This window comes from Oncorhynchus clarkii, chromosome 10 (genome assembly GCF_045791955.1).
Source record: "Oncorhynchus clarkii lewisi isolate Uvic-CL-2024 chromosome 10, UVic_Ocla_1.0, whole genome shotgun sequence".
Taxonomy (NCBI): domain Eukaryota; kingdom Metazoa; phylum Chordata; class Actinopteri; order Salmoniformes; family Salmonidae; genus Oncorhynchus; species Oncorhynchus clarkii.
This window is the reverse complement of record NC_092156.1, coordinates 60,959,050-61,030,264: the sequence shown is the minus strand read 5'-3', so window position 1 is coordinate 61,030,264 and position 71,215 is coordinate 60,959,050. Positions and strand designations below refer to the sequence as shown.

At 43.1% G+C, this 71,215-nt stretch overlaps 5 protein-coding genes and 1 non-coding gene across 6 annotated transcripts in view; all 6 read right to left on the bottom strand.

The window, feature by feature from the left end:
• The window catches only part of LOC139418901 (uncharacterized), a 21,856-nt gene extending 8,760 nt beyond the window's left edge, over positions 1-13,096 (bottom strand). The window contains exon 1 of the mRNA XM_071168683.1: positions 12,597-13,096. Within this exon, the coding sequence (XP_071024784.1) occupies positions 12,597-12,876 (280 nt within the window). The 5' untranslated portion in view covers positions 12,877-13,096. The remainder of the gene's footprint in view (positions 1-12,596) is intronic.
• On the bottom strand, positions 10,279-10,331 carry LOC139419831 (U7 small nuclear RNA). Its single transcript, XR_011635445.1, has one exon. It is a non-coding gene; the product is annotated as a U7 small nuclear RNA (small nuclear RNA).
• A 3,336-nt stretch (positions 13,097-16,432) lies between the features above and the next one.
• On the bottom strand, positions 16,433-24,734 carry LOC139418907 (uncharacterized). Its single transcript, XM_071168689.1, has 3 exons — positions 24,243-24,734; positions 23,916-24,046; positions 16,433-21,617 (listed from the first exon to the last, which is right to left on the bottom strand). Exons 1-3 carry the CDS (start codon positions 24,511-24,513, stop codon positions 20,388-20,390), a joined length of 1,632 nt encoding a protein of 543 aa, XP_071024790.1. The 5' UTR covers positions 24,514-24,734; the 3' UTR covers positions 16,433-20,387.
• A 6,407-nt stretch (positions 24,735-31,141) lies between these two features.
• Positions 31,142-37,646, bottom strand: LOC139418905 (uncharacterized). Its single transcript, XM_071168686.1, has 6 exons — positions 37,154-37,646; positions 36,629-36,753; positions 36,255-36,428; positions 32,922-33,086; positions 32,527-32,638; positions 31,142-32,385 (listed from the first exon to the last, which is right to left on the bottom strand). The coding sequence occupies exons 1-6, from the start codon at positions 37,434-37,436 to the stop codon at positions 31,505-31,507; spliced, it is 1,740 nt and encodes a 579-aa protein (XP_071024787.1). The 5' UTR covers positions 37,437-37,646; the 3' UTR covers positions 31,142-31,504.
• Positions 37,647-38,596: 950 nt separating this feature from the next.
• Positions 38,597-52,816, bottom strand: LOC139418898 (uncharacterized). The gene is made up of 7 exons (XM_071168680.1): positions 52,305-52,816; positions 51,792-51,922; positions 51,434-51,607; positions 47,612-47,776; positions 43,360-43,471; positions 42,201-42,328; positions 38,597-40,094 (listed from the first exon to the last, which is right to left on the bottom strand). Exons 1-7 carry the CDS (start codon positions 52,585-52,587, stop codon positions 39,153-39,155), a joined length of 1,935 nt encoding a protein of 644 aa, XP_071024781.1. The 5' UTR covers positions 52,588-52,816; the 3' UTR covers positions 38,597-39,152.
• Positions 52,817-57,821: 5,005 nt separating this feature from the next.
• LOC139418899 (uncharacterized) lies at positions 57,822-69,242 on the bottom strand. Its single transcript, XM_071168681.1, has 6 exons — positions 68,712-69,242; positions 65,054-65,184; positions 64,704-64,865; positions 59,725-59,874; positions 59,457-59,568; positions 57,822-59,259 (listed from the first exon to the last, which is right to left on the bottom strand). Exons 1-6 carry the CDS (start codon positions 68,989-68,991, stop codon positions 58,208-58,210), a joined length of 1,887 nt encoding a protein of 628 aa, XP_071024782.1. The 5' UTR covers positions 68,992-69,242; the 3' UTR covers positions 57,822-58,207.
• Positions 69,243-71,215: the final 1,973 nt, after the last annotated feature.

Below are 71,215 nucleotides of genomic sequence, written 5' to 3'. Positions count from 1 at the left end.
TTCTAGGTAAATGTTGCAATTCTTCCGCCATTCCTGGACCTGTGACCAAAAACGAGCTACATATGGACAGTACCAAAATAAAAGATCTAAGGACTCTGCCTCCTCGCAGCAAAATCTGCAGAGCTGGGAAGATTGTATCCCATATATATATATATATATATATATATATATATATATATATATCCCCCATATATAATATATATATAATATTCTATTGGTTGCAAGAATTTGGTATAATCATTTAAATTTTAAAATGTGAAGTTCCAGCGTCATTTTGCGTGTCAATTCATAGACCATGTGCCATGGAATCGGTATATCGAAAATGTCTTCCCAACTATTTTGCAATTTACATGGCACAGCTGTACATTTTTTTGGTCCTTAAATGAAACTATTTTTATTTATCACCATTTTCTTTAACTTTTGGTCTTTAATGCAGGGCCCGACAGACAAGTTCCTTACTTTTTCCCCCTTCCACTTGCCTCTTCCATTTTTGTGGTAATGCTGGTTGGTTGGTTGTAATTTTGAGTAGAGCAGACATTCCCATATGTCTGTGTTAGCTGCATGTGTGAAATAACTCCACCAGTCCTATTTATGATATAATTACCAAAAACTATACATTAAAAAAAAAAGATTTTATAAAAAAAATACGTTGTTTAAAAAAAAAATCAATTAGTATATTAGAGTTTAACCACAATATTTGTTGTATTATTTGTTCAGTCTTTTCAGGTGGATTAAACAAAAATTGCAAACAACTTTCTAAGGCTTGTTTAAAAAATAACAATATATTGGAGATTATTTCGTTTTCAAATAACCGAAAGTGAGCAGTTGTAATCTGAATAAAGGGAAAAAGGCCATTATTGAACATGGGGTGAGACATTCTTACTAATTTACTAGAGACCATTTCGGATTTAAGTATAACTTTTGTATGACTGATGCATTTAGTGAGAGGTCTAATGCTTTAATATTTAATCATTTCTGCCCTCTGAATTCACATTAATTATATAAATAGACCCTTTTAATTTTGTCTGGCTTGCCATTCCAAATAAAATGGAAACTTTTTTGTTCATGTAAATAAAAAAGCAGGTTAGGTGTAGGAAAAACCACAAGCAAATAGGTCAACTGTGATATGACTAAAGAGTTCATCAGGGCGATTTTTCCACAAATAGGTATTTTCCTTTCCATAGTAGCAAGATAATATCTATTTTTGCTAACTTTGTATAAAAATGTATTGGAGTGAGATCATTTCTTTCTTTCGGGATATGTCTACCGAGTATGTCCACATCAGACCTTTTTATTGGTAAACTATACAGTAATGTAAAAGTAGATTTTTTTAGTGATCCGATACATAATATAGTAGACCTACCATCATTTGGTTTTAATCCAGAGGTTAGAAAAAATATCTAGATCCTCTGAGGCTGTGGAGGGATTCTAATTGTGGTTTTAAAAAAAAACATGAATCAGTGTACAATGAATGACACCTTTGTTTTTAAGCCATGGATTTCTCATCCCTTAATATTATTGTTGGATCAAATTTTTTCAGCTAACATTTCAATGGTAATAATAAATAGATATGCCGATAGTGGACAACCTTGTTTTACTCCTCTTGACGGTTTAAAACTTTGATGTAGCCATTATTTACTATTTTACACCTAGAGTTACTATATATATATATATATATATATATAACTAACTCATTTTTTTAAAGAGGTTCTCCAAAATTGAAATATTCTAGGCATTTATATATAAACTCCAGTCGTACTTTATCAAAAGCCTTTTCAAAGTCAGCTATGAAAACCAGGCCCCGCAGCCTCTGCCTTCTCGTCCAGGCAATGTGCCAAGTTTTTGGCGACAAAAGCATGAAACTTGGTACACTTGTACAATTTAGGTCCTTGGTTCCTTCACATTTTCGGATACGGAGGCGTCGCAAAAACGCCTCTTGGCGGCCGCGGCAGCCATTTTCCATTCCGCCATACCAAATAATGTATTTTGCATCATATCTTCAGAATCAAACATGATAACACAGAATAGGTGATGTCTACCCCTGTGTTTTGATGGTCAATGATTACAATGATACCATGCACATCATCACAAATGCCCCCTGGCTTCCGTGGAGGCCATTATGCTATTATGCCATTACTGGACAATGTATTTTCCATCATATCGTCTGAACCAAACATGATAACACAGGAAAGGTCTACCCTGCACAGGAAAGGTCTACCCTGTCATGACGTGCCCTTTTTGGATGAGGACCATAGCCCTCTCTCTCCCACCACAGGTTTGATGGTCATAAATACCTAAAACTCTGTACCCCCCTCAGCCAAAATGAAGGTTGAGAATCCCTTTGTTACCACAGAGAAAGACTGCAGTATGGTAACGTCAAAAGGTTGAATAATTTAACAGTATTTCTTTATTCCAAGCAGTTGGAGTGGTCCGTGGACACTTAAGGAACAGTCATGTCAAGTTTGTTTCATTTGGTGACCTCATGAAGGACAGGAGACAAACATTACTGTTTCTTTGTTTGTATACACTTCTCAATTATGGGGTTTACATCTGAATGTTGTATCAAATAAATGATAGAGTATAGGAATACTTTTGAAAAGATGAAAAGTGATGTTAGCCTTCTAAATGAGTAAGGGTTTTCATATAAAGTTTTAACTAGTCAGTGACCAAACCCCCGTGAGCACAGACATTTACATCATGGAACGCCCCCTTTTCTACTCTAGTATAAAAGCCACTTCCAAAATGTTTTACATTAGTCAAGATAACGCCGTGATGGGGTCGCCACGTTTAAATGGCTACTACTCTCTAGAGACCAAAACATGCTGGTGTGAAGTGGTTTAAACTACAACTCTACAAAAGGACAAGACCAGAGAACGTGGAGATCATCCCCACGCTGAAATTGTGAAAATCTACAAACTAAAGACCAATTATTCGGGCTGCAGCTGTTTCAATACTTTAGTCTGGTAAACACATCCAATCTAAGAACATCTCTGAATGGTACTCTGACGTATCCATTATAACAACCTACAACCACGAAAGACCTTGGGACTTCTGGGGAACGCAACCAGAGACCCTCTGATGAACTATTATCCAGCAGACGGACGGACCGGCAATCACAGAGAGGGACAACAAAGGCATACACTTGTAAATATGTAAATTGCTATTTAATTTTCTAATGAGCGGCTGTTCATGTTCAAAGTAGTGCATGTTCATTTACATCAGTGTAGTTATGAACTGTATTACAGTGGTTCCACTGAGTTTCCTGCTCTTGAGCTTTCCCCACTGCTTTCCTTTGTCTACCAAGCCGTCATATCGGTTTCGTCCGCTAGGGACTTTTCCTTGATGTTCATTTAGAAAGGAACAAATTCTAAATTTTAAAAAGTATTACTATACTTACATATTTGCATGACACCGAAGTCAACAGGATACAAAAAAAACAATAATCATATATTAAATAAGTATATAAAAGCACACTAAACATGATGACAGACTAATCATGGAGAACACTAAACATGATGAGACTAACCAGGGACGTGAACTAGACAGAAGATAAAAGCTAAGACAACAGAGAATCCAGGTAAGCCTGTGTGAAGAAGTGTGTTAGTGTGGACCTGAATATGTGCATGGATTGTGAGGTTGACATGGAGAGGGAGTTCCAACGTTGGGGAGCTGCATTGCTAAAAGTCTGGTCTCACATGGAGCAGAGCCTGGTGCGAGGGAGGGTGAGGAGGCAAGTGTCAGAGGAGTGAAGTGAACAGGTGGGAGTGAAGGGGTGCAGGTGGTCAGTAATGTATGTGGGCGCCAGTCCATTGAGTGCTTTGTAGGTGAGCATGAGCAATTTGAAGATGATCCTGTATTGAACTTGGAGATAGTGGAGTTTGATGAGGGTGGGTTGATGTAGTCCCCAAGGTCTCGCGTGTGCGAGGACTCTCAACTGCATTTTTTACATGTTGAAGTCTGTCCAGTGTTTTGGTGGGGAGTCCGTAGTGAATGGCGCTGCAGTAGTCAAAGAGTGATAAAAACAAGTGGGAATGAGAGTTTCAGCACCTCTACAATCTTTAAGGCCACCGACTGAAGCAAACTAAACCTTCATTTAAATGCTCACCTTGGCAGAGCAATTCAAAATAAAAGTTTGTCAATAATATTTTCAGCAGAGATATTTGTCACTAGTGCTCATTATTCTTTATCTGGAGTTAATGTATTCTGCGTTTTGTGTTTGTTCCCACAGGCTGTTCCATCTACAAGTGCAACCTTGGTTTTAGGGTGCAGGCTCACTTCCATTGTTTTTGCGAGTCTTTGTTTTTGAATAAGAATCAGTTCCTCCAAGACTTGAATAAAAGCCATGGGACATCACCCACCAGGGGGAGAGGCAGGGACATCACACACTCAAGCCTTTTTGCTTGACATCATGGGAAAATCAAAATAAATCAGCTAAGACCTCAGGAAAAAATGTGTAGACCTCCACAAGTCTGATTCATCCTTGGGAGCAATTTCCAAATGACTGAAGGTACCACGTTCATCTGTACAAACAATAGTACGCAAGTATGAACACCATGGGACCACGTAGCTGTCATACCGCTCAGGAAGGAGAAGCGTTCTGTCTCCTAGAGATGAACGTACAATGGTGCGAATAGTGCAAATCCATCCCAGAACAACAGCAAAGGACCTTGTGAAGATGCTGGAGGAAACAAATGCAAAAGTTTCTATATCCACAGTAAAATGAGTCCTATATCAATATAACCGGAAAGGCCGCTCAGCAAGGAAGAAGCCACTGCTTCAAAGCCGCCATAAAAAAGGGTTACAACTGGGGACAAAGATCATACTTTTTGAAGAATTGTCCTCTGGTCTGATGAAACAAAAATGGAACTGTTTGGCCATAATGACCATTTATTTTTGAAGGAAAAAGGGGAACGCTTGCAAGCCAAAGAACATCATCCCAACCATGAAGCACGGGGGTGGCAGCATCATGTTGTGGGAGTGCTTTGCTGCAGGAGGGACTGGTGCACTTCACAAAATAGATGGCATAATAAGAAAGTAAAATGATGTGGATATATTGAAGCAACATCTCAAGACATCAATCAGGAAGTTAAAGCTTGGTTGCAAATGGGTCTTCCAAATGGACAATGACACCAAGCATACTTCCAAAGTTGTGGAAAAATGGCTTAAGGACAACAAAGTCAAGGTATTGGAGTGGCCATCACAGAAAATGTGTGGGCAGAACTGAAAAAGCGTGTGCGAGCAAGGAGGCCTTACAAACCTAACTAAGTTACACCAGCTCTGTCAGGAGGAATGGGCCAAAATTCCCCCAACTTATTGTGGGAAGCTTGTGGAAGGCTACCCGAAACGTTTGACCCAAGTTAAACAATTTAAAGGCAAAGCTACCAAATACTAATTGTGAGTGTATGTCAACTTCTGACCCACCGGGAATGTAATGAAAGAAATAAAAGCTGAAATAAATCACTCCACTATTATTCTGACATTTCACATTCTTAAAATAAAGTGGCCTAAGACAATTAATTTTTACTAGGATTAAATGTCAGGAATTGTGGAAAACTGAGTTGAAATGTATTTGGCTAAGGTGTATGTAAACTTCCGACTTCAACTGTAAAAACTAGCAAACGGTAGTACGCCCCAAAGACAAAATGAAAAAAAATGGAAAAATCTGGCCAAGCATGTATTAAGTACTCAGGTGTTCACAGTGGGGATGTCACTTCAACTTCAAACCTGCCCAGCCAGTTCCTGGATCCAACGAAGGAAAATGGATTATTTGCTGTTGTCAAAACAATGCACGGTTCAAGTGTGCCTTTTCACATACAGAGAAAGGAGGAGGCACATGAAGTGTTCTGCGAGTCACCTCAATGCCCGTCTAACCATGAACTAGCACAACAATCAAGTGTTATTTTCTTTCAAATAGTTAGTGGACTATTGTCATTACAGTGGAAATTGAAAACATGAGGGAAGATGTTTTGTCGGAGATGGTAGAAAATAAATGGTTTGGAGAAAAAAAAATCTGATTTTCTGAAGCTCAATAAGAATAACAATAACAAGGCTATATACAGGGGGCACCGGTACCAAGTCAGGGTGCAGGTGTACAGGCTAGTTGAGGTAATCTGTACTTGTAGGTGGGGGCGAAGTGACTATGCATAGGTAACAAACAAACAGTGAGTAGTAGCAGTGTGCAAGGGGGGGGGGGGGGGGTCAATATAAATTGTCCGGGTGGCGATTTTTATGAATTGTTCAGCAGTCTAATGGCTTGGGGGTAGAAGCTGTTGAGGAGCCTTTTGGTCCTAGATGGCAAGCGCTCCGGTACCGCTTGCTGTGTGGTAGCAGAGAAAACAGTCTATAACTTGGGTGACTAGAGTCTCTGACAATTTTTAGGGCTTTCCTCTGACACCGCCTATTATATAGGTCCTGGATGGCAGGAAGCTTGGCCCCAGTGATGTACTGGGCCGTTTGCACTACCCTCTGTAGCACCTTACGGTCAGATGCCGAGCAGTTGCCATAACAGGAGGTGATGCAACCGGTCAGGATGCTCTCAATGGTGCAGCTGTAGAACATTTTGAGGATCTGGGGACCCATGCCAAATCTTTTCAGTCTCATGAGGGGGGAAAGGGTTTTGTCATCCTCTTCACAACTGTCTTGGTATGTTTGGACCATGATAGTTAGTTGGTGATGTGGACACCAAGGAACTTGAAACTCTCGACTCGCTCTACTACAGCCCCGTCGATGTTAATAGATGCCTGTTTGGCCCGCCTTTTCCTGTAGTCCACGATCAGCTCCTTTGTCCTGCTCACATTGAGATGTTGTTGTCCTGGCACCACACTGCCAGTTCTCTGACCTCCTCCCTATAGGCCATCTCATTGTTGTCGGTGATCAGGCCACTGTTGTGTCGTCAACAAACTTAATGATGGTGTTGGAGTTGTGTTTGGCCACGCAGTCGTGGGTGAACAGGGAGTACAGGAGGGAACTAAGTACTGAGGGGCCCCACTTTTGAGGATCAGCGTGGCGGACGTGTTGTTGCCCGTCAGGAAGTCCAGGATCCAGTTGCAAAGGGAGGTGTTTAGTCCCAGTGTCCTTAGCTTAGAGATGAGCTTCGTGGGCACTATGGTGTTGAACGCTGAGCTGTAGTTGAACAGCATTCTCACATAGGTGTTCCTTTTGTCCAGGTGAGAAAGGGCGGTGTGGAGTGCGATTGAGATTGCATCATCTGTGGATCTGTTGGGGCGGTATGCAAATTGGAGTGGGCCTAGGGTGTCCAGGAGGATGCTGCTGATGTGAGCCATGGCCGGCCTTTCAAAGCACTTCATGGCTACCGATGTGAGTGCCACGGGGCGGTAATCATTTAGGCAGGTTACCTTCGCTTCCTTGGGCACAGGGACTATGGTGGTCTGCTTGTAGGTATTAAAACCTCTTAAGTCTACCCCTTCCTTTTTCGAACATTCTGTTAAAAATCGCACAACTTTTCAGCGTCCTGCTACTCATGCCAGGAATATAGTATATGCATATGATTAGTATGTGTGGATAGAAAACACTCTGAAGTTTCTAAAACTGGTTAAATCACGGCTGTGACTATAACAGATTGTGTGTTTCATCGAAAAGCGCAAGAAAAACTGCTCTCTGAAAGCTAAAAATTATTTCCATGCGTCACTTTCATGGGTTGTTAAAAGGGCACAAAATTAATTATCGACCTGCATGCAATTCCTACAGATTCCACACGATGTCGCCATTGTCGTCATTTTCCAGGGACTTTTTTCTTGGTAAATCCAACTAACTGGATTCAATTTCTTCCGGTCTCCACCAGGATGTTTTGAATGTGCACATTGGCAGCCATTGATTTGAAGACGAGGAGCTATTGAATATACATCGCCCTGTAATCATTTTGATAGATTATAAACGTTTACTAATACCTAAAGTTGGATTACAAAAGTATTTCGAAGTGTTTTGTGAAAGTTTATCGTCGACTTTTTTAATTTTAAAAAATGACGCAGCGTTTAAAAACAATGTTTTTTTCTGAATGACACAGCTTCCATAGAAAGCTATTTTGGGTATATATGGACCGATTTAAACGAAAAAAAGACCCAATAGTGATGTTTATGGGGCATATAGGAGTGCCAAGAAAGAAGCTCGTCAAAGGTAATGAATGTTTTATATTTTATTTCTGCGTTTTGTGTAGCGCCGGCTAAGCTAAATCTTTGTTTACATCGCATTCAGGCATTTTGGGGTGTTGCATGCTATCAGATAATAGCTTCTCATGCTTTCGCCGAAAAGCATTTTAAAAATCTGACTTGTTGGCTAGGTTCACAACGAGTGTAGCTTTAATTCAATACCCTGCATGTGAATTTTGATGAAGGTTTGAGTTTTAACGAGTACATTTAGCATTTAGCGTAGCGCATTTGCATTTCCAGGTGTCTACTTGAGACATCTGCGTCTCAAGTAGGAGCAAGAAGTTAAAGACTCCGTCAGGGAGAGGTTGAAAATGTCAGTGAAGACACTTGCCAGTTGGTCCGTGCATGCTTTGAGTACACGTCCTGGTAATCCGTCTGGCCCAGCGGCTTTGTGAATATTGACCTGTTTAAAGGTTTTGTTCACATCGGCTACCGAGAGCGTTTTCACACAGACATCCAGAACAGCTGGTGCTCTCGTGCATGCTTCAGTGTTGCTTTCCTCAAAGTGAGCATAAAAGGTATTTAGCTCATCTGGTAGGCTCGCGTCACTGGGCAGCTCGCATCTGGGTTTCCCTTTGTGGTCCGCAATAGTTTTCAAGCCCTGCAAGATCCGACAAGCGTGAGAGCCGATGTAGTAGGATTCAATATTAATCTTGTATTGTCGCTTTGCTTGTTTGATGGTTCGTCTGAGGGCATAGCGGGATTTTTTACAAGTGTCCTGATTAGTCTCCCGCTCCTTGAAAGTGGCAGCTTTAGCCTTTAGCTCAATGCGCTTGTTGCCTGTAATCCATGGCTTCTGGTTGGGATATGTACGTGCAGTCACTGTGGGGACGATGTCATCGATGCACTTATTGATGAAGTTGATGACTGAGGTGGTGTATTCCCCAATGCCATTGGATGAAACATATTCCAGTCTGTGCAGGCAAAACAGTCCTGTAATGTAGTATCCATGTCATCTGACCACTTGCGTATTGAGCGAGTCACTGGTATTTCCTTAGAATTGTGGTCCGATTTGCCAAATGGAGGGCGGGGGAGAGCTTTCTATGCATCTCTGTGTGTGGAGTAAAGATGGTCTAGGATTTTTTCCCCCCTGGTTGCACATGTGACATGCTGGTAAAAATTTGGTAAAACTGATTTAATCCCGCCTGCATTAATTAAAGTCCCTGGCCACTAGGAGCGCCGCTTCTGGGTGAGCATTTTCTTCTTTGCTTATGGCCTTATAGCGTTGGTTGAGAGCGATCTTAGTGGCAGCTTCGCTTTGTGGTGGTAAATAGACGGCTACGAATAATACAGATGAGAACTCTCTTGGTAGATAGTGTGGTCGACAGCTTATCGTAAGGTACTCTACCTCAGGCAAGCAATACCTCAAGACTTCTTTAATATTAGACATTGTGCACCAGCTGTTCTTGACAAAAAGACACACACCCACACCCCTCGTCTTACCAGACGTAGTATCTCTGTTCTGCCGGTGCATGGAAAATCTAGCCAGCTCTATATTGTCCGTTTCTTCGTTCTTTGCACGTTAGCAAGGAGAATGGAAGGCATTGGGAGTTTACTCGCTCGCCTCCGGCTTCTCAGAAGGATCCCTGATCTGCGTCCCCTTTTCCGGCGTCTTTTCTTCACGCAAAAAGCGTGGATATGGGCCTGTTCCAGTGAAAGCAGGATATCCTTCTCGTCGGACTCTTTAAAGGAAAAAGTTTATTCAAGTCCGCGGTGAGTAATTACTTTTCTGATGTCCAGAAGTTATTTTGGGTCATAAGAGATGGTAGCAGCAAAATGATGTACAAAAATAAGTTACACAAAACGCAAATTATTATAATTTTTTTTTAAATTGCACAATTGGTTGGGAGAACGTCAGCCATGTTCTTCGGTGCCAACTTCATCTTTTTTTAAATTGCTGCAAAAACACAACAGGGAAGACTGACTAATATTAACTGTTAACTCTTGTATAAATACTGTAGTGAAAAAAAACAGTAGTATATAGTATAGTAATTCGTATTTTTGTGGATTGTTGTATACTGTAGTCATTTTGCGGACTGTAATATACTGTAGTATTTACTGTCATTACCGAAGTATTTACTCGTGTTTTTGTTTTTATTATCTTTGACATAAAAGTGGCTTTCTCCTTGAGGAAACCTACTGGAGAAATACTAAAAGAGCACATTTTACAGACCTGTAGGTAGGACTGGGGTCTGAACAGATTTTGTATAACCTGTATGGAACAATATGGTCTATATTTGGCATGTAGGTTTCTCACTTATGGGTGGAACAGAGTGGGATATGGGGAGGGGAATGGGGATATGCAAATTAAATACTGTAGTATTTACTATAGTAAAAAAAAGTGTCGTGTTTTTGCGGACATTATTGTTCTATTTACTGCAGTGTTTTTTTGGTTAATAATACTATAGTATTCTACAGTATACTACAATATTTTATAGTATGTAATACACATGATTGAGGGATACTACTGTGTGTATACTAAAGTTTACTATAGAAGTCTATTCTAAGTGTGGGCAGCAGGTAGCCTAGTGTTTAGAGCGTTGGGCCAGTAACCAAAAGGTTGCTGGATCGAATCCCTGAACCGACAAGGTAAAAACATGTTGCTCTGCCCCTGAACAAGGCAGTCAACCCACAGTTCCCCGGTAGGCTGTCATTGTAAATAAGAATTTGTTCTTAACTGGACTTGCCTAGTTAAATAAAAGGTTAAATAAAAATCAATAAAATATTTTAAAAAGGTACTGTACAGTAAACTGTAGTATTTTTTCATGTGGGCAGACACCTGTCTCCATGCTTCACTTCAAGGCCCTTTGTGACAACACATGCAACTTCTCTTGTGCTTCATGTGGACACTATCCTCCTATTGTGATTATGGATCTTGGCTGATAAGTCATTAAGATATTAAATAACTTAAAATGGTCTGTTAAATTCAGTGCATCAGAATGCCCCATTTAAGTTTGAAATCTCTATTTCCTGTTTTAAGTATGTGTGTGTCTCTCTCTCTTTCTGTCAGGTGGTAGGCTTTGGAGAGGAGAACAACCAGGCAGAGCAGCTGTGGCCCCAACCCCAGCCCTACAGAGGGGGAAGAGGACTAAGGCCCCTAAGACCTCCACTTTATCCTACAGAGAAGTGTCCAAGCTGACCTTCCCACCTCGCCCATGCTGGCCAACGTTCATTGACGACATCCACGCATTCTCCTCCTCCCTCACCCTCTACCCCTACCACAAAATCCTCAAGTAGATTGGTTCCGTACATTGGTTCCGCATAGCAGGAGGCAATTAGTCAGGCAGGCCGGAACGCAGTGCAGTGGTGTCTTCAGAAGCTAAACTCATCTCTGCCCCGTCTCCTTTCTCCACGGCCAAAACTATATTGTTTGAGAGCTCTTTGGTTTGTCCTTTCGTTCTCACTCGACCCTGATTGATTGAATAGCATGAATACTCTTTGCTGTGAATGGTAAGGGAAGAAAAGAGAAGAGGGATTCTATCATCTCTGTCATGTATCTTCATTCTTTTTGTTGAAGAAGCATTGAGTGTATTTTAAAAATGGACATTAGGGTTAACACATGTTCATACTAAGATTTTGTGGATCGAAAAAGTGAGGTATGTTCGTCATAGCGGTAAGATACATTGTCAGTATGTGACAGATTTCTGATTCGTTTTTTAGGTACTGTTGTAACTTTGATTCTGTTTTAGAGAGGCAAAAGGGAAAACCTCACAGTTACTGTAGGTTTAACATTTCAGCCCTACCGCTGCCTTTAAAACCACTAGACTGGCATGTTTATAGCTATAACCTGTTATCATCATCTTTAAGTGTAAATATTTACTTATGCACAAACTGGTATCAGGCTTATTTTTCTCATATTAACCCAATTGTCTACACTGCAAGATAAATACAATTGCTAAAATTGTCATGACATATCATACCACTGTTCTACATGATTAATAACTGAATGTCCTCATCAATGTATCAAGAATTCTGATACGTTTCCACTGAGTTCATTTTAATGTGGTTGTTTTTGTCATTTTCAGTACCTCAAACGGATTATTTCGGACATACACATCATTGTACATTTTCTATACATACATTTTGGAAAATGTATTGCATAAATATACGTGATTGTGATCAAACGCGATGGTGTCCTGAGATAATCGGTGTTTTTTCTATGAATTTGTTTTCTACTTCTGTAGTCATAAAATAACGAATTCAGGGAAAGAAAATAGATGTAGAATCATCCTTAATCTCTACCACATACAAGTAGATGGCGATAGTATTGGTTTTGTTGACAGGCTAGTTTTAGTCACATACTTTAGGGCTGCAGCTGGATAGTATTGAAATGTTCAGGGCCCCAAATTGTACAAGTGTTGCAAATTATATGCTTTATGAAAAAGTGAAAATAATTTTCATACATCGCCGGGACTATTCTGCTAAATGTACCTCTTGCCATTCCCCTGTATGCGTCGACGAGCTTGACACTTCTGGGACTGGTGAAGACGCGCTCTCGCATTGTCCTCTCTGCGCGCTCCCGTGACACCTTCAGTTCCAGTAGCTGTAGTTTCCTCCTTAATGCCCTGTTTTCTTTCTGGCTTTGAGTTATTTCCAAACGAAACACTGCATAGTCGTCATCTACGAGTTTGCAGACCTCTGCCACGGCTGCATTCGCTAACACCTCCATGATGGAGGCTATTTGAGTGTGAAAAACCATATCGTTAGCCATTGTTAGTTAACCCTTAGCAGCTAGTAAGCGTTACCTAGATAACATTTAACAACCAAATCCTGTTTCCAACGCGAATTAAAGACTACACTGGGTAAGTATGTGATGCTGTGCAGTTAAACGAGTCATATTTAGAGTTCCATGGTGTCAAAAACCGTATAAATAACAAAAATAAAAACTGTAACGTGGAAATCTCCTTGGTCACAGTTTACTTCCGTTTACACAGAGGTGAAAGGATGTTGTAGCTCAGGGGTGTGGTTAAATGAAAAGCGTTTGCGCGATGTTCTTTTAAATACGGTACTGCTTGTGTCATTACACATTCATCAGTATATATTTCAAGATCAGAGCAGACTTGAGGCTTAGGAGATCTGATTCATCAGCTAACATAACTTTTAGGGAATTCTGAAGCATTTATGTAATCAAAACGGTCACAAAGAATTCATAAAGGTCATGTTACCTGACAGATGATATCTCAGAACAAAACGTAAAATATATCCTAAACTTGTCTTAACCTCAGACCTTATTTTCAGGTACCTAGGTACCTCTCATGGTGAACGCTCATCCTGACCCTGTCTGCATTTATGAGGTAGCTGAGGAAGGCTAGGCCCAGGCCTTCTATGAACCCAGTCACCATATGAGATCCTGAAAGATCGTCTCTGTCCCTCACGGTTGGGTCCTGGTTCCGAATTCAGGAAGGAAGACCGACGGCTTCTGATCCAAGGTGGCTGGGTCTGTGACCTCAGAGGTCCAATCTCTCCCACCAGTAACACTGGATATCAGCAGGTCCTGATGGACTGCAAACTGTAAACACAAATTGTACAGAAAAGCACAACGGTTTATATTAGAAACTCTGCTGTACACACAGACATGACATGACATGATAAAATGTTAACCACAGTCAAGCCCATCTCTAACACTGTGATTCAAGTACCTAACAATATGGAGCCATTGGAGTTTAATAAAAAACATGTCCATATGTGTTGATATAAGAATTAAGTATAATGTTTTGGTTCAACTGAGAGAAGGGAAACTCAGTCCCTAAAATTATGAACAACAAAAAATAATGTTGATGTTGTATTTAATTTCAACAAAAACGGTTACACTCACATAACATGAAGTACAGTACTTTTATTGCACAAAATGATATGTGACAAAAATCACTTTTGTCACTATTGTAACACTTAACCTTTTCTGTAAATCTGGTACCCTCGCTTTGATAAAATTAGTTTTAGAATACTTTGGATAAGGTTCAACATTACATTACACACAGCTTCACTAATTCATGTCAAGTAAACATTAATTAAGGCACTATCAACTCATTATAAAACACCAGCATCAAACAGGACTAGGTTGACTCTTCATCAGTGAAGCATTTTTACGGACACCATCACACCAACCATCACCATATCATCTATTCTGCTTCATCATACTCATTCTTTCCTCAATTCACCTCATCCAGTTCCATATACATCCAAAACCAACAGAATTAACTACAAACTAACTAGTACTACATTACATGTCACTATACTCTGTACATGGGCCTTGTGCATTTTCTGCTGGTGTATCCGGAGGTAGCTCCTCTCTGAGAACCTCTTCCCTCAGTGAGTACAAGTAAACGACCTCTCTCCTGTGTGGACCTTCGGGGGCATCGTCACCTGATGCTGAACCTCTTCCCACACTGGGGCCAGCTGTAGGATTTCCCCTCTGTGTGGACCCTCTGGTGCCTTGGACAAGTGGGAGAAACTGACCTGGCACAGGTGGCAGCCAATTGATTTCTTCCCCATGTGCATCCTCCAACAGTTTGAGAAAATTGAACACGGGAAGCGCTTCTCTTTGGTGCTGCCACCTTCACTGATTCCGCCTCTACTACTGTTATTTGTCAAAGGGCTTGTGTAGCTACTTAGCGTTGAGGCACTGGCATTATCTGAGGTCTGGTTTAACATTAGGAGTATGTGAGGATGATGAAGGACAGGGAGTGTCTGTGTTGTCACAGGGTCCATGTTCCAGTTAATAGATCCTATAGAAGGCAGGCTGTAGGCAGCACCTGTTATGGGTTAAAACCTCTTCCTGCAGATGGTTGGCGGGAGGCTAAGATGCGTCGGCCATCTTTTGTCTACTCAGCAGGTCAATGTTCTCTGGTCCATCTTCTATTGTCTCATCTTTGACCAGCAGCAGATCAGGCTTCCCATCCTGCATGTCTTCTGACTGTAAGAGATACAGCGTGAGAGGATGTTGAATCAAGATCTGATATGAGCACCCTGCTTTGGAGCATCTTCTGATTGGGCAATGAGGGATTGCTATGAGTACAATGCAAACATGTTAGTTGATTTGATACCATTCAAACATGTTAGTTGATTGGATTACTTGACACTTTAATGGTTTGATAATTCAAAGACATGGTCCCACACTTAATGCAAAATGATTCAAGACCTGGGACTGTATCCACAAAGAGTCTCTGAGTAGAAGTCCTGATCGAGGACCAGGTCTCCACCTGTCTAGATGATCAAAAAACAAATAAAGCAACACCTTATGGCATGACGCCTGTTGTTGTGACCTACTTGTGACCTACTTGTTGTGTGTATGTACTGAACATGTGTAACTGATAGATGCACACACATACATTACATGTTAATGTTTTTAAATGTATGTAAATTGTAGTCTTTTTTGTTATGGGCTCCCGAGTGGCGCAGTGGTCTAAGGCACTGCATCTCCGTGCTTGAGGCGTCACTACAGACATCCTGGTTCGATTCCAGGCTGTATCACAACCGGCCCGTGATTGGGAGTCCCATAGTTTTGGGGCACGCCTGAGAGTTCCTCAAGTACACCAGTTGAAAACCACTGCTATGGATACAAAGCAGGGGAACCCTAAACATATTTTCATCCCTGTCCTACGGGAGAACATGGTTCCAGGGCTCACTGTGAAACTCTCTCAGCCCTTTTTAGGTTCTGAGATGTGTTTTTCCTCTACATGGCAAAGATAACTTGGATCTGTTATGGAGAACCCTCTCCATTTAACTAGAGATCAGTCAGTATAATAATGATTTACTTTACTTTCTAGGTCTTAGAGAAGAAGGGGGATGGGACGGCGCCCTCACCAAGGCGCTAGAGCCCCAAACAGCTATCTGGTACACTCTAATCCACAAAGCTCCAGATTTTCCTCGTTCCGAATTTACTGCGATTGGTTCACGCAACCGGGCCACTGCCTGCTCTGCCTACCCATTTTACAGGAGTTAGCATACCAAAAGTATGTGGACACCTGCTTGTAGAACATCTCATTCCAAAATCATGAGCATTAATATGGAGTTGGTCCCCCTTTGCTGCTATAACAGCCTCCACTCTTCTTGGAAGGATTTCCACTAGATGTTAGAACATTGCTGCAGGGACTTGCTTCCATTCAGTCACTAGAGCATTAGGGAGGTTGGGCACTGATGCTGGCCGATTAGGCCTGGCTTGCAGTCGGCGTTCCAATTCATCCCAAAACAATGATTCATTTGATTGTCCCTGTGTAAGAATTTTTCCACAAAAGATGTATAATAAACCGTCTCAATGAGTCTTAGAATGAAAAGTTCAATTTTGTGTTTATTTAACATAAACAAGTTAAATACAACATATGAAAACTACACAAAACTCCATAAACTGCATACATTCTCATTAAAAGTGTATTGGGAAAAAAGTAAGTAGTTGAGTAATGAAATAGGCATTTGAGAACATCATAAAGCCTTCACAGTACAACCACAATATGTAACAGACTGGGGACCAGCTCCCCGTCATCCAGGACCTCTGTATCAGGCGGTGTCAAAAGAAGGCCCAAAATATGAAAGATGGTGCCGTACTGTATTGTATGGTTGCCATCTTGCAAGCTCCAACTTCATTTGGCTATTTTGTGATTCTTTTGGCGTTAATCGTTACATTTTTGCACTAAATGTATTCACTATCATTTCTTATGGTTGACAAGAACTTCTGAACATCAGATTGGCAGTTATTAACCTCAATTCCGGACTTCGACTCATCTGCCCAGGGCTCTTTGTGTACCTAAGACACAATCTTCGGGCTAGAGGGATGAGAGTGGGCGCCCTGGTGAGACTAAGGCGAAGGGATAACCGGCCACCACTTCCCTCGATTCTATTGGCCAGTCACTTGATAATAAGATGGATGACCTCTGATCATGGATTTGCTACCAACGAAACTCTCGTACCTGCAATATTCTTTTTTTCTGAAACATGGCTTTCAGACAAGATATTCCCCATACCCAACTTCTATCAACACTTGTCCTTTGCCACTCGTGGTGATAAAGTCCTAGACCACTGTTACTCAACCCACAAGCAAGCGTACAAGGCCCTCCCTCGTCTCCCCTTCTGCAAATCAGATGATAACTCTACACTCCTGCTTCCTGTTTACAAACAGAAGCTCAAACAGGAAGTACCTGTGATGCGCTCTGTAGATTTTCCCGGTCAGAGTAATAAGGCAACCCCACAGAGTTACACACACTAAATAACTTTTATTTCCAGAGGACATATGAGATGGATGTGCTTTTCTGTCCCTGCAATACATCAGTCTTGTCCACTTGAAGAGAGACTGAGAAGGCTCTGACCTGAGCAGGCAGAAGGACTCTCAGGTGTCCTGCCCCCTAGCAACCTATCGGTGGCCTGGTAGCAGAGGTCACTGGGAGTTTGGGGGAGACAGTTTATGATCATCCCCAAGTCTCTCTGGCACAGTCTGGGGGATGGGTTGGAGTTAGAAAACTCACAGGAAGGGAAATCTGTAACAGCCACCAATAAATATGGGTAACATATTTACAGAAAGAAGGTTTGACAAGTAGTGTCAACAAAGTCAGCTGGGTGCCCTCCTCGACCAGCTATGTTCTGCCACCCCCATGTCGCCCTCTGTCAGTGGCAAGTAAGGAGTGCTTACTTAGCCACACAAGGACACTATATGACTGTAGTGTCGCTTTAATGACTTGTGATTGGCCAACAAGCTACATCCGCCACTCTGCATAGGCTATTCCAGTTGAGCAGTACTATTAACTTTTTATCCACAATCTCTGCCCATCGCAGTTATAATCGACTGTGAAGCCATTAGGCCTATATATTCGTTTGGGTTCACAGTGCGGACCGAACCGAGGTGTACGAATACAATACCATTGCAGCCCTACTGGATTGTATCGCTGCCGTTTTACGGGCTCCTGACCAATTCAGCTATTTTGTGTTTTTCTTTTAGCTGATCTTACCTTTTTTAGTACATAATGTTTCCGCCATTATTTCCTATGATCTAAAATAGTTTTCTGGGCATCAGAACAGCGATCACTAACCTTGATTTTGATGAAGATTTCTACTTCAATGAGTCGGCGGCGCGGGACATATTGTTTACACCTGACCTGGCCATAATCCCAGAGATTTAGAGGAGAAAGAGGCGGCGGCGTAAACCAGGCTGATTTGCGGGCACCCTGATGTGGGTCACCGAGTGAATAAACCGCATCCGCTCTCCGTTCTATTGGCGGACGTACAATCACTGGAGTACAAACTGGATGAGCTCTGTTCGAGTCTATCATATCAACGGGACCTGAATAACTGTAATATCCTATGTTTTTCTGAGTCCTGGCTGAACAAGGACATGGATAATACACATCTGGCTGGTTTTTCTATGCATCGGCAGGACAGAGCAGCAGCTTCGGGTAAACTCAGGGGGGAGGTGTGTCTTTGTTAACAACAGCTGGTGCGCAATCTCTAATATTAAGGAAATCTCAAGATGCTGCTAGCCTGAGCTAGAATACCTCATGATAAGCTGTAGAACATACTATTTACTAAGAGAATTTCCATCTATATTTTTCGTAGCTGTCTATTTAACAGCACAAACCGATGCAAACTGTATAGGGCCATAAGCAAACAAGAAAATGCTCATCCAGAAGCGGCGCTCCTAGTGGCCAGTGATTTTAATGAAGTGAAACTGATATCCGTTTTACCTAATGCAACTAGAGGCGAAAAAAAAAACTCTAGATCAGCTTTACGCCACACACAGAAACACAAACCTCTACCTCACCCTCCATTTGGAAAATCTGACCATTACTCTATCCTCCTGATTCCTGCACACAAGCAAAAACTCAAAAAGGGAAGTACAAGTGCAAGTGGTCCTGGAACTGGTACGATGAAGGTAATGCTAACCTACAGGACCCTTTGAAGAGTTTACCACATTGATCACCAGCTTCATAAATAAGTGCATCGACGATGTCGTCCCCACAGTGACCGTACGTGCATATCCCAACAAGGAGGGTAGGCAACAACACATCCGCCACACCGATCTCAACACGGGGGCCCCTCTGAGGTGCGTGCTCAGTCCCCTCCTTTACTCCCTGTTCACCCACAACTTCCGTGCACTACTCCAACACCCTCATTAAGTTTGCTGACGACACGACGGTGGTACACCTGATCACCGATGACGAGGAGGCAGCCTATAGGGAGGAGGTCATAGACCTTGCAGTGTTGTGCCAGGACAACAACTTCTCCCTCAATGTCGGCAAGACAAAGGAGCTGATCGTGGACTAAAGGAAATGGATTGCAGAGCAAGTCCCGATTCACATCGACTGGGCTGTAGTGGAGCAGGTCGGGAGCTTCAATTTTCTCGGTGTCCAAGTCACTAAGGATCTATCATGGTCCAAACACACCAACACAGTTGTGAAGAGGGCACGACAATGCCTCTTCCCCCTCAGGAGGCTGAAAAGATTTGGCATGGAACCCTAAGATCCTCAAAGTTCTACAGCTGCACCATTGAGAGCATCTTGACTGGCTGCCACACCACTTGGTATGGCAATGGGTATTATGTTTTTAGAAATGTTTACAAATTATAGAAAAATGTAAAGTTTTGAGTCAATAAGTATTCAACCATTTTGTTATGGAAAGCCTAAATAAGTTCAGGACAAACAAATGTGCTTAACAAGTCACATAATACGGACACTGTGTGCAATAATAGTGTTTAACATGATTTTTAAATGACTACCCCATCTCTGTGCCCCACACATAATTATCTGTAAGGCCAAGTACCTAACTATATGTACATAGCTACTTCAATTACCTCGTACCCCTGCACATCGACTAGGCTCTGCTACTCCCTGTAGCCATGTTATTTTTACTCGTTATTGTTATTCTGTCTATTTTTTACTCTAATTACTTTGAAAACATTCATCTTTAACTCTGCATTGCTGGAAAAGGATCCGTAAGTATTTCATTGTTAGTCTACACCTGTTGTTTACGAAGCATGTAACAAATACAATTTAATTAGACTTTTTAGGCTTAAATATGCCTTATATCACACAATGTCTGGATGCAATATTCTACACAGGAATATTCAACACTTATTCCAAATGTTACTGTCGTTATTCCATCTTTTCTACAGACAACAATGAAAATTAATCTTAGTCTTAATGCAGGGTTTGATCTAAAAGTCAGAAGCTATCGAGTGGAATGGTTACTTTCTATGCTCAAAAGTAGAATGTTTTTTCTGCTGGTGTATCCTGAGGTAGGTCAGTGCGTACAAGCAAACAGCTTCTCTCCCGTGTGGACCTTCAGGTGCATCTTCAGCTGGTCCTGGCGGGAGAACCTCTTCTCACAGTGGGGACAGCTGTAGGGTTTCTCCCCTGTGTGGACCCTCTGGTGCCTCTTCAGGTGGCCAGCCTGGGCGAAGCGCATATTACACTGGGTACAGCTGAAGGGTTTCACCCCTGTGTGGACCCTCTGGTGCCTCTTCAGGTCACCAGCCTGGACGAAGCGCATATGACACTGGGTACACCTGAAGCGTTTCTCCCCTGTGTGGATCCTCTGGTGGATCTTCACTTTCTGGGGGCAGCTGAAGCCTTTGTTACAGAACATGCAGAGGAACCGTTTCTCTTTAACATTGCCTGATGTGGCTGCCCCTCCCTGAGCCTGGGCTGTAGCCCTGTCATTTGAGTTCAATACCTGATCAAAAAGGCAGTTGTGTGAATCGGAAGGCCCCATCGATGTGGACACGAGGTCACGATCTCTGAGCGCGAGTAAAGGGGAGTGGGTTGTGACATTTGGATTTGTTTCTAAGCATTCCCTGTAATCTAAGAAATCTATTCCCTGTGAGTGTCCGTCTCCTAGGTGACTATCTGCATTCCATGTGGGAGGAACGTCGCCCTCCACTTTCACAATCACTTCATCTACAACCAGACCCTCTCCTTTCTTATCTAGGCACCCTTCAGAGTGTACACGACTACTGTACCGGTTCCAGTCCCCTCTAGACAGATCAGTCTGTGTCTCTAAACCCAAGGGCATGTTGTCAGGGTCCATCTCTGTAGCGTAAGAACAAGACGGATCACTGCCAGTCTCTAATGCGTCACCTGAGTCCCGATGGGAATGAACAGTCCTCGGGCTTGGGTTACCGTAAAGTAAATACTCTGAGCCAGGAGCAGGACAGCCCAGTGGCCTCAGCCCCAGTCTCTCTGGGTCTGATCTGTGGTCAGATCCTGTGTGTAAGAGCCTTTGTGTTACAGTTAAAGTCTCTGTGTCAGTCTCTGACTTGACGACGGCGTTCAGCGTTCCATTGATCTCTGTGATGATGCGTCGGGTTCTGGGCTGCACCGCGGTCACGTGGTCCTCCGTGGTAACAATGGGTGCAACTACAGCCGCTGCTCCAGTCTGGATGTCTCTGCTGTGCTGTGCGTCCTCTCCTTCAGTCCTCTCCTGCTTGACCAGAGACGATCCTCCAGAACCTGCCGCCACAACATCTGCCGACTGACACAAGAAGAGAGGAGGTTATTACAGGTACTTGAGTTGAATTGGATAACAACATCACAGGGAAGTCGCACAAGCTCCGTTATGGCCAATAAATGAGGATGTACCACAGAGATAGATAGAGGACTCTAGTGCCCAAAATCCTGTTTTAGCATGGGCAAAGCTATTGAGGACGTACATCGTTTTGAAGCAGTCAACACGGTGGGACTTCTTGTGGGTCACATAATCACATAATTATTTTCAGGTCATCAGGAAGGGTTTTCATCAGCAAATGAATTATACTTGTGAGTAAACATTCCATAAGTGCAGGTGGCAGTAAATCGATAAAATTGACTTAGTGTGTTGTTTGAACAGGTATTATCTGGCAGTGTGCATTAGAGGTCGACCGATTAATCAGGGCCGATTTCAAGTTTTCATAACAATCGGTAATTGTCGTTTTTGGATGCCGATTATGGCCGATTACATTGCAATCCACGAGGAAACTGCGTGGCAGGCTGACCACCTGTTACGAGAGTGCAGCATCAAAAGGACCTGGTGGCTGCAAGGAGCCAAGGTAAGTTGCTAGCTAGCATTAAATGTATCTTATAAAACAAACAATCAATCTTAACATAATCACTAGTTAACTACACATGGCTGATGATATTACTAGTTTCACTAGCTTGTCCTGCGTTGCATATAATCAATGCGGTGCCTGTTAATTTATCATCGAATCACAGCCTACTTCAACTTCACCAAACGGGTGATGATTTAATAAAAGCGCATTCGCGGAAAAAGCACAATCGTTGCACCAATGTACCTAACCATAAACATCAACGCCTTTCTTAAAATCAATGCACAAGTATATATTTTAAAACCTGCATATTTAGTTAAAAGAAATTCATGTTAGCAGGCAATATTAACTAGGGAAATTGTGTCACAAATTGTGTCACAAATTGTGTCACAAATTGTGTCACTTCTCTTGCGTTCAGTGCAAGCAGAGTCAGGGTATGACTATGAACTGTGTGAAGACCATTTCTTCCTGACGAAGACCGTAATTAATTTGCCAGAATTTTACATAATTACGACATAACATTGAAGGTTGTGCAATGTAACAGCAATATTTAGACTTAGGGTTGCCACCCGTACGATAAAATACGGAACGGTTCCATATTTCACTGAAAGAATAAACATTTTGCTTTCGAAATGATAGTTTACGGATTTGACCATATAAATATAAAACCTAAGGCTCGTATTTCTCTGTGTTTATTATATTATAATTAAGTCTGATTTAATATTTGATAGAGCAGACTGACTGAGCGGTGGTAGGCAGCATAAGTCGCGGTATATTGTAATGTGTCTAGTTTGAGAAACAGACGCCTCACAAGTCCTCAACTGGCAGCTTCATTAAATAGCACCCGCAGAACACCAGTGTCAACGTCAACAGTGGAGAGGCGACTAAAGGATGCTGGCCTTAATAAAGCTGCCAGTTGAGGACTTGTGAGGCATCTGTTTCTCAAACTAGACACTAATGTAATTGTCCTCTGGCTCAGTTGTGCACTGGGGACTCCCACTCCTCTTTCTATTCTGGTTAGAGCCAGTTTGCGCTGTTCTGTGAAGGGAGTAGTACACAGCGTTGTACCAGATCATCAGTTTCTTGGCAATTTCTCGCCTGAAGAGTTTCAGAAGAAAGGTCTTTGTTTCTTGCCATTTTGAACCTGTAATCGAACCCACAAATGCTGATGCTCCAGATACTCAACTCGTCTAAAAAGGCTGGTTTTATTGCTTCTTTAGTCAGCACAGTTTTCAGTTGCGCTAACATAATTGCAAAAGTGTTTTCTAATGATCAATTAGCCTTTTAAAATTATAAACTTGGATTAGCTAACACAGCGTGCCATTGGAACACAGGAGTGATGGTTGCTGATAATGGGCCTCTGTACGCCTATGTAGATATTCCATTAATAATCAGCTGTTTCCAGCTACAATTTACAACATTAACTATGTCTACACTGTATTTCTGATCAATTTGATGTTATTTTAATGGACAAAATGTTTTGCTTTTCTTTCAAAAACAAGGACATTTCTAAGTGACCCCAAACTTTTGAACGGTAATGTATCTAAATGAGATATTTATGTTTATAATTTTCAATAATTTTACTAACATTTCTAAAAACATGTTTTCACTTTGTCATTATAAGGTATTGTGTGTAGATTGGTGAGAGAAAAAAGCAATTGAATCCATTTTGAATTAAGGGTATAACACAACAAAATGTGTAATAAGTCAAGGGGTATGAATCCTTTCTGACACACTATTATGCTTACCTCTATCGTGATGATGTGCTGGGTTGAGGTTCCTCTCCCCTCATCAAAGGTGATTGGTTGGTCATCTCTCCATGTATTGTGTCCCGCTGGCTTCCCAAAGCTCCTGTAGCGTCCAGTGAGATGTCCTTCACCTGAGAGAGTGATTGAGGGGTGCTTAGGTTAGCTATCGTCAATGCTCAAATGTATATTGTACACTACTGACAATGTTTAGAATTGTCAAGGATGTTAGGTAACACTTTTAGTAACTTCTTGCAAGATCGCTATGTAATCAGAGGAATTATTGCATATTATCCAAACACATACAGGGAGGGACCGGGCAAAATGTACCTCTTGCCATTCCTCTATATCGGTCGAGGATCTTGACACTTCTGGGACGACTGGCGAGGATGCGCTCTCGCATTGTCCTCTCTGCGCGCTCCCGTGACACCTTCAGTTCCAGTAGCTGAAGTTTCCTCCTCAATGCGCCGTTTTCTTTCTGGCTTTGACTTATTTCCAAACGAAACACTGCATAGTCGTCGTCTACTAGTTTACAGATCTCTGCCACGGCTGCATTCGCTAGCACCTCCACAATGGAGGCTATTTGAGTGTGAAAAATCATAACGTTACGGTTACAATTAGCCAACGTTAGCAGCGTTACCTAGATAACATCTATCAACCCCAAGTCCTGTCTCCAACGCAAATTAAATATTACCTGAGGTAAGTATGCTATGCTGTACGGTTCGATTGGTCATATTTTGAGGTCCAGGGTGTTAATAAACGTCTAAATGACGATGCTAACTTGGAAATTGTTCGTTGTCGCTGTTCACTTCCGCTTACACTGAATAGAGAGGATCGTATTGGCATAAGTCATAGGTCAAAGGGTGTGGTGAAATAAAATAAAAAATGATGCGTGCTGTTCTTTGAAATACGGTACTGCTTATTACGTTACACATAAATTCTCCTACGGTCAGTATCTTTTAAGCTCATGTTTAGAAATAATACTGTGTTAGTAAGAGTACAAAATAATATTAATTTATTCAACTCAGTAAGGTAAATATTAAACTGTCCTTGATATAGATTAGGTTTACTGTCTATAAAAACAGGTAGTTACACAATCCTGTTTCAAATTACAATTTAACAAAGGGTTAACGAGGGGTATGTGGTTAATTACCCTCACCCCAAGACACATGATAACTATACTATGTCAGATAAAGAATGGTTCCCTTTGTACATCTCAGCCACTCTGATTTCTCCCAAGTGTGGACACTCCTAGGTCTGATTAGGTAACTCAGGAAGGAGAAGCTCTTGTAACATAAATTGCACTTGATTTGCCTTTCCTTGGTGTGAACGATCTGGTGCCTCTTCACATAAGTCGCCTCCGTGAAGCGTCTGTCCTAACGCATGGCTTCCCACGTTGTGACCCAATGACACCAGAGGAGGTAGAAGCAGGAGTCACCACCCTCAGGTGGTTAGTCTTTGAGCTCCCTCCTTGACCTCTAGCCATTGTTTGGGTATCGTTAGGATTGTGTGCTGTGGGATAGGCTAGGTACCTCTTGTGGTGAATGCCCATCCGAACACGATCTCTATTAATGGGGTAAAAATAAGGTAACCAAGGAAGGCTAGACCTAGGTCCAACTCTAGGCTTCTTATGAACTCAGTTACTAGGCATTAAATGAGATCCTGAAGGAGAAGATACTTCTTGAAAGACTACCACTAGGGGGGTCTCCCACCACTCTCTGTGAAGGCTAAAGCCCAGGGTGACCTGCGCTGTTCATCATGGATACTGTGGTGTTTGTATCATAGGAACAGGAGGGTCTATCTCTATCAGCCCCAGGCCCTGCTTCATCTCTGCACTGAGACTGTGAAGAGAAGGGTCTGGGCTGCAGACTGGATCCCTGACTGGAGTCTCTGTCTCTCTGATGACCAACCGGACTGAGGTTGTTCAGTCCACCTGTCCACTGGTTGTGTTCTGTGTGGTGGTGGGGTCTCTGTCCCTCGTGGTTCGGTCCTGGTTCCGACTCGGGAAGGAAGAGTAATGGCTCCTGATCCAGGGTCCTGATCCGGTGCCAGGGTATGTGACCTTCAGAGGTCCAGTTTCTCCCACCAGCAACACTGGATATCAGCAGGTCTTCATGGACTGCAGACTGCATAACGGTTTATAAGAATCATGTTTCCTTATAAACCTTTTCACCAAGACAAGTAAATGTATTGACTAGATTATTAGTCACATGCACAGGTGTAATTGATGGATGTAATAGCAGGGTACGGTGAAATTCTCCAACAGTGCAGGTTAATGGGGGGGGGGGGGGTAGTGTGTCCATGGGTGGGCAGTGGGTAGTAATTCCAGGGTATGTGGGGGGGTAGCTGCCTAGTGGTGACTATTCAGCAGCCTGATGGTCTGGGTGAAGAAGCTATCAGCCAGTCTGACAGTTTTTGCCATACTGCCCACATCTGAGTGATGGAAGCGTGGCGAACAGGGCATGGCTTGGGTGGCTGAGGTCCTTGATGATCTTCTTTGCCTTCCTGCAACACTTGGTGTTGTAGGTATTCTGGAGGACAGGCAATGTGAACCCAATGTTGTGTTCAGCTGAGCGTACCACCTTCTGTAGAGCCTTGCGGTCAGCGGTGGTGGAGTTGATGTACCAGGCTGTGATGCAGCCCGACAATATGCTCTCAATGGTGCTCCTGTAGAACACTTCAAGGGCCCTCTGGGACAGGCAGAATTTCTTCAGCCACCTGAGGTTAAAGAGTCGCTGTCTTGCTTTCTTCACCAGTGTCTGTGTGATTTGACCATTTCAGCTTCTCGGAAATGTGCACGCCGAGGAACTTAACATTTTTGACCGTCTCCACGGCAGTCCCATTGATGATGGGGGTGTGTCCAGCCTGGCTCCTCCTGAAGTCCACAATGAGCTCCTTTGTTTTGCTGATGTTGAGAGGTTGATACCTGGCATCACACCATCACACCATCAGAGTGCCTACCTCCTCTATTTTAGGCCATCTCATCATTGTTTGTAATCAGGCCTACTACTGTCGTGTCGTCAACGAACTTGATGATACAGTTGGAACTGTGCCACGCAGTAGTGGGTATAGAGGTTGTACAGGAGGGGGCTGAGGACGCACCCTTGTGGGGCCCCCGTGTTAATTATCAGTGTGATGGATGTGTTGTCTACCCTCACCACCTGGGGGCGGCCTGTCAGGAAGTCCAGGATCCAGTTGCAGAGGAAGGTGTTCAGTCACCCCATACCCGGAGTACAGTGGCTGGTGAAAGTATTCACCCCATTAGCATTTTTCCTATTTTGTTGCCTTACAACCTGGAATTAAAAATTATTTTGGGGGGGGTTAGTATCATTTGATTTACACAACATGCCTACCACTTTGAAGATGCAAAATATTTTTTTCTTGTGAAACAAACAAGAAATAAGACAAAAAAACGGAGAACTTGAGCGTGCACAACTATTCACCCCCCCCCCCCCCCCCCCAAAGTCAATACTTTGAGGAGCCACCTTTTGCAGCAATTATAGCTGCAAGTCTTTTGGGGTATGGCACATCTAGCCACTGGGATCTTTGCCCCTTCTTCAAGGAAAAGCTGCTCCAGCTCCTTCAAGTTGGATGGGTTCCGCTGGTGTACAGCAATCTTTAAGTCATAGCACAGATTCTCAATTGGATTGAGGTCTGGGCTTTGACTAGGCCATTCCAAGACATTAAATGTTTCCCCTTAATCCACTCGAGTGTTGCTTTAGCAGTATGCTTAGGGTCATTGTACTGCTGGAAGATGAACCTCCGTCCCAGTCTCAAATCTCTGGAAGACTGAAACAGATTTCCCTCAAGAATTTCCCTGTATTCCTTCAATTCTGACCAGTTTCCCAGTCCCTGCCGATGGGAAAAACATCCCCACAGTGAAGCATGGTGGTGGCAGCATCATGCTGTGGGGATGTTGTTCTCGGGGTGATGAGAGCTGTTGGGTTTGCACCAGACATCGCGTTTTCCTTGATGGCCAAAAAGCTACATTTTAGTCTCATCTGACCAGAGTACCTTCGTCCATATGTTTGGGGAGTCTCCCACATGCCTTTTGGCGAACACCAAACGTTTTTGCTTATTTATTTCTTTAAGCAATACCTTTTTTTATGGCCACTCTTCCGTTATGCCCTGCTCTTTTGAGTGTATGGCTTAAAGTGGTCCTATGGACAGATACTCCAATCTCCGCTGTGGAGCTATGCAGCGCATTCAGGGTTAGCTTTGGTCTCTTTGTTGCCTCTCTGATTAATGCCCTCATTGCCTGGTCTGTGAGTTTTGGTGGGCGGCCCTCTCTTGGCAGGTTTGTTGTGGTGACATATTCTTTCCATTTTTTAATAATGGATTTGTGGGATGTTCAAAGTTCCTGATATTTTTTTTATAACCCAACCCTGATCTGTACTTCTCCACAACTTTGTCCCTGACCTGTTTGGAGAGCTCCTTGGTCTTCATGGTGCCCCTTGCTTAGTGGTGTTGCAGACTCTGGGGCCTTTCAGAACAGGTGTATATATACTGAGATCATGTGACACTTAGATTGCACACAGTTATTCTTTATTTAACTAATTATGTGACTTCTGAAGGTAATTGGTTGCACCAGATCTTGTTTAGGGGCTTCATAGCAAAGGGGGTGAATACATATACACTCACCACTTCTATTGTGTATGTCCATTACATGAAATCCAAATAAAAATCAATTTAAATTACAGGTTGTAATGCAACAAAATAGGAAAAACGCCAAGGGGGATGAATCCTTTTGCAAGGCACTGTAAGTTGTGCCAAGAGACCACTTTTTTTTTCGACAAGATATGTTTTCAAAAATGTCATGTTTAAATAAATTCAGATTATTTCCAGGGACACACAACATCCTGAAATATACTGAACACAAATATAAATGCAACATGCAACAATTTCATAAAGTTACAGTTCATATAAGGAAATCAGTCAATTGAAAAATTCATTAGGGCCCTAATCTATGGATTTCACATGACAGGAAATACAGATGTTTGGTCACAGATACCTTCACGGTATCTCTTTGTATTCAAATTGCCATCAATAAAATGCAATTGTGGTGTTGTCCGTAGCTTATGCCTGCTCATACCATAACCCCACCGCCACCATGGGGCACTCTGTTCACAACATTGACATTAGAAACCGCTTGCCATACATGTGGTCTGCGGTTGTGAGGCCGGTTGGACATTCTGCCAAATTCACAAAAACAACAGAGGCAGCTTACGGTAAAGAAATTAACATTCAATGGCAACAGCTCTGGTAGACATTCCTGCAGTCAGCATGCCAATTACACGCTCCCTAAAACATTGAGACATCTGTGGCATTGTGTTGTGTGACAAAACTGCACATTTTAAAGTGGCCTTTTATTGCCCCCAGCACAAGTTGCACATGTGTATTTTTATTTATTTTTACCCCCTTTATCTCTCAATTTCAATTACGATCTTGTCTCGGGAGAGGAGATAGTCGAGTCATGCGTCCCCTGAAACATGTTTTATTTCAACTCATGAAACATGGGAACAACACTTTTATATATTGCATTTACAGTGCCTTGCGAAAGTATTCGGCCCCCTTGAACTTTGCGACCTTTTGCCACATTTCAGGCTTCAAACATAAAGATATAAAACTGTATTTTTTTGTGAAGAATCAACAACAAGTGGGACACAATCATGAAGTGGAACGACATTTATTGGATATTTCAAACTTTTTTAACAAATCAAAAACGGAAAAATTGGGCGTGCAAAATTATTCAGCCCCCTTAAGTTAATACTTTGTAGCGCCACCTTTTGCTGCGATTACAGCTGTAAGTCGCTTGGGGTATGTCTCTATCAGTTTTGCACATCGAGAGACTGAAATTTTTTCCCATTCCTCCTTGCAAAACAGCTCGAGCTCAGTGAGGTTGGATGGAGAGCATTTGTGAACAGCAGTTTTCAGTTCTTTCCACAGATTCTCGATTGGATTCAGGTCTGGACTTTGACTTGGCCATTCTAACACCTGGATATGTTTATTTTTGAACCATTCCATTGTAGATTTTGCTTTATGTTTTGGATCATTGTCTTGTTGGAAGACAAATCTCCGTCCCAGTCTCAGGTCTTTTGCAGACTCCATCAGGTTTTCTTCCAGAATGGTCCTGTATTTGGCTCCATCCATCTTCCCATCAATTTTAACCATCTTCCCTGTCCCTGCTGAAGAAAAGCAGGCCCAAACCATGATGCTGCCACCACCATGTTTGACAGTGGGGATGGTGTGTTCAGTGTGATGAGCTGTGTTGCTTTTACGCCAAACATAACGTTTTGCATTGTTGCCAAAAAGTTCAATTTTGGTTTCATCTGACCAGAGCACCTTCTTCCACATGTTTGGTGTGTCTCCCAGGTGGCTTGTGGCAAACTTTAACCGACACTTTTGATGGATATCTTTAAGAAATGGCTTTCTTCTTGCCACTCTTCCATAAAGGCCAGATTTGTGCAATATACGACTGATTGTTGTCCTATGGACAGAGTCTCCCACCTCAGCTGTAGATCTCTGCAGTTCATCCAGAGTGATCATGGGCCTCTTGGCTGCATCTCTGATCAGTCTTCTCCTTGTATGAGCTGAAAGTTTAGAGGGACGGCCAGGTCTTGGTAGATTTGCAGTGGTCTGATACTCCTTCCATTTCAATATTATCGCTTGCACAGTGCTCCTTGGGATGTTTAAAGCTTGGGAAATATTTTTGTATCCAAATCCGGCTTTAAACTTCTTCACAACAGTATCTCAGACCTGCCTGGTGTGTTCCTTGTTCTTCATGATGCTCTCTGCGCTTTTAACGGACCTCTGAGACTATCACAGTGCAGGTGCATTTATACGGAGACTTGATTACACACAGGTGGATTGTATTTATCATCATTAGTCATTTAGGTCAACATTGGATCATTCAGAGATCCTCACTGAACTTCTGGAGAGAGTTTGCTGCACTGAAAGTAAAGGGGCTGAATAATTTTGCACGCCCAATTTTTCAGTTTTTGATTTGTTAAAAAAGTTTGAAATATCCAATAAATGTCGTTCCACTTCATGATTGTGTCCCACTTGTTGTTGATTCTTCACAAAAAAATACAGTTTTATATCTTTATGTTTGAAGCCTGAAATGTGGCAAAAGGTCGCAAAGTTCAAGGGGGCCGAATACTTTCGCAAGGCACTGTATATTGTTCTTCAGTGTATATGTAGATATTTGTTAGAAAGAATACTATATTTGCCTTGACAGAGTGATGCTGAATGTAAAACATGGTTAAACTTACTCTACTCTTCCCTACTTGAAAAAAAAAAAGACAAGTAGAATAACTCCTCACTTATCATGATATCTTTTCTGTACATCTGGTACCCTCGCTTTGATAAAATACATTTTAGAATACTCTGTAAAAGGTTCATCATATTCACTACTTTGCCTCATCACACTCATTATTACCTCAGTTCACTTCATCCAGTTCCCTAATACATCCAAAATCATCAGAATTAAATACAAACAAACTAGTACTACATTACATGTCACTATACTCTATACATGGGCGGTGTGCATTTTCTGCTGGTGTATCCTGAGGTAGCTCCTCTCTGAGAACCTCTTACAGCAGTGCCTTTGGCCTCTCTCCCATGTGGACCTTCAGGTGATTCTTCAGATGGTGTCGGTGGGAGAATCTCTTCTCACACTGGGGGCAGCTGTACGGTTTCTCCCCTGTGTGGACTCTCTGGTGTCTCTTCAGGTTGGACGAGTCAGAGAAACTGGCCCTGCACAGGTGGCAGCCAAACGGTTTTGTGTGCATCCTCTGGTGGATCTCCACCTGTTTGGGGAAACTGAAGGCTATCCCACAGAATGGACACGGAAAGCGCTTCTCTTTGCCACTGGATCTACTGACACCGTTACCACTACTGTCATTTGTCAATGGTCTTGTGTAGCCATTTAGTGTTGAGGCACTGGCATTGTCTGAGGTCTGGTTTAACATTAGGGGTGTGTGAGGAGGACGAAGGCCAGGGAGTGTCTGTGTTGTCGCAGAGTCCATGTTCCAGTTGATAGATCCTATAGAAGGCAGGCTGAAGGCAGCAACTGTTAGGGGGTTAAGCTGAGGCACCATCAGTCTCTCTGAATCACAACTATAGGAGCAGGACGGAGCATCGCTAGCAGAGTCTGTGTCTGTTCTGTCCTGCCGCATACCAATAACTCCCCGTCCCCACTGACAAAATCTACGCCTCGTCCTGGTCTCAGCCAGTCTGTTGTCATGGAGACTAAGTTTGGTTGTTGTTTTGTGTTCGACTGTCTGTTTATGGTTGTGGTTAACAGTGTTGTTACCCAGCCCAGAGTTGAGGACGCTGTACCATCCACTGGATTCCACTATGTCACCTCTGGTCCTGCCCTGCTCATTGATTTTGTCCCCTGAGCTCTTGGCTGCACCAGTCTGGGAATCCAAGATGGCCGCCCAGTCTCCACTTTTAGCGTCCACCCAACCACCTGTATGTTTTTGTATGTAAACATAAGTTGTATTGATTTAATTTTATAAATGAAGAAAAATATAAAAATAATAGCCAGGTGCATCACTATTCACATTGAAGATCTATTACTGTATGTCGGTGATATGTATTTCTCCCTTACCTTGCTCCCCCATCTTCAGTCCACTCAGCAGGTCAATGCTCTCTGGTCCGTCTTCTATGGTCTCCTCTTTGACCAGCAGCAGATCAGGCTTCCCATCCTCCATGTCTACTGACTGTAAGAGATACAGAGTGAGAGGATGTTGGATCAAGAAATCTGATATGAGCACCCTGCTATGGAGCATCTTCTGATTGGGCAAACGTGTTAGTATGCAAATGTGTTAATTTATTTGATTACTTGACACTCTTTAATGGTTTGATAATTCAAAGGCATGGTCTCACACTTAAGAATAATTAATGAAGACATGGGCCCGTATCCACAAAGAGTCTCAGAGTAGGAGTGCTGATACAGGAACCCCTGACCTAATACCATCAGACAGTAGTTCACAGTGGGCTCACCTCAGTGAGACTATGTGTGGTCCTGTGCTGCTCAGCTGGTTCCTCTGTGGGTTCAGGAGGAGGTGTAGTCTGGTTGTCCTCCATGACCATGGTCCCCTCAGGGTTCCCCAGACCCTCCTCACACCCCTCCTCCTTCACCAGCAGCATCTCTGGACCCTCCTCCTCCTGGAAGAGACAGGTGATACAGATTATACAGACATACACTCCCTCAGGTACGTACACACAGATAAACACACTTTCAACATGGAGTGTTTACCCATCCCCACTACATTTGAGTCCTATACTGTAGTTACAGAATGACTTCTTTGTTTTTAAACCCATCATGGTGGACATAAATGTGGGTTAAAAAAAGTCAAAAGTCATCAGACAAACCTGACCAAACTATTCTGACGTGTACAGTAGGTGTTTGCTAGTGTGTAGGTATATTTAGTAAGTGTATATTGGTTATGAAGCGCTGTCAGCTGTATGCAGAATAGGGTGAGATCACATGTGAGTGACACTAAAGAGTTTATGAAAGTCTTTAACTTGCCTCCTCCACTTCATCAATACTGATTGAAGTGTATTTAACATGTGACGTCAATAAGGGATCATAGCGTTCACCTGGTCAGTCTGATCTCTTAGTGACGTCACTTGTTTCAATCAGTGTAGATGATGGGGAGGAGACAGGTTAAAGAAGGAATTTTATGCTCTGAGACAACTGAGACATGGATAGTGTGTGTGTGCCATTCAGTGTGAATAGGCAAGACAAAATACTTAAGTGCCTTTGAACGGTGTATGACAGTAGGTGCCAGGCACACCTGTTTAAGTGTGTCAAGAACTGCAATGCTGCTGGGTTTTTCATGCTCAACAGTTTTCCATGTGTATCAAGAATGGTCCACCACCAAAAGGACATCCGGCCAACTTGACAACTGTGGGAAGCATTGGAGTCAACATGGGCCAGCATCCCTGTGGAACGCTTTCGACACCTTGTAGAGTCCATGCCCAGACAAATTGAGGCTGCTCTGAGGGCAAAAGGGGGTGCAAAGGTGTTCCTAATGTTTCATATACTCAGTGTATATCACACAATACCTGGATGCAACATTTTTAACCATGAATATTCAACACTGAAATCTTAGTTTTCTGCTGACAACAATGAAAAATGTAGTTCAATACCTAAATGAAGACGACAGGGCTGTGTGAATCGGAAGGTACTGTCGTGTCTTTACTATCATTAAACTGAAGATATAGTTTTCATCAAAGATTCTCTGTCATTAGTATTAAGCGATCAACTGATTAATCATGTAAATGTAATTAACTAGGAAGTCGGGGCACCAAGGAAAAATAGTCAGATTACAAAGTTATAATTTCCTAAAATAACTTTTCAGATATTTTATCTGATCAATTAGTCTTCAAATTATTTAATTTACCTCACGTTAGTCTCATTCCAAACGTTGTAAATTGTTGGTTACCTTACTCTTCACTATGAGTCATCCATACAGTCATCCATACATCAATTGTCTTAAATCATTTATTTATTACTAACTAAGTAATTCACAGAAATGCATAAACAAACAGTAAATATGGTTACAAGAACTGATAGGAGAATGTGCCCTAGTGGGCTAAACCGGCATGGCGGCTTGTTAGACAAAAGGGGAAGTGGGGGTCGACTAAGAAGTCACTACAAAGTTGATAATTATAACAATTGAAATGCTAATCCTTTGCACATGAACACTCACTCATTGGGAACAATTGCAATCAATATATATATTTACACTTAGTGTGTCGTCTTGATTGCTGGTGAAAAGTTTGTTTCTTTTGTAGAATTGTCCGTCTCTCTCTCTCTGTCGTGGTTATAGTGGATAGTTCAGAGTGACATTCATTCGTTTCGTTATAGAATTAATGTTTCGGCGGTTGCCGTTCTTCGAGTTCAATGATACCGAATTCCTAGCTACAGACTAGTAATTCATATCAAAGACTTGTTCTTATTCTGTCGGTATCGATAGTCTAAGAGTTTAACCACGTGGTATGGTTAAAAGACTCAGCAATGGTCCAAAACCTTTGTCCTCCCCTAATGGAGAAAAACATGGTCTGGTGATAATTTCTCAAAGTTGGGTTTTATTCTGAATGGCAGAAAAGGGCTGTCCCAGGATGTCTGACCCTAACTGGGCTCAGGGGCGGTCCTCTGATTTAGTTAACTCCAATCCCCTTTTTGAGTTTTCCTTCATTAAACAGTTCAAAATCATTGTAAAATTGTGTAAACAGTATCATACTCACTCATTCATCTTATACAACAATTAGATGTAAACCTCATATCGGAGGCTATTATATAAACAGCGTTATGGTAATGTGGCCACACCGTCTCCCATGAGCTTCCCCAAGTTGTGACAAACGGACCAGTTCGTAGCTGGATTCTTCACCAATCTTTTATACTTTCTCCGGAACATGAAATTTGTTCGTACCTCAAGTTGTGTGAGGTAGAATAAATTCCTTTGTGCTCCATGAAAATCTACTCTCTCTATACTGTGTGTCCATGAGGAGATCCTCAGGAATTTCTGACCACAGCAGCCTAGTTGAAGGAGGCAAGGGGAGGCAGGGAGAGGGGGATGGGGCTTGCTATACCCAAAGAGGCCAACGTCATGACAGTACCATCGACGTGGACACTGGGTCTCGATCCCTGACTCTACACATTTTGCGATGGGGTGGAGAGAAGATTTTGCAATTGTATAACTAATTTCATGCAATTCTACTCATTTTGCCGTAGGATGGAGAGAAATGTTTGCAGTTTTTAATATGATATCCGATTGAGCGTGACTAACAAAATCAAAATCAATGGGGGCCCCCTGGATGGTAATTTGACCATGATTGCTACACGTTTACATAGCTGGCTGGAGTAATTTACCAATCTTAGTCCACTCTTAAAAATGTTAGCTGACATTGGCTGATTGAGCGGCTGACATAAGAGAAACTGCTGATGCACAACCAAATTTTGAAATTGCATCTTGTGTATTCTAAATCGCAACATTAAGTTGAGACCCAGACTGAGTTAGCATTTTTTATTTTATTTATCCATTTTGGAAATTGATATGCGGGCCGGCAGTTGCCCATCTTTGCTCTAAACCTAAGGATATGTTGCCAGAATTCATCTTTGTAGTGTCAGAACAAAACAGATCGTCACCATCACCACGGGAATGAACCGTCCTCTGGCTCTGGTGAAATACCAGTAAATACTCTGAGCCAGGAGCAGGAGGACAGCCCAGTCTCCCCAGCACCATTCTCTCTGGGTCTGAAGTGTGGTCAGATCCTGTGTGTTAAAGTTAGTCTCTGTGTCTGTCTCGAGGATGGCGTTAGACTGACCTCTGTGATGCTGCGTCTGGTACTGGCCTGGGGTGCGGCGAGGTCTTTCCTAACTACAGGGGGCACTGCTCCAGCCACTGCTCCAGTCTGGATGTCTCTGCTGTGCTGTGGGTCCTCCTCTCCTTCAGACCTCTCCTGCTTGACCCCAGGACCTGCAGCCTCTGCATATGCAGACTGACACAAGAAGAGAGGAGGTTATTATCGGTACATGAGTTGAATTGTATAACAATGTCATAGGGAAGTCTCACAAGCTCCCCTATGGCAGATAAATAAGGATGTACATGTAAGCAAGTGAATAGCTGAGGGGAGCTTTTTTTTAAACAAACACGCCACATTTGCTGTACTTAAATGTTTTGTCACACTATGACACTAACCTCTATCACGATAACATGCTGGGTTGAGGTTCCACTCCCCTCATCTATAGCTATGGGTTGATCATCTCTCCACGCATTGTGTCCCGCTGGCTTCACAAAGCTCCTGTGGCCTCCAGTGAGTTGTCCTTCATGTAAGAGAGTAATTGGGGGGGAAAGGGGTGGTTAAGTTATGTACTACAAATGCTCAACAGTATATTGTACACTATTGGCCGTCTACAATTGATCAATGCAATTGATCAATGCATTGTTCCATGCATCACATTCTTTAATTGTATAAAGTAATATGAAATTCAGTAAATCAAGAATCTGGTTAGAATAGTGTTTGTCTTTGTGCAAGAGTAATTTGTTCTTAATTGATCTGCCTACTGGTAAAATACAAAACAATTGTGCAAAATCGCTTAGTAATCAGGTGAAGTATTGCATACTATCCCAAAACTGACCGAGACCCAGTTCTGGGTAACACATCGGAACGTAAGTGCTGAAGGGAACCGGGCGACAGGCCCCGCAGTCTTCTGCAAAATGTACCTCTTGCCATTCCTCTGTATCGGTCGAGGACCTTGACACTACTGGGACGACTGGCGAGGACGCGCTCTCTCGTTGTCCTCTCTGCGCGCTCCCGTGCCATCTTCAGTTCCAGTAGCTGTAGTTTCCTCCGCAATGCCCTGTTTTCTTTCTGGCTTTGAGTTATTTCTAAACGACACACTGCATAGTCGTCGTCTACGAGTTTACAGATATCTGCCACGGCTGCATTCGCTAGAACCTCCATAATGGAGGCTATTTGAGTGTGAAAAACCATACAGTTAGCCATTGTTAGCAGGTAAAGTAGCTAGCCTTACCTAGATAACGCCTATCAACCAAGTCCTGTCTCCAATGCGAATGAACGACTACATGGGGTTATATGTGTTGCGGAGCAGTTAAATTAGTCAAATTTTGAGTTCCATGTCGTTAATAAACGTATATCAATTAAAAACAATGTATTGTGTTCTTGGTCACTGTTTACTTTCGTTGCACTGAAGAGAAATGATCTTATTGGTTGGCGTCATAGCTCAAAGGGTGTGGCAAAATAAAATATGTATACGCGCTGTTCATTGACTTACGGTAATGCTTATTACGTTACACATCAAACCTATTCACGATTAGTATATTTCAAGGGGTCTTCACTAGCGTACACAGCTTCAGTCATAATTATGGTTAAAAACTGACTATTTCTCTTAACATTTCATTTTAAACCTAACCACAACGCCTAACCTTAAATTAAAACTAAAAAGCAAGTTTTCAGGCATTTTTATAATAGCCAATTTTGACTTTGTGGCTGTGGAATCTAGTGAAAGCCCTTTCAAGCTCCGAGCAGTAAATTACCTTTAAAAGAATGGCTGGCAAGATCCTATCGGTGGCAGGAACAAGAACCTATTGGTTCGAAGGAAATGTTTAATTCTAAATGATAAGCAAATAAGAAGTCAACGTATAAAAAGGACATGATTTGTCATGAACATTTTATCACCTATTATGGGGGGGCTTTTGGGTGTTTTAAATGGGCTTTGTCCATTCTGATGGTTTTATACTGTTTAATGAAACTTCAACCAAAAGATGGAATATAGTGGTCACTCTGAATGCAGTGGTTGACATAACGAATGAAAAAGCCAGGGAGGGGTTATTGTGACAGGGTAGGAACCAGTGTTTCCCATTGAACCCTAATTCATGTTACATTAAATGTTTTCTCTTACTGTAGCTTGGATGTAGATAAAATATTTATGCTTTGCCTATTACTCTGATTTAGGATATACCGTTGCACAAGCATGCTGACCTAGGCATACACCAGGTATCAGGCTATATTAGCGAGATAGCCCTGACTAGGTACATTTCGAAAACGATTTATTTTAGCCACAGCTTGCTAATAAAATACAAAATAACTGTTTGCAGTTGTAATATTTGTGTTGTGGAGAAATGACCAGGCAGGAGACGGGAGTATAGTTAGTTTTCGTTTAGTCAAAACCCCTCTTGCTCTACAGTTCCCGTCACCCTAGTGCGCATGTGCATTTCCTATTAGGTGTAGTAACGTGACACTGCCGTAATACATTACTGCTTAGTAACAGCATAGTAACTAATCTAAACAGATGTAGATCCCAGATACGACAGCAGTCAGCAAGATACAAACTAATAGTGAAATTATAGAATGCATCGCAGCTGCAGCATTGACCATGCAGACTGTCACCTCAAGTGGTTGTGACTCGTGGTAGCAGCAAAAAATGCTCTCCTTGAGTGTCACCGAGTGCAGAGCTCGGTGTGTGGGAGACAACTCAAGAAGCAAACGGAATAAACTATAAACGGACATTGCACTCAACAGTGGCTTAGCACGTTTATCAAACCAAACATTGAAACACCATTATACAAAGTAAAAACCCAAACCAGTCCATGCATCAATACCGGTATATAGTAAAAAATGATATACAGCCTGGCCCTACTTTAATATTTCAGCTAAAGAATATTTCCCAGATATTCTCTGTGTATGTCTCAAGCCACACTGCTACGATTTCTCCCCGTTGTGAACACTCCTATGTCTGATAAGGTTACTCAGGCGGGAGAAGCTCTTGTAACATAGTTTGCACTTGAAGGGCCTCTCCTTGGTGTGAACGGTCTGGTGCTGCTTGACATATTTCACCTTAGCAAAGCGCCTCCCACACGTGGGGCAGGCATACGGCTTTTCAGCGTCTGTCCTAACGCTCGACCTCCCACGTTGTGACCCAATGACACCAGAGGAGGTAGAAGCAGGAGTCACCCTCAGGTGGTTGGTCTTTGAGCTCCCTCCTTGACCTCTAGCCATTGTTTGGGTGTTGTTGGGATTGTGTCCTGTGTTATAGGCTAGGTACCTCTCATGGTGAACGCCCATCCTGACCCTGTCTGTATTGGTGGGGTAACCCTGAGGTAACTGAGGAAGGCTAGACCCAGGCTTTCTATGAACCCAGTCACCAGGCATTAAACAAGATCCTGAAGGAGAAGACAGACTTCCTGTTAGACTCACACCAGGGGGGTCTCCCACCACTCTGTGTGAAGGCTGAAGCCCAGGGTGACCTGCTCTGTTCATCATGGATACTGTGGTGTTTGTATCATAGGAACAGGAGGGTCTATCTCTATCAGCCTCAGGCCCTGCTTCATCTCTGCACTGAGACTGTGAAGAGAAGGGTCTGGGCTGCAGACTGGATCCCTGACTGGAGCCTCTGTCTCTCTGATGACCACCAGGACTGAGGTTGTTCAGTCCCCCTGTCCACTGGTTGTGCCCTGTGTAGTGGTGGTGGTGGTGGAGTGTCTGCCCCTCACGGTTCGGTCCTGGTTCTGACTCGGGAAGGAAGAGCGATGGCTCCTGATCCAGAGTTCTGATCTGGGGCCAGGGTTTGTGACCAGCTGCTTCAGAGGTCCAATCTCTCTCGCCAGCAACACCGGATATCAGCAGGTCCTCATGGACTGCAGACTGTAAACACAAATTGAACAGAAGAGCAAATAAAGGTTTATTTCAGAAACTCTTTGCTGTACACACAAACATGACATGATATTATAAAATGTTAACCACAATTAAGCCCATCTTTAACACTGACTCAAGCACCTAACAATATGGAGCCATTGGAGTTTAATTTTTTTTCTCCAAATGTCCAAATGTGTTCATTCGACTGACATAAGGGAAACTCAGTCCTTGCAATGATTAAAAAAATAACCAAGTCAATCATACAGTCAATTTTGTATTTCATTTCAACAAAATGGTCATACACTCATAACGTGAAGTACATTACTTTTATTGCACAAAACAATACATGTGATGAGTAGAATAACTTCACTATATTTACTTTTCCGTAAATCTGGTACACATCGCTTTGACGCAATTCATTTTAGAATACTTTGGAAAAGGTTCAGCATTAATAATAATGTATTACATTTCTATAGCACTTTTCATAGAATCTCAAAGCGCTTCAAGAGCAAAAAAACAACCACGCAATATATCATGACGGGTCAACCAATAGCGGCCAAGTCTTTGAAAGCGGCATCCTCCGAAGATGGAGAGGGTCAGTTCATGGCTTGATCAGAGAGAGCTGGTCAGAGAATGGTGTCTGCTGATGATCTCGTAAAAGGTAAGCCTTTCTCCTCATCCACTCTGTAACACCCACTTGGCTGATGCTTCAGCAGCTCTGGGCGCCAGAAAGCGCACCACACACAGTTCAGAATAGTAGCCAGTCGCCCTCTTTACGAAACCCTCTGCCTCAGCACTGCTGGATTCCTTTGTCTCCCATTCCTCTCACGCTTCAGGCGACGACTCAAATGATGTTCTCAAAGGATCTGGAATTGGCAACCAGGTGAAACCAAAAGGATTGTACTGTTTCCAGATGCATTTTTTCAAACAAAAGCTGGCTAAGCCTAAAAGTGTTAACCTGTCAGTCGATCTGCAAATCCTTGGCTCAAAAGTGCTTGACATTTGCAATACAAAACATGATGTTATCAAAAACAAAAGAGTTGATAAACTAAATATTAAAAACACAAAAATAACTAAATATGTACAGATTTACACATTGCTTCATGTCAAATAAACCTGAATTAAGGCACTATCATCTCATTATAAAACACCAGCATCAAACAGGACAAGGTTGTCACTTTTCATTAGTGGATCATTTTTACAGACACCATCACACCAACCATCCCCATATCATCTACTCTGCCACCTCATCATTCTTTCCTCAGTTCACCTCATCCAGTTTCCTACTACATCCTAAACCAACAGAACTAACTACAAACTAACTAGTACTACATTACATGTCACTATACTCTATACATGGGCTGTGTGCATTTTCTTCTGGTGTATCCTGAGGTAGCTCCTCTCTGAGAACCTCTTCCCGCAGTGTGTACAGGCGAATGGCCTCTCTCCCGTGTGGACCTTCAGGTGCATCTTCAGCTGGTGCTGGTGGGAGAACCTCTTCTCACACTGGGGGCAATTGAAGGGTTTCTCCCCTGTGTGGACCCTTTGGTGCCTCTTCAGGTTGAACAAGTGTGAAAAACTGGCCCGGCACAGTTGGCAGCCAAACGGTTTCTCTCCTGTGTGAATGTCCACCTGTTTGGGGAAACTGAAGGGTTTCCCACAGATTCCATCTCTGCTACTGTAATTTGTCAATGGGCTTGTGTAGCAATTTAGTGTTGAGGCACTGGCATTGTCTGAGGTCTGGTTTAACATTAGGAGAGTGTGAGGAGGACGGCCAGGGAGTGTCTGTGTTGTCACAGGGTCCATGTTCCAGTTGATAGATCCTATAGAAGGCAGGCTGAAGGCAGCACCTGTTATGGGGTTAACCTGAGGTGCCATCAGTGTCTCTGAATCACAACTATAGGAGCAAGACGGAGCATCGCTAGCCGAGTCTGTGTCTGTTCTCTCCTGCCGCTTACGCACACTTCCAAATCTACGCCTCGCCCTGGTCTCAGCCAGTCTGTTGTCATGGAGATTAAGTTTGAATGTTGTTTTGTGTTCAACTGTCTGTTTCTGGTTGTGGTTAACAGGGTTGTTCACCAGCCCAGAGTTGAGGACGCTGTCCCATCCACTGACCTCCACTATGTCGCCTCTGGTCCTGGCCTGCTCAGTGATGACGTCCCCTGGGCCCTTGGCTGCACCAGTCTGGGTCTGGGAATCCAAGATGGTCGGCCAGTCTCCTCTGTTAGCCTCCAGCCAACCACCTGAAGGAAGAGGTTAGAAAATAGACTTTACAAACATGGCAGAGAAAATTCTACATATGGAGTTTGAGTCAATTACCTGGTCAAGTTCATACATTATGTAGAATAAAAAACATGAGCTGCAGCACACCCAGAAAACTTATTTTGAGTGGAGGTGCTGACTAACGGCGAATAAACAATATATAAAAAAAAACATTTTAAAAAGGCGCATTACTATTCCCATTGAAGATCTATTCCTATATGTAGGATATACACTCATTGGCCAGTTTATTCGGTACACCCATTTAGTACCGGGTTGGACCCACCTTTTCCTCCAGAACAGATACGCTGTGGCGTACAAACATTGCTTAATTGGCATCAAGGGACCTAACATTCCAGGAAAACATTCCCTACCCCACTACACCACCAGGACGTACAATTGACACCAGGCAGTATGGGGCCCTGGATTCATGCTGCCTACGCCAAATCCTGACGCAACAGGAACCGGGATTCGGCGGACCAGCCAATGTTTTTTCACTCCTCAATTGTCCAGTGTAGGTGATCGCCTGCCCACTGCAGCCGTTTCTTGTTTTTAGCTGATATGAGTGGAACCTGGTGTGGTAATCTGCTGTAATAGCCTATCCATGACAAGAACCGACAGTTGTGCGTTCCGAGATGCCGTTCTGCACAGCACTATTGTGCTGCAGCATTTTCTCTCTCGACAATCCGTTTTTTTCACCCACAGGACTACCACTGATTGGATGTTTTTTCTTTGTCGCACATTCTCAGTAAACCCTAGACAATGTTGTGCATGACAAGCCCAGGAGGCCGGCCGTTTCTGAGATACTGGAACCGGCGCACCTGGCCTGACAATCATACCACACTTAAGTCACTCATTTTTCCCATTCTAACGTTCAATCAAACCGTAACTGAATGCCTCGGTGCCTGTCTACCTGCTTTATATAGCAGGCCACGGCCACGTGAATCACTGTCTGTAGGAGCACACCATTTTGTGAATGGGGTGGTTTACCTAATAAACTGAATGTCTCCCTTACCTTGCTCCCCCATCTTGAGTCCACTCAGCAGGTTAATGCTCTCTGGTCCGTCCTCTATCGTCTCCTCTTTGACCAACAGCAGATCAGGCTTCCCATTCTCCATGTCTACTGACTGTAAGAGATACAGAGTGAGAGGATGTTGGATCAAGAAATCTGATATGAACACCCTACTATGGGGCATCTTCTGATTGGGCAATGAGGGATTGTTATGAGTATTGTGTAAACATGTTAGTTGATTTGATTACTTGACACTTTAATTGTTTGATCATTCAAAGGCATGGTCCCACACTTAAGACACAATTGATCAAGAGCAGGGCCGTATCCACAAACCATCTCAGAAAAGGTTTTAGGAGTTCTGTTAAAACCTGTTTTAAGACAACAACAACAGAAAACATCTCAAAGTAGGTTTTAGGATGATGTTAAGACACTGCCCAGACAAACTCTGAGCCAGGAGTAAAATAAACTATTGTAATCACGACAGTTTGAGTTACTGCAAAGGAAAGATAGTGATGATGCTTATTGACGTTGGTTATTCCCCATCATTTGAAACAATCGTGATGAGGCATCGCCATCAAATGTACATCAAATTGTACATCAAATGTTGCAAATGTAAAATGTTTGGTATAAATTCCGGCTGACGTGATCACTTTGCCTTCTCTTAATTGTCGTGACATAACTATCATTAATGTGATGACTGTTATTTATTGAATCAAATAACTATGTTTAATTGTTACTCAATTAAATTAATGTAACCATTAACTCATTAGGAATTTGGGGCACCACGGGAAAAGTTGTTTAACGAGTTACTATCTCCCGACTTAAACTCTAAAGATATCAATATATCAATAACAGCCGTTTATTAATCATTACCTCATCAGTCTCATTCTGAATGTCACTGTAACGAGTGCGCTGAGAGTCGGGAAGCAAGTTCAGGGAGTGAGTGATTTAATAAATAAACGCAACTAAATACAAAACAAAAAACACAAAGAATGCACAGACATGACACTGGAACAGAAACAAAAACACCTTGGTAAGGAACCAAAGGGAATGACATATAGTGAAGGTAATCAGGGAGGTGATGGAGTACAGTTGAGTCTGAAGGTCCGCGTAACGATGGTGACAGGTGTGCGCCATAACGAGCAGCCTGGTGACCTAGAGGCCGGAGAAGGAGCACACGTGACAGTACCCCCTCCCCGATGCGTGGTTTCTGCCGCAGGACGCCAACCAATATGACGATCCCGGGGATCAGGAGCGGACTGGTCACCTCTGCTGAGGCACAGGAAACCTGTCAATCCAGCTGAGACGCAGGAGCATGGCGACCTAGAGCGCAGGAGAGAAAGCATACCTGGCGGTACCCCCTCCCCGGCGCGTTCGGCTCCAGCCGCAGAACACCAAACCAAGGGACAATCCCAGCGATCAGGAGCGAACCAGTCACCCCTGCTGATGCGCAGGTACCTGTCGCTGGCTGGGTCGCGGGAATCCGACAGACCGGCTGAAGCAGGGGAGCCCGGCGAACCGGCTGAGGAGCCCGTAGCGGCTCCCGGACCCAACAAAAAACACTCCATGATGCTTCCCTTAGGTGAGGCGTTTTTATGTTACGAGTGCGCTGAGAATCGGGAAGCAAGTTCAGGGAGTGAGTTTTAATAAATAAACGCAACTAAATACAAAACAAGAAACACAAAAACACCTGGGTAAGGAACCAAAGGGAGTGACACATATAGGGAAGGTAATCAGGGAGGTGATGGAGTCTAGGTGAGTCAGAAGATGCGCAGGTGCGCATAATGATGGTGGCAGGTGTGCGCCATAACGAGCAGCCTGGTGACCTAGAGGCCGGAGAAGGAGCACATGTGACAGTCGCATACTCCTTGATATCTGCAAGAACCCTAACCTTATTGATGAATCAGCAATATACAAATTGGCTTAATTATTTATTTACTAACTAAATAATAACACATACATAAACAAACACACACATATAGGTTATTGATTACTAGCGTAATACAATGAAAACAGGTCCCTAGTGGACTAACAAAAGCATGACCGTTTGGGAGAGTCAACGGGAGGGTCAACTATCATTGTTACATTTGGAAGATATGCTCACGGAAATACGAATACTTAGCACCCTGACTACCGCTCATTCAGATTAGAAATGCAATATATTTACACATAGCTGTCCTTGATCATCATCTATCTCTGTTGAACTCGATGGGTTCTATGGTGAAGTTGTCGAGGGATGTAAGACTCTGGTTTGTCCACCAGAGGCCACAATGTCCTTTGTAGAGCTTATCTGGTAGTGGAGTGGTTGTTAGGACAGTTACTTCAGATGTACCAATGATCGTCTGAGATGGGATTTCTTACTTCCAACCTTGTGTCTTTAGTCAAAGTTCTAGGACCACCTTTACATGCACAGCTGCAGATTGTGAATGTTTCTGGTCACGTAGTGGAGGTTATCTTCTCATCTTGTGTTGAGGTTGAGAGTTTCTAACTATTTCAACATGTGGACCACGGTCTCACGTCTTTTGGTCTCAATGGTTGATTATTCAGGGTTCAGCTCCCGACCACTTTACACACCAGTAGTAACCCGTCAATGTTCTGGTCTCACCATTTTCAGCCATGTAGCCACTGCTCCACGCTGTCTGGTCTGGTAGTTTCAACCATTCGTAACGTCCGACTCACCGTCCGTCTATTTGGTCTCAAGGTTGATTATTCAGGGTCAGGCTCCCAACCACTTTACACGCCAGCAACAACCCAACATAATGTACATTTCGTTACCAAGGCTTTTATCCTCGGGTAAAAAGGGGGCGTTCCATCACGCAGACACAATGTCTGTGCTCACTTGGATGTGCTTACTGACAGGGCACAAGTTTTTTGAAAACAATTCTCATTCAGAAGGCTAAAATCACATTGCTATCTTCACAAGTATTCTCATATTTAATCATATATTTTATATAACATTTAGATGTAAAGTTGATACAGAATGCTTACACTTTCAGATTTACTGTTACTTTGTTATACCATCCTTAATGACATCATAAAATAATAAACAATATGATTATTCTTTAGATCCCCGCCGACCATTCTTATCTTATGATTATTGTTCCAAAGTTCACTCTTTGGCCATTAGAGTTTTTGGCAGCAGAGGTCTTCTGTGGACAAAGGCCTTTCTTTGGTGGATACTGAAAGCCAGAGAGGGAAAGTTCCCTCCTGCTTAAATATACGACACAGTGTTAAGGTGTCAAGACCGGCACAGCCCCCCTTCCCCTCTTCTGTGGGAGAGAGGGGGGTCTGGCTATATTCAAACATTTGCCTAGCTGATGGGTCCTTTAATCCACTGTCAGGAGAGTCATGACATAATTCTTACTTAATAAACTTTGTAACACATCTCCTTTGCATACAGTTGATCAGGCTGTTGATTGATTGATTTGTGGAATGTTGTCTCACTCCTCTTCAAGGTTCTGGAACAAAACAGTCCAAAACGGAGAGGTGCCGGATCCTGTTCCTCAAATTAAGCACCGGTTTTAGAATATTGACATGTTCCAGTTGGGATACAAGTGCGCTCTGATCATCTCAATTCTTATTTTGTCCAAAAAAGTGTCAGTCTCGAGTGATTGACACTATCAAACACAAGTGCTCCCTCCATTAAAGGCTCAGGCATATTTTTAAGCAGCTTGATGTTAAACTCCAAAGGGATAACTTGAAATAACAATGTAGGTAATTAAATCATCTTTAGGCATTTCATGTGAAATAGGCCTCGTGAAATCATTGTCAAATGCACAAGAGATACTGTTGCATGTAAGTCTAGATCATGTATGGATTGATCATATAGAAAAATCAACAAACAAAATTAACAACTCTAAAGCAATTGCCTGTCTATGGAGCAGGAACCCTTGACTCATTGCCTTTTCCTATTATCAAGACACCTGCTGATAACGCTTAACTGGTTAGGACATCTCATGAGGTGTCCTAAATCTTTGTCGGCTAGGTGGGATTCATATGACTGGAGAGGTTTCATGCATAGCTTTTATTTTTACCCATAAGAGTAAAATGTCTCTTAGAACGTACGACCAATTTATGGATACAGGCTCAACAAATAGTCTCAGAGTGGTGCTGATCCAGGATCTGTCTACATAATCTTATTCATTACGATCTAAAAGTTCAAACTGATCCTAGATCGGCACTCCTGCTCTGAGAGGCTTTGTGGATACAGGCCCTGAACTAATACCATTCAGAAAGTAGTTCACAGTGGGCTCACCTCAGTGAGACTGTGTGTGGTCCTGTGCTGCTCAGCTGGTTCCGCTGTGGGTTCAGGAGGAGGTGTAGTCTGGTTGTCCTCCATGACCATGGTCCTCTCAGGGTTCCCCAGACCCTCCTCATACCCCTCGACCTTCACCAGCAGCACCTCTGGATCCTCCTCATCCTGGAAGAGACAAGTGATGCAGATTAACCAGACATATACTCCCTCAGAGGTGTATCATACGAAGCCAGCTAGATCTACTCAGGGTTTTCTAAAGCTAACCAGCTTCACATTCCAGCTCAGGCTTCATCAGTACCACGACGGTGGATATTGCGCATCCATCCATCTGCGCGCCGCTAACTCTAAGCAGGCTTGTAAGTGCACGTGAATGTCGCTCATGGCTAGTCGAACGCCGAACTCTTCAATGAGACAATGCTAAAACACCAATCTATGGGAAAGTCAGTGGCATGGAAAGGAAAATGTTATCTTGCAAATCCAGCACGATATGGTGTGAAATGTGGATTTTAGAAGTGCCGTTGTCATTTTATTACTTGCCGTTAATGCCGTCTTTTTTCCCACTCCTATCAAGAAATATTTTTTATGTCATAATAATAATTGTATTTTTCAAACAGAAGTTTTACTGTGCTGTAAAGTTTCAAATGCATTCTGTCATTACTAAATAATGTTTCAGGTATTTTAACATGTTATGCTTTTTTTAACACGCAAAAAAACACTTGATTTAATAAAAATATTTAAATCCTCTTACTCAAATGAAGGGGTGATGATGCAGTCTTTGCGAGAGGGAGATAATCTGATTTAATTTGTTCTCAACTCGCAGCTCAGACACTTCATTCAGGATAAAGTTAGCCTGCCCGGAAGCAGGTTAGTTCTGAAGGATTCGTTGCCATAGAAATGTACCTGACTAAAAGGTGACTGGTTATCCCGAGTTGAACTCAGAGTTGATCAAAGTTACCTCACTAACTCCTCAAACCTGATTCGTAGGATACCCCTCAGGTACGTACACATGGATAATAAACACACGTTCAACATGGAGTGTTTACCCATCCCCACTACATGAGTCCTTTACTGTAGTTACAGAATGATTTCATTGTTGTTAAACCCATCATGGTGGACGTAAATAAGATGTGGCTTAAAGGCAATTGTCTTGGTTGTCTGTAGCGTATGCCTGCCCATATCATAACCCCCACCGTCACCATGGGGCACTCTGTTCACAACGTTGACATCAACAAACCACTCGCCCACACAACGCCATACAAGTGGTCTGCGGTTGTGAGGCCGGTTGGACGTACTGCCAAATTCTCTAAACCGACGTTGGTAGAGAAATGAACATTCAGTTCTCTGGCAACAGGGCTGGTGGACATTCCTGCAGTCAGCATGCCAATTGCATGCTCCCTCAACTTGAGACATCTGTGGCATTGTGTTGTGTAACCAAACTCCACATTTTAGTGGCCTTTTATTGTCCCCAGCACAAGGTTCACCAGTGTAAGGATCATGCTGTTTAATCAGCTTCTTGATATGCCACAACTGTCAGGTGTATGGATTATCTTGAAAAAAAGGAGGAATGCTCACTAAGAGGGATGTGCACAACATTTTAGAGAAAAAGCTTTTTGTGGATATGGAACATTTCTGGAATCTTTTATTTCAGCTCATGAAACATGGGACCAACACTTTACATGTTGTGTTTATATTTATGTTCAGTGTGTGTGTGTGTGTGTGTGTGTGTGTGTGTATATATATATATATATATATATCTCAATCATTGTGGAACGAACAGCGGACTGAAGATGGGACGGTCGGGCATTCGTGTGGTTGAGTCCCTTTCTGCTGTAACATGCTCTTAACAAGGCAATGACACTTTGTAGCTCCTTGCTGAAACAAGCAACATGTTCGATTACGACATCATTGACTTGAATGGGGTTGTATTATGCCATCATTGACTTGAATGGGGACACCCGTTCTATTAATTCTATTTCTATGCAGAACATGCAGTCAGGAGCAAAGGAGAGGAGAAAAAGTGTGCCGTAGTGTAGGTATATTTAGTAAGTGTATATTGGTTATAAAGCGCTGTCAGGTGTATGCAGAACAGGGTGAGATCACATGTGACGTATACTAAAGAGATTCTCAATGAAAGTCTTAGAATGAAAAGTCCCATTTTGTGTTTATTAAATATAAACAAGTTTTAAATACACCATATGAAAACCACACACACACGTCTCAACTTGAAATCTGCATGAACTTGATGAACTGCATTCATTTTCTCATTAAAAGTGTCTTGGGGAAAAAATGAAGGAGTTGAATGGAAGTAATGAAACAGGCATTTGTGAACATCATATAGCCTATGCAGTACAAACACTATGTAAGAGACTCATTAGGCTTATATATGCCTTATATATCACACGTGTTGATGCAATGTTGTACCCAGGAATATTCAACACTGAAATCTGTTACTCTCATTATTCCAAATGCATCTGTGGATCTTTTCTGCAGACAACAATGAAAAGTAACCTTAGTCTTTAAAGAAAGACTCAGCGTTATGAGGTTGCCACAAGCAGCACTGCAGAAATTGCAATGAGCGTGATGCAAGACATTGCTCTCACAGTCACGGAGTATCTGTGCATGTGCACGGGTTCGCATCACGCTTCTACATAGTACGTATGGTACCAAAACCGCAGAGAAGTTATGCCTCACATTTAGCTGTTGCACAAATTGACCCACTACACATTGTTTCCTTTGTGCATGTACGTCTATCGAGTGGAATGGTTTCTTTCTATGTTATTGAGTGGCATGGTTTTTCTTTTGGTGTATCCTGAGGTAGCTCCTCTCTGAGAACCTCTTCCCACAGTGATTACAGGCAAACGGCCTCTCTCCCGTGTGGACCTTCAGGTGCATCTTCAGTTGGTGTTGGTGGGAGAACCTCTTTTCACACTGGGGGCAGCTGTAGGGTTTCTCCCCTGTGTGGACCCTTTGGTGCCTCTTCAGGTTGCCAGCCTGGGCGAAGCACATGTGACACTGGGTACAGCTAAATGGTTTCTCCCCTGTGTGGACCCTCTGGTGGATCTCCAACTTCTGGGTGCAGCTGAAGCCTTTCTTACAGAACATGCAGAGGAACCGTTTCTCTTTACTATTGCCGGATGTGGCCCCCCCTCCCTGAGCCTGGGCTGTAGCCCTGTCGTTTGAGTTCAATACCTGATCGAAAAGGACATGGCCATGTGAATCGGAAGGAGCAATCGACATGGACACTGGGTCGCGATTCCTGAGTTTGTGTAAAGGGGAGTGGGTTGCGACATTTAGATTTGTCTCTAAGCTTTCCCTGTAGTCTAAGAAGTCATTGGTGCTGCCCTGTGAGTGTCCTTCTCCTAAGTGAGTGTCGTCTGCATTCCATGTCAGAGGAGCGTCACCCTCCACTTTCACAGTCACCTCATCTATGACTATAACCTCCCCTTTCTTATCTAGGCACCCGTCAGAGTATACACTATTACTGCGCCGGTTCCAGTCCCCTTTAAACAGATCAGTCTGTGTCTCTAAACCCAAGGATATGTTGCCAGGGTCCATCTCCGTAGTGTAAGAACAAGATGGATCATCAACACCAGTGTCTAACGCATCAACATCACCATCCCCACGGGAATGAACAGGCCTCTGGCTCTGGTGTAATACCGATAAGTACTCTGACCCGGGAGCAGGGGGACAGCCCAGTCTCCCAAGCCCCAGTCTCTCTGGGTCTGACCTACGGTCAGATCCTGTGTGTAAGAGCATTTGTGTTACAGTTAAAGTCTCGGTGTCTGTCTCTGACTTGAGGACGGCGTTCGGCGTTCCACTGACCTCCGTGACGCTGTATCGGGTTCTGGGCTGCGCAGCGGTGGTGGTGGGGTCCTCTGTGGCTACAGGGGGCATTCCAGCCGCTCCAGTCTGGATGTCTCTGCTGTGCCGTGGGTCCTCCTCTCCTTCAGACCTCTCCTGCTTGACCCCAGGACCTACAGCCTCTGCATCTGCAGACTGACACAAGAAGAGGTTATTACTGGTACATGAGTTGAATAGGATAACAATGGCATAGTGAAGTCTCACAGGCAGATAAATGAGGATGTACATGTTAGCAAGTGAATAGCTGAGGGCAGCCTTTCTGAAATAAACTGGCCACATTTGATGTACTGTAATTTTGATGTAATACTATTACACTAACCTCAATCACGATAACATGCTGGGTTGAGGTTCCACTCCCCTCATCAACAGTGATTGGCTGGTCATCTCTCCATGCATTGTGTCCCGCAGGCTTCACAAAGCTCCTGTGGCCTCCAGTGAGATGTCCTTCACCTGAGAGAGTGATTGGGGTAAAAGAGGTGGTTAGGTTAACTACTGTCAACGCTCAACGCTATAACGCACTATTGACAGTTTTGACACTAGAATTGTTAAGAATGTAAGGTAACACTAAGCATAACTTCTTGATATACTATTTATAGATGGATTGACTGTTACATGCTTCATATGGTTTTCAATTAATAGGAAATGCAGTAGATCAAGAATCTGGTTAGAAAATTAGTGTCTTTCTGCAAGTTAGTTAAGTAATCAGTGGAATTATTGCATACTATACAGAAACTGACCAAGACCCAATTCTGGTTAACCTGTTGTTAACGCATCTAAAGTCACACATGTGCAGATGTGAGGCCCCGCAGCCTGGACCTTCAGAAAAATGTACCTCTTGCCATTCCTCTGTATCGGTCGAGGATCTTGACACTACTGGGACGATTGGCGAGGACGCGCTCTCGCGTTGTCCTCTCTGCGCGCTCCCGTGCCACCTTCATTTCCAGTAGCTGTAGTTTCCTCCTCAATGTCCTGTTTTCTTTCTGGCTTTGAGTTATTTCTAAACGAAACACTGCATAGTCGTCGTCTACGAGTTTGCAGACCTCTGCCACGGCTGCATTCGCTAACACCTCCATAATGGAGGCGATTTGAGTGTGAAAAACCATACAGTTAGCCATTGTTAGCTAACGTTAGCAGCTAGCTAACGTTAGTCACCTAAATAACAGATCTATCAACCAAGTCCTGTCCCCAACGCGAATTAAAAACTACCTGGGGTAAGTATGTGATGCTATGCAGTTAAATTAGTCAAATGTAGATTTCCACGCTGTTAATAAACGTCTAAATAACAACAAAAACTCTAAAGTGGAAATTGTTCTTGGTCACTTCTGTTTACACTTCTTCTTCAGTGGTTTGTAAATCGCGTTTGACAACCAGCTTTAGTGATGCATTACCGCCACCTACTGGACTGTGGACCAGAGATGGAGAAAATCGAAAATTGAACTCTACAAAATTAAACCATTCCCCTTATCGGAATACATCATTAAATACAATATCACCGTAAGGTTTTCTTAACAATTCAATTAAACTTGGCTGTTTAATACCATTATTCCTTGATACTAATAACAAACTGTCCCTTTCCCTCCCATATTCCTGGCACTGAAATAGAATGTGTTACACTGTCTCCATCTCCTGGCATTGATCACACTTCCCAGTCGGATGTTTCCCTAATTTCATAGTGCTGTTAAGCCTTGTGTGTCCCAGTTCCATCTTCCTCCCTTCTCTCTCGGACCTCGCCCACATTTTCCTGGATCTTTTACAGGTGTCTTCCTTTTCCCTCCCTGTTCCTCAACTCTTGCCAATAGTTTTTTTTTTTTTTTTACCACTGTTCTTATTAAACTCTTGGCCTCTGCTTTACTTAATAGAAAGGACCTTATTGGTTGGCGACATGACGGCATAGCGCAAAGGGTGTGGTTAAATTAAAATGGTATGCGTGCTGTCCTTTGAAATGCGGTACTGCTTATTACATTACATCAAATCTCCTATGATCAGTATCTTTTAAGCTGAGAGTAGATTTGTTTAGAAAGAACAGAGTGTTAGTAAGAATAGAGTACAAAATAATATTACTTTATTCCATATACACTGAATAAAAATACGAGTTACACTTCATATTAGGATATTTATTTATTGAAAAAAATTAATTAGGCCCTAATCTATGGCTTGCACATGACTTGGAATACAGATGCATCTATTGGTCACAGATACCTTTTAAAACAATGTAGGGAATTGTTCAGAAAACCAGTCAGTATCTGGTGTGACCACGTCATGCAGCGCAACACAGCGCAATCTCCTTCCCATAGAGTTGATCAGGCTGTTCATTGCGGTGTGTGGAATGTTGTCCCGCTCCTCTTCAACGGCTGTGCGAAGTTGCTGGATATTGGCGGGAACTGGAACATGCTGACATACGCGTTGATCCAGAGCATCCCAAACATGCTCAATGGGCGACATGTCTGGTGAGTATGCAGGCCATGGAAGAACTGGGACATTTTCAGCTTCCAGGAAAGGTGTACAGATCCTTGCGACATGGGGTCATTGAATTATACTGAAACATGCAGTGATGGTGGCGGGTGATTAGCATGACATTGGGCCTCAGGATCTTGCCGCGTTCAAATAGCCATAGATGAAATGCAATTGTGTTTGTTGTCTGTAGCTTATGCCTTCCCATAACATAACCCCACCGCCACCATGGGGGCACCCACACAACGCTGTCGGCCATCTGCTCGGTACAGTTGAAACAGGGATTCATCTGTGAAGAGTACAGTTCTCCAGCGTGCCAGTGTTCATCGAAGATGAGCATTTGCCCACTGAAGTCGGATACGACGCCAAACTGCAGTCAGGTCAAGACCCTGGTGAGGACGACAAGCACACAGATGAGCTTCCCTGAGACTGTTTCTGACAGTTTGGGCAGCAATTCTTCGGTTGTGCAAACCCACAGTTTTATCAGCTGTCCGGATAACTGGTCTCAGATGATCCCGCAGGTGAAGAAGCCGAATGTGGAGGTCCTGGGCTGGCGTGGTTACACGTGGTCTGTGGTTGTGAGGCCGGTTGGATGTACTGCCAAATTCTCTAAATCGACATTGGAGATGGCTTATGGTAGACAAATGAACATAAAATTATCTGGCAACAGCTCTGGTGGACATTCCTGCAGCCAGCATGCTAATTGTATGCTCCCTCAAAACTTGAGACTTCTGTGGCATTGTGTTGTGTGACAAAACTGCACATTTTAGAGTGGCTTTTTATTGTCCCCAGCTGATGATGCTGTTTCATCAGCTTCTTGATATGCCACACCTGTCAGGTGGATGGATTATCTTGGCAAAGGAGAAATGCTCACTAATACGGATGTAAACATTTGTGCACAACATTTTAGAGAAATACGTTTTTTGTGCATATGGAACATTTCCAGGATATTTTATTTCAGCATAAAACATGGAACCAACATTTTACATGTTGCGTTTATATTTTTGATCAGTGTACATCACCTCAGTAGGTTAAATATTGGTAACCTTGGTACTGCCTCTCTAGTTAACAAAGGGTTAAGGAGGGGTATGTGGTTAATTACCCTCTTACCCCAAGACATTTCACATGATAACTATGTCAGATAAACAGTGTTTTCCAGATATTCCTTGCGTATATCTGAAGACACACTGCTATGATTTCTCCCCGTTGTGGACACTCATATCGGATAAGGTGATTCAGGAAGTAGAAACTCTTCTAACACAGTTTACGCTCATGAGGAGGAAGGATTAACAACAGGTCAGAGGTAACGTGTCAAGGTAGACCTACCAATTAGTTATTATTTTTACTGAATAAATGACTGAAAATGTCTGAATTCAGTTGGTATCCTTCCCAAGATCTGTGCCTCTGCAAAATCCTGTCTTGGAGCTCTTAGGACAATTCCTTCAACCTCATGGCTTGGTTTTTGCTCTGACATGCATTGTCAACTGTGGGACCTTATATATACAGGTGTGCCTTTCTAAATCATGTCCAATAAATTTAATTTACCACAGGTGGACTCCAACCAAGTTGTAAACATCTCAAGGATGATCAATGGAAACAGGATTCACCTGAGCTCAATTTCGAGTATCATAGCAAAAGGGCTGAATACTTATGTAAATAAGCTATAAAAACTGTTTTTGCTTTGTCATTATGGGGTATTGTGTGTAGATTGATGAGGGAAAAAAATAATTGAATCCATTTTAGAATAAGGCTGTAATGTAACAAAATGTGCAAAGGATCTGAATGCACTGTAAAAACTGAAATGGTCCACCCACACAGACAGCGTGGTGAAGAAGGCACAACAGCGCCTCTTTGGCTTGTCACCAAAAACACTCACAAACTTTTACAGATGCACAATCGAGAGCATTCTGTCGGGCTGTATCACCGCCTGGTACGGCTCCGCCCACAGCTGCAAGGCTCTCCAGAGGGTAGTGCGGTCTGCACAACGCATCACCGGGGGCAAACTACCTGCCCTCCAGGACACCTAGATCCAAAAAGATCAACAACCACCCGAGCCACTGCCTGTTCACCCCGCTATCATCCAGAAGGCGAGGTCAGTACAGGTGCATCAAAGCTGGGACCGAGAGACTGAAAAACAGCTTCTATCTCAAGGCCATCAGACCTGTGTGCCATTCAGAGTGTGAATGGGCAAGACAAAATACCTGCCTTTGAACGGGGTATGGTAGTAGGTGCCAGGCACACCGGTTTGTCTCAAGAACTGCAACGCTGCTGGGTTTTTCACACAACAGTTTCCTGTCTGTATCAAGAAGTGTCTACAACCCAAAGGACATCCAGACAACTTGACACAACTGAGGGAAGCATTGGAGTCGACATGGGCCAGCATTCCTGTGGAACACTTTCAACACCTTGTAGAGTACATGCCCCGACAAATTGAGGCTGTTGTGGGGACAAAAGGAGGGCTGCAACTCAATATTAGGAAGTTGTTTTAATGTTTGGTATACTCAGAATTACTCATTGCCCAGTGACATGAGCCTACAAGACAAGCTAAAGTACATCTATGCTCGCTTCGAGGCAAGTAACACTGTAACATGCATGAGAGCATCAGCATCAATCTCTATTGCACTCCACACTGCCCTTTCCCACCTGAACAAAAGGAACATTATGTGAGAATGCTATTCATTGACTACAGCTCAGCGTTCAACACCATAGTGCCCTCAAAGCTCACCACTAAGCTAAGGACCCTGGGACTAAACACCTCCTTCTGCAACTGGATCCTGTACTTCCTGACGGGCCGCCCCCAGGTGGTAAGGGTAGAATATATCAGCCACGCTGATCCTCAACACGGGGGCCACTCAGGGGTGTGTGCTCAGTCCCCTCCAGTACTCCCTGTTCACTCATGACTGCACGGCCAGGCACGACTCCAACACCATCATATTAAGTTTGCTGATGACACAACAGTGAGACAGCCTATAGGGAGGAGGTTAGAGACCTGGCCGTGTGGTGCCAGGACAACAACCTCTCCCTCAACATGATCAAGACAAAGGAGATGATACACCAAACACACCAAGACAGTCATGAAGAGGGCACGACAAGGCCTATTTCCCCTCAGGACACTGAAAAGATTTGGCATGGGTCCTCAGATCCTCAAGACGTTCTACAGCTGCACCATCGAGAGCATCCTGACTGGTTGCATCACTACCTGGCATGGCAACTGCTCGGCCCCCAACTGCAAAGCACTAGTGAGTACAGCCCAGTACATAACCAGGGCCAAGCTACCTGCCATCCAGGACCTTTATACCAGGTGGTGTCAGAGGAAGGCCCTAAAAATTGTCAGACTCCAGCCACCCTAGTCATAGACTTTTCTACGCTGCTGATACTCTGTATATTATCTCTGTATATTATCTAATTATTTGCTACTTTTATTTCTTATTTATCCATTTTTTATAAAAAAAACTTGTTTTTCTTAACTGCATTGTTGGTTAAGGGCTTGTAAGTAAGCATTTCACTGTAAGGTCTACTACACCTGTTGTATTCGGCGCATGTGACAAATAAAAATGGATTTGTACACTCCTTTGGGTACGTACACACAGATAAATACACGTTCAACATGGAGTGTTTACCCATCCCCACTATGTTTGAGTCCTATACTGTAGTTACAGAATGACTTCATTGTTTTTAAACTCACCATGGTGGATAAAAACAAGTCAGTTGTGGGTAAAAACAAGTCAGCTCTGATAAGTCAAAAGTCATCATCAGACAAACCTGACTAACCTATGAGGTGTACAGTAGGTGTTAGTTATGTGGGTATGTGTAGTAAGTGTATAATGGTTATAAAGCACTGTTGGGTGTATGCAGAATAGGGTGATGTATATTAAAGAGAGTCTCAATGAAAGTCTTAGAATGAAATGTCCCAGTTTGTTTATTTATGTTAAATACACCATATGAAAACCACACGTAAATCTGCATAAACTTCATGAACTTTATTAATTTTCTCATTAAAAAGTGTCTTGGGAAAAACATTTAATAGTTGAATGGAAGTAATGAAATAGGCATTTGTGAACATCATATAGCCTACACAGTATTAACACAATCTGAAACAGACTCGTTAGGCTTATAAGGCGTATGTATGCCTTATTTATCACACAATGTCTGGATGCAATATTCTACCCAGGAATATTCAACACTGAAATATGTTACTCTTGTTATTCCAAATGCATCTGTGGCTATTTTCTGCTGACAATGAAAATGTATCTTTGTCTTTAATGCAGGACTCGATCTAAACGTCTAACGAGTGAAAAGGCTACATTCTATGTTATGGTGTTTCTGCTGGTGTATCCTGAGGTAGCTCTTCTCTGAAAACCTCTTCCCGCAGTGCGTACAGGCAAACAGCATTTCTACCGTGTGGACCTTCAGGTGCATCTTCAGCTTGTGCTGGTGGGAGAACCTCTTCTCACACTGGGTACAGCTGTATGGTTTCTCCCCTGTGTGGACCCTCTGGTGCCTTTTCAGGTCACCAGCCTGGGCGAAGCGCATGTAACACTGGGTACAGCTGAAGGGTTTCACCCCTGTGTGGACCCTCTGGTGCCTCTTCAGGCTGGACGAGTGGGAGAAACTGACCTGGCATAGGTGGCAGCTGAATGGTTTCTCCCCTGTGTGAATCCTCTGGTGAATCTCCACCTGTTTGGGGAAACTGAAGGCTTTCCCACAGAACGAACATGGGAAGCGCTTCTCTTTGGCACTACCACCTTTACTGATAGCGTCTCTACTACTGTCATTTGTCAATGGGCTTGTGTAGCTATTTAGTGTTGAGGCACTGGCATTGTCTGAGGTCTGGTTTAACAGGAGAGTGTGAGGAGGATGAAGGCCAGGGAGTGTCTGTGTTGTTGCAGGGTCCATGTTCCAGTTGATAGATCCTATAGAAGGCAGGCTGAAGGCAGCACCTGTTAGGGGGTTAAGCTGAGGCACCATCAGTCTCTCTGAATCACAACTATAGGAGCAGGACGGCGCATCGCTAGTAGAGTCTGTGTCTGTTCTCTCCTGCTGCATACTGACACCGCCCCGTCCCCGCAGACCAAATCTACGCCTGGTTTCAGCCAGTCTGTTGTCATGGAGACTAAGTTCAGATGTTGCTTTGTGTTCGACTGTTTGTTTCTGGTTGTGGTTAACAGTGTTGTTCCCCAGCCCAGAGTTGAGGACGCTGTCCCATCCACTGACTTCCACTATGTCGCCTCTGGTCTTGGCCTGCTCAGTGATGTTGTCACCTGAGCCCTTGGTTGCACCTGTCTGGGTATCCAAGATGGCCACCCAGTCTCCTCTGTTAGCCTCCAGCCAACCACCTGCAGGAAGAAGTTACAAAAAAGACTTCACATGTCAGAAAAAAACTACACATTACATTATTGTTTGAGTTAATTACCTTGTGAAGTAAATATTATAATTGTTTTTTTTTGCATTTAAAGAAAATAAAAGCCAGGTGCATCACTATTCCTATTGAAGATCTATTACTGTATGTAGGTTATATGTATTTCTCTCTTACCTTGCTCCCCCATCTTTAGTCCATTCAGCAGATCAATGCTCACTGGTCCGTCTTCTATCGTCTCCTCTTTGACCAGCAGCAGATCAGGCTTCCCATCCTCCATGTCTACTGACTGTAAGAGATACAGAGTGAGAGGATGTTGGACTTAGAAATCTGATATGAGCATCTTCTGATTGGACAATGAGGGATTGCTATGAGTACTATGCAAACAAGTTAGTTGATTTGATTACTTGACCATCTTTAATGGTTTGATAATTCAAAGGCTCACCTCAGTGAGACTGTGTGTGGTCCTGTGCTGCTCAGTGGGTTCAGGAGGAGGTGTAGTCTGGTTGTCCTCCGTGACCATGTTCCCCTCAGGATTCCCCAGACCCTCCTCACACCCCTCCTCCTTCACCAGCAGTACCTCTGGACCCTCCTCCTGGAAGAGACAGGTAATACAGATTACACAGACATACACTCCCTCAGGTACGTACACACAGAGAAAAACAATTTCAACATGGAGTGTTTACCCATCCCCACTACATTTTTTATACTGTAGTTACAGAATGACTTCATTCTTGTCCAACCTATCATATAGCCTAGTGTCCCTGATTGACTCTGTCATCCCCCTCCCCTTTTGTGCCTTCCTAGTTCCCGTGTCCGCCCAACCTAAACCCATACCCTAAACCATACCCTCTACCCCTTACTTCTCTTTTTATCCGTCCTGTTTCGTCTGGTCCTTTGATTTTAAATTGCATTATTATCACGGTAGACATAAATATTTTGTTGGTAAAAAATAAGTTGGCTACGATAAGTCATCATCAGACAAACCTGACTAAACTATGAGGTGTACAGTAGGTGTTAGTGTGCGGGTATATTTAGTAAGTGTGTATAATGGTTATAAAGCACTGTCAGTGTATGCAGAATAGGGTGAGATCAGATGTACTAAAAGAGTCAATGAAAGTCTTAGAATGAAAAGTCCCGTTTTGTGTTTATTAAACATAAACAAGTTTTAAATACACCATATGAAAACCACACATACACAACAACAAAAAAATCAGCATGAACTTGATAAACTACATTAAATCTCATTAAAAGTGTCTTGGGGAAAAAATGAAGTAGGTCAATGGAAGTAATGAATGGAGGTAGTGAACATCATATATCCTACACAGTACAACCACAATATATAACAGACTGAGTGTACAAAACATTAAGAACTCTTTCAATGACAGATTGGCCAAATTAATCCAGGTGAAGGCTATGATCCTTTAATTTTGTCACTTGATAAATCCACTTTATCCAGTGTAGATGAAGGAGAGGCAGGTTAAAGAAGTCTTGAGACATGGATTGTGTATGTCTGCCATTCAGAGGGTGACTGGGCAAGACAATAGATTTAAGTGCCTTTGAACCGGGTATGGTAGTAGGTGCTCAACAGTTTCCCGTGTACATCAGGAATGGTCCACGACACAACTGTTAGAAGGTGTTCGTACGGTTTGGTATACTCAGTGTATATCACAATGTCTGTAGGCAATATTCTACTCAGGAATATTCAACAATGAAATATGTTACTCTCCTTATTCCAAATGCATCCGTGGATCTTTTCTGTTGACAATGAAAAGTATTGTTTTTCTTTAACCCTTTACACTCCTGCCCGGGTTAAAAATGGCAGATTTTGACACTGATAAGCACTTAAATTGGAACAAAGTGGCTGTACAGTAACATGCTATACATGACGTCAGAGCTCAGGGTCTCAGAGCTGGATGGGTTTTGACTGACAGACGTTCTGAACTTAAGCACCACATGACAAGCAGATGCCTCTGACCCTCCTGCTAATTGAGCAACTTTTGCTAATGTTTTTATTGTCTGAGTGAGGGGAATGTAAATTGAGGGAAATGCTGAACATTTAAGAGGTCTGTGGTCATGAAATGTTGGCAGCCGGTTATTGTCATGCAAAAGACTGTAGGTCTCACCGTAACTGACCGTTAATGAACATAAACACGTTTAGCATCCCCAGGCCTCAGACTTCGGAACATCTACATAAAACATTATGATATGAATAACATTTATTTCAGAAGAACAGAGTATGAGTTGGCCTATGCTATCTGGCTATGCTCCATGACATAGGCCGTATTCTTGTTCATTTAGCTGACAACATTAAGTCCCGTGACATTATTTGATTTCATAGTAAGAATAATAGAATTGAACTCAGCTGAATAAAAATAGAGAGGATATTTTTCCCATTACTGAGCGACCGCGCAGATGAAGTGGCTATGTTGAGCGTAAAAGTTAGCATTTGAAACAGGTCCTATATGCTAGTTTGAGTTATTTGGCAACAAATACCTTAGAAAGCAAAAACATATATGGGCTGCATGGTGGGACTATAGGATATCGACAATTAAGCGCATAAACTATGGGTATGGGTGTTTTGATTTAATCATCACCGTAGGAAGTGCTGTCCATTCCGTTGTGTTAGGATTTAAAACAGCATCCACAACAACCATGTTTCACACTGCTTCAACCTGCTGTTGAACTTCTTTCTTCAAATTTGATTATCACAGTGTGGTGAGCTTTAAAACGTACTACAGGCGCTCTGTTTTGATGATCAGTGTTTGACGTGATTTTCCATTGCATTTGCATTGCTCTCAGTGGTTGAGGGACAATAGAGCCCCGAGTACCAGGTCATTAGGACCTGATGGTCATTAGCTGGGTACTACCAAAGCATGTCCAGTGCATAAAAGGAGATTACCATGGCAAGTGGCATTTTACTGCGGTCATGACTCATGACTGCTTGTGTGGCGGTAATATGGTCACTGCAACAGCCCTAGATACAAGATGACATGGGGTTATACCCCGAGTTGTCTTGAACAGAATGAGCCCGTTTGTTGTATTGTGAATTTTTTTGGACCACGCATTTGAATTTACTTATGACTCCATTCTATGCATAGTAAAAGTATGATCTGCTTCTCTGAATTGCCTTATGAAACCTAACACTAAGATCGTATTTTATCATTGAGCTTTTATAATTGATGTTGGCAATAGAGCAAGGTTTCAAATGATGAACACCTGGCCCAGATTGTGATTTATAATGGGCCGTTTTTAGATTTCCTAAACAACAGTAATTGTGTAAAGGCGGGGATGCAGGGCTGTGTTCCAAACAAAACCGCTACAGGTCCTGGTCAGTCCCTGGATGGGAGACCAGATGCTGCTGGAAGTGGTGTTGGAGGGCCAGTAGGAGGCACTCTTTACTCTGGTCTAAAAAATATCCCAATGCCCCAGGGCAGTGATTGGGGACACTGCCCTGTGAAGGGTGCTGTCTTTCGGATGGGATGTTAAAAGGGTGTCCTGACTCTCTGAGGTCATTAAAGATCACATGGCACTTATTGTAAGAGCAGGGGTGTTAACCCCGGTGTCCTGGCTAAATTCCCAATCTGGCCAAACCATCACGGTCACCTTATAATCCCCAGTTTACGATTGGCTCATTCACCCCTGTAACTATTCCCCAGGTGTTCTCAGTCAACTTACCTGGTGAAATAACAGAAATGTAAAAAAAAAAATTAAAACAAGTGCTCTCTGAGGTCATTAAAGATCACATGGCACTTATTGTAAGAGCAGGGGTGTTAACCCCGGTGTCCTGGCTAAATTCCCAATCTGGCCAAACCATCACGGTCACCTTATAATCCCCAGTTTACGATTGGCTCATTCACCCCTGTAACTATTCCCCAGGTGTTCTCAGTCAACTTACCTGGTGAAATAACAGAAATGTAAAAAAAAAAATTAAAACAAGTGTGATTGATCTAGTTCCTCAACGGCACAGCTAGGAGAGCAAAAAGAAAATCACCTTAAAGTTGAAGACACTTCCTTAACACTTCCTTAAGTCATAAAAGTGCATTGAAATTACTTCATAACTGTGTACACTTTGGAGAGGTGTGTTGCTGCTTGGAAACACCAGTTAGTTCTCTCACTCAAACCCTGGTCATTTTTTTGTCTTATGTTGCACCAACCCCACATTTTCCTGGAATATTCTTATTTTGTTACTGAAAGTATCCAAAGTATGTTCTGATTTTATTTTTAACAAATGCGGCAAAGTACAGTAAATGTAAAATGTGCATAAAATCAACCATGTAATGTTTGGATTCAGTTTTGTATCAGGAGAACGGTTGTGTCCCCACCTTCAGTCTAATAATTTTCCCATAATCTCCAAACTGTTCCCTTTTGATTGCTACCATGGTTATGCAAGCCCTAGTTCTTCTGTAAGAAACATTTTGATTTAGCCCTATCCATATAGGCCAATTCTCACAAGTGTAAGGGGTTAAAGTAGGGTTTGATCTAAACGTCAGACGCTATCAAGTGGAATGGTTACGGTCTATGTTATAGAGTGGAATGGTTTTTCTGCTGGTGTATCCTAAGGTAGCTCTTCTCCGAGTACCTCTTCTCGCAGTGCACACAGGCAAACGGCCTCTCTCCCGTGTGGACCTTCAGGTGCATCTTCAGATGGTTCTGGCGGGAGAACCTCTTCTCACACTGGGGGCAGCTGAAGGGTTTCTCCCCTGTGTGGACCATCTGGTGGATCTCCACTTTCTGGGGGCAGCTGAAGCCTTTGTTACAGAACATGCAGAGGAACCGTTTCTCTTTACTATTGCCTGATGTGGCTCCCCCTCCCTGAGCCTGGGCTCTAGCCCTGTCGTTTGAGTTCAATACCTGATCGAAAAGGCAGCGTCCGTGTGAATTGGAAGGCCCCATCGAAGTGGACACTGGCTGGTAATCTCCAAGTGTGTGTAAAGGGGAGTGGTTTGTGACATTTGGATTAGTCGCTAAGCTTTCCCTGTAATCTAAGAAATCACTGCCCTGTGAGAGTCCGTATCCTAGGTGACTATCTGCATTCCATGTGGGAGGAGTGTCACCCTCCACTTTCACAGTCACTTCATCTACGACGAGACCCTCCCCTTTCTTATCTAGGCTCCCTTCAGAGTATACACTACTACTGTACCGGTTCCAGTCCCCTCTAGACAGATCAGTCTGTGTCTCTAAACACAAGGATATGTTGCCAGGGTCCATCTCTGTAGTAGAAGAACAAGACAAATCATTGCCAGTCTCTAATGCATCTTGATGGGAAGGAACCGTCCTCGGGCTCGGGTTACTGTAAAGTAAATACTCTGAGCCGGGAGCAGGAAGACAGCCCAATCTCTCTGGGTCTGATCTGTGGTCAGAGCCTGTGTGTAAAAGCCTTTGCGTTACAGTTAAAGTCTCTGACTTGTGTCTGTCTCTGACCTCCGTGATGCTGCGTTGGGTCCTGGGCTGCACTGTGGCGCGGTCATCCCTGGCTACAGTGGGCACTCCAGCCGTTCCAGTCTGGATGTCTCTGCTGTGCCATGGGTCCTCCTCTCCTTCAGGTCTCTCCTGCTTAACCCCAGGACCTGCAGCATCTGCTGACTGACACAAGAAGAGAAGAGGTTATTACAGGTGCATATTAGTTGAATTAGATCATGTCTCACAAGCTCCCCTATGGCAGATAAATGAGGATATACATGTAAGCAAATGAATAGCTGAGGGGAGCCTTTCTGAAATAAACTGGCCACATTTGATGTACTGTAATTTTGATGTAATACTATTACACTAACCTCTATCACGATAACATGCTGGGTTGAGGTTCCACTCTCCTCATCAACAGTGATTGGTTGGTCATCTCTCCATGTATTGTGTTCCGCTGGCTTCACAAAGCTCCTGTGGCCTCCAGTGAGATGTCCTTCACCTGAGAGAGTGATTGGGGGAAAAGAGGTGGTTAGGTTAGCTACTGTCAGTGCTGAACAGTATATTGTACCCTATTGACACTGTAGAATTGGCAAGGATGTAAGGTAATACTTCAGATTACTTCTTGATATACACTACTATTTATAAACGCAGCAAAAAAAGAAAACATTCATTTTTCAGGACCCTGTCTTTCAAAGATAATTCGTAAAATCCAAATAACTTCACAGATCTTCATTGTAAAGGGTTTAAACATTGTTTCCCATGCTTGTTCAATGAACCATAAACAATTAATGAACATGCACCTGTGGAACAGTCGTTAAGACACTAACAGCTTACAGACGGTAGGCAATTAAGGTCACAGTTATGAAAACTTAGGACACTAAAGAGGCCTTTCTACTGACTCTGAAAAACACCAAAAGTAAGATGCCCAGGGTCCCTGCTCATCTGCGTGAACGTACCTTAGGCATGCTGCAAGGAGGCATGAGGACTGCAGATGTGGCCAGGGAAATAAATTGCAATGTACGTACTGTGAGATGCCTAAGACAGCGCTACAGGGAGACAGGACGGACAGCTGATCGTCCTCGCAGTGGCAGACCATGTGTAACAACACCTGCACAGGATCGGTACATCCGAACATCACACCTGCGGGACAGGTACAGGATGGCAACAACAACTGCCCGAGTTACACCAAGAACGTACGCCTGTTGTAAGGCAGGTCCTCACCAGACATCACCGGCAACAACGTCGCCTATGGGCACAAACCCACCGTCGCTGGACCAGACGGGACTGGCAAAAAGTGCTCTTCACTGACGAGTCGCGGATTTGTCTCACCAGGGGTAATGGTTGGATTTGCGTTTATCGTCGAAGGAATGAGAGTTACACACTTGCAGGTGCCTTGGTGGAAGAGTGGGGTAATATCTCACAGCAAGAACGGGCAAATCTGGTGCAGTCCATGAGAAGATGCACTGCAGTACTTAATGCAGCTGGTGGCCACACCGGATACTGACTGTTACTTTTGATTTTGACCCCCCCCCCCCTTTGTTCAGGGACACATTATTCAATTTCTGTTCGTCACATGTCTGTGGAACTTGTTCAGTTTATGTCTCAGTTGTTGAATCTTGTTATGTTCATACAAATATTTACACATGTAAACGCAGTTGACAGTGAGAGGACATTTATTTTTCTGCTGAGTTTAGATCGATATGTTCCATGCATCACATTGTTTTAATTGAATAAATAATAAGAAATGCAGTAAGTCATGAATCTGGTTAGAATATGATATGTCTTTGTGCAGGACAGATAAGTAATCAGGGGAATTACTACATAGTATCCAAAAACTGACCAAGACCAAATTCTGGCTAAAGGGCATTTTCACTGCTGCTCCATTTCACTCTATATGTTCATTAATGTTATTTACATAGCATGTCATAAAAATCGAGAATTGAGCGTTTCTGCATTTCACCGGTTAAAACGGGCCGTCAACATTTCTTGGTTGTAAGCGAACCACAATATCCAGAATTAATTGTGATTTCAAGACGTAGTAGAGGTGGAGACTCTCCTTGAGAAATATCTCAACTTCAGTGTTTGTAGCCAGCACTTTCAGCCCGAGGATTTCGAACAGACCTGAAGTCTCAACTGATGGGGTTGCCAGGTGTCACGCCTACCCCCCCTCTCCTCCTCACCAATCCAAGCACCATCATTATGCACACCTGGACTTCATCACCTTGATTACTCTACATTTATTTAGCCCTCTGTAGCCTAACATGCTGACCAGACACGTCGCAAAAATAAATTTAGAAATACATGTTATTCAATTATTGCACCCACACTGCTCACGCGCGCCAACAAGCATCTGCTTTGCCAAGGGCTAAAATAGAACTCATTTATATTTCTGACCGCAGATCACGCTGCAAGTCCTGCCTCTCCCATCTCCTCATTGGTTATACCCACGTGGGTGATTGAAAGACGAACTGTTTTGCCGGTTGTCGTGGTAATACTATGAAAGTGTAGATGCCAATCGCCATATAAGTACAAATATGAAAGCCTGGAAGGAGGAGAGATGACTAGAAACATTCGGTTGGCCGTTTTATGTGTGGATTAATTATCGGAGTAAAGGACCTTGTGCATTTCAGGTAAAATAACAACTCAATGTTTATATCCCAGGACAAATTAGCTAGTAGCAGCAAGCTAGCTAAATAGGACACATTAGCTAGCAAGTGCAAGCTAACTAGTTAAATTGCCATACATGTTTGATGCTTTTCGACCTGTCCCCAAATTAATGTAATTGGTTCAGAGTTTGCTTTGATATTTTAACCTGCATGGCGTGATCGCGTTTGGTGTAGGGGGACAAAATACATGTATGCACGATAGCGCACGCGCACAACCGGTTTGGGTTCCGTCGTTGTTTTGTTCACGTTCAAAACGTTTCTCCTGTTTTGTTCATGTTTATTTAACTCACCTTCTGCATCCTGTCTCCAAGCTCATTTGTTTCAACGGGTCATACATAGAACGTTAAAGTGACGCAATTCAATCGTTTTGGGATACAGCTCTGAGATATGATGCGCCAACAAAGGTTCAAACAATTAACTTACGCTTTTGGGAAACCGAGCCCAGGGGTATTCAACTCTTACCCTTCGAGGTCTGGGGCCTACTAGTTAATGTTCGACCTGATAATGAATTGCACCCACCTGGGCGGGGTTTCCCAAAACCATCATTGCACTGTCATCTTAATTCCATTAACTAAACGGAGAAAATATTTTTTAGTGCTACAATACTTGTGAAACCCAGCCCAGGTGTTCCTGGTCTAAATCAGTCCCTGAGTAGAGGGGAACAATAAACGCAGTGGAACTGGCTTGTACAACTCCAGTAAACCCAGTCGCTGCGCAACACTCTTGAATGTAATCTCGGGCAAATACAATTATTGAGAAGAGCGGGATCCCTGCTTTCCAGTGCTGCTTGAATTTAATGAGTGTCTGACATGACAATATAAAAAGTAACCACGAAGCATTTTCCAAACAGTGTAAATATCAGATTGTATGGTTGACTATAATAGGCTAAGGTACTTGCGCAGACTGCAAATTAAACATGTAATCAGCCATGATTGAAATTCTGCGTGTACAACTTGCTTTCCTGTAATATTGGCTAGGAACAGTAACTTTCTCATGGTACTGGCAAATTTACCTGAATGTCAAGCCCTGTAACGGCTCATATCTACTCCTGATCGTGCAATTAGCTAAACACAATTGGGCCACAATAATTGCTACAAAACATGACTCAATTCATTTTTAGATCCGACAGCAGGCTCAATCAACCGATAGCGTCATCAGTGTAACTCTCCGGCACTAAAATGTAAAAACACCGCTATAGTGCATAATTATGTCAAACGCATCACTCAGAATTATGTAGGTAGTGGTTAAACACCCCAAATAGTGTCTGGTGGTGAAGTGTCCCTTTAACCATAAGTGGTTAATACATTTAAAGTCATATGCCCAGAGGGGAACCGGGCCACAGGCCTCCTGCAAAATGTACCTCTTGCCATTCCTCTGTATCGGTCGAGGATCTTGACACTACTGGGACGACTGGTTAGGACGCGCTCTTGCATTGTCTCTGCGCGCTCCCGTGCCACCTTCAGTTCCAGTAGCTGTAGTTTCCTCCGCAATACCCTGTTTTCTTTCTGGCTTTGAGTTATTTCCAAACGAAACACTGCATAGTCGTCGTCTACGAGTTTACAGACCTCTGTCACTGCTGCATTCGCTAACACCTCCATAATGGAGGCTATTTGCGTGTGAAAAACCATACAGTCAGCCATTGTTAGCTAACGTTAGCAGCTAGCGAGCGTTCCCTAGATAACATCAACCAAGTCCGGTCACCAACGCGAATTAAAGACTACCTGGGACAAGTATGTGATGCTGTGCAGTTAAATGAGACGTATTTTTTTCCATGGCGTAAATGTCTGAATAATAACAACAATAAAAACGCTAACTTGGAAATGATTATTGGGCAGTTCACTTCCGTTTACTATTACTTCTTCAAATGTATATTGGCAGATCACCATCAACTGAAAGGTACATACACCGCCACCTACTGTACTGGAGTGTGAGGTCGGTCACGGCCTCCACAAAGAGCAGGTTTTCCCAAACCCCTTCCTGGGGTCCCCCCTGGGTGCACGTTTTTTTGTTTTTGCCATAGAACATCACAGCTGATTCAAATAGTCAAAGCATGATGAGTTGGTTATTTGAATCAGCTCTGTTAGGGGCAGGATTTAGTTTGGGGAAACCCTGCCATGGAGCAGTAGCGTACATGTTTTTTTTACATATGCATCACTGGGGAAGCCTAGCCTTGCCCCTCTCCCAAAAAAAAACATATTACAACCGGTGTTGTGATAATCGCGTTGTGTGTGTATATATATTATAGGCCTAAAGGCAAAGACAATAAGACAGTGGCAGAATAAATGTAACCATACCTTTGTTTTATCACAAAACCCGATAGCAACCTCTGTCCAGTGCAGTCCACAATGCATATTGCATGTACAGTAACAGAGTTACATGACCTACAGCATGGTTAAGCCCGTTAATGTTGACATTTTCAGACCACTAAACTACTATTGATTTAGAACCACAGAGTTCTCACAAAGAAAACAGAAGCTGCCTTCACTATTCCAGCAACATTTCATCATCACATCCCCTATGCTTAGTCTAATACAGTGACAACTAAAAGATAACAAAAACAATTTAGTCCAATCAACGTAAGCTAAATATGATGTGGCTGTCAATGCTCCTGACTTCTGTGTGCGCGTCCGTGCAAGTAGAAAAACATGTTGACTCACCCTACTTGTAGAGAAATGCCAAATCCATCCTCTTTCATGTTGACGAAACGCTCTATCACTCTGTCATACAGTACACGCTTTTATGTTTTGTTGTCCTAGACTACCTGGCTAAAATGCTTGCTCGCTAGTCGAACTTCCATTCATGGGCAACGTTAGCTAGTTAACATTAGCCTTCTAGGCCTACATCTAGCTACATATGGAACTTCCATCCAATCAGGCAAGGGGAAAACAACAATGGACCAGAATCACCGTTATAATCAATGTCCAGTACGGAGAACTATCTCCATCCATGGCTAATTTAGGAAAGGGACAATTTTAGCTAGCTGGCACCGGAGGACAGCAACACAACGAGATGCAACAATTCAAGTTTTTCTGTCGATGACGTATACTTTCAATGGGATTTGATAGGAGTGATGCCAAAATTCAACCTTGGCTTCCCTTGACATTTTTTTATTTTTGGTGCATCAACATTCATAGTTGAGCTCGCTCAGTTTAGCTCAACGCTGATGGTGGTTAAGGGCGCTGTACTGCAGCGCCAGCTGTGCCATCAGAGACTCTGGGTTCGCGCCCAGGCTCTGTCGTAACCGGCCGCGACCGGGAGGTCCGTGGGGCGACGCACAATTGGCCTAGCGTCGTCCGGGTTAGGGAGGGATTGGTCGGTAGGGATCTCCTTGTCTCATCGCGCACCAGCGACTCCTGTGGCGGGCCGGGCGCAGTGCGCGCTAGCCAAGGTTGCCAGGTGCACGGTGTAGCCTCCGACACATTGGTGCGGCTGGCTTCCGGGTTGGATGCGCGCTGTGTTAAGAAGCAGTACGGCTGGTTGGGTTGTGTATCGGAGGACGCATGACATTCAACCTTCGTCTCTCCCGAGCCCGTACGGGAGTTGTAGCAATGAGACAAGATAGTAGCTACTACAACAATTGGATACCACGAAATTGGGGAGAAAAAGGGGTAAAATTAAAAAATACAAAAATATATGGTCTGTGTTTCATGTAGGATCACCCTGGCACGACATTTTGATAACCGTGTAAATCTCACAAGGTGACTTATCAATATATCTGCCTGTATTTACCCCCCCAAAATGAAATGCTAATTAACATCTAATGCGCCTATCATAAAGAACTACAAATGCCATGATGATCTGGACCAGACTGCCGAATCGAGGCAAAGAATCCCTGGATTAACTATCGAATGTCAGCTAAATGTA

Coding starts and splice junctions, on each gene's coding strand:
- LOC139418898 (XM_071168680.1), bottom strand. CDS start 52,587: ATGGCTAACTGTATGGTTTTTCACACTCAAATCGCCTCCATTATGGAG. Junction 51,923..52,304: donor ATACAGAGGAATGGCAAGAG/GTACATTTTTCT, acceptor TCACTCTCTCAG/GTGAAGGACATCTCACTGGA. Junction 47,777..51,433: donor CCCGATACAGCGTCACGGAG/GTCAGTGGAACG, acceptor TGTCTCTTCCAG/GATGAGGAGGATCCAGAGGT.
- LOC139418899 (XM_071168681.1), bottom strand. CDS start 68,991: ATGGCTGACTGTATGGTTTTTCACACGCAAATAGCCTCCATTATGGAG. Junction 65,185..68,711: donor ATACAGAGGAATGGCAAGAG/GTACATTTTGCA, acceptor TCACTCTCTCAG/GTGAAGGACATCTCACTGGA. Junction 59,260..59,456: donor ACTAAAGATGGGGGAGCAAG/GTAAGAGAGAAA, acceptor TTCTTCCTGCAG/GTGGTTGGCTGGAGGCTAAC.
- LOC139418907 (XM_071168689.1), bottom strand. CDS start 24,513: ATGATTTTTCACACTCAAATAGCCTCCATTGTGGAGGTGCTAGCGAAT. Junction 24,047..24,242: donor ATATAGAGGAATGGCAAGAG/GTACATTTTGCC, acceptor TCACTCTCTCAG/GTGAAGGACATCTCACTGGA. Junction 21,618..23,915: donor AGCACATCATCACGATAGAG/GTAAGCATAATA, acceptor TTCTTGTGTCAG/TCGGCAGATGTTGTGGCGGC.
- LOC139418905 (XM_071168686.1), bottom strand. CDS start 37,436: ATGGCTAACTGTATGGTTTTTCACACTCAAATAGCCTCCATTATGGAG. Junction 36,754..37,153: donor ATACAGAGGAATGGCAAGAG/GTACATTTTGCA, acceptor TCTTACATGAAG/GACAACTCACTGGAGGCCAC. Junction 33,087..36,254: donor CCAGACGCAGCATCACAGAG/GTCAGTCTAACG, acceptor TGTCTCTTCCAG/GAGGAGGAGGGTCCAGAGAT.